A 71,669-nucleotide genomic window follows, 5' to 3' on the forward strand; every position below is an offset into this window, starting at 1 on the left:
CAACAATGCTGGCCTCCGGCCGACCCAAGTGCCATACTGCTTGAGCTCCCGCTGACTCCGAACCCCGGCCCTGCATGGCTGCATTTACTTCTGCTTGCTTATACATGCCGTCCAACAAGAGTGTATCAAATCCACCTCCAGTTCAGGCTTCTGGTTTGGCAGGTTGCTGGTTGATTGCACCAATGCTGTTTCCCAATCTGCTTCTTCATCAAAAGCATGCCATGGAAGAGCTTGGGTGGCACTCGCGGTTCCTGGTGCAGCACCATCAAACAAGGCCAAGGCAAGCTTATCCCCTTGTTCCTCTGTGGTAGGCACATCATCTCCTAGATGTAACAAGTCAGCTTCTTTTTGTTCTTCCTCTTTAGGCTTTTCTTTGATTGGTTCTTCAATGACTTCTTCAACCTTTGGTTCCTCCACTGGTGGTGGTAGTGCTTTTGTTGTATTCACGTCCTCTTCTAATTCTTCAACCTTAGCTTCTTCTTCTTCATTCTTCTCTTCTGCATTAGAAGCCTTGCCTTGTGCTGCAGCTGATTTCTCTTTGATATATTCCTCCATGACCTCCAGCTGCTTTGAATTGATCTTCTCAATTTGTGGTACTCAGAAGACCTTGCAATGCCTATACTCTTGCACCAGCAATAGAACAAGTCTAGCTCATCAAATTGCTTCCCAACACGGCAGAAAATGTCATAAACTTTAATGCAGTCTTGCATCTGCAAGTCTTCAAACCTGTCCAGTAAGGTACTGAGTATTTCTGTTACCTCACTGTATATCTGGAAGCTGTCCTTCACAATGGGGTATAGAGACACTATCACAATTCTATGTTTTTTTCTGGCTCTCTGTTAAATTTAAATGAACATGAGATTTCTTCTAGTTGATTACAGTAATATGTATAATCACAATTCCATGTGTTGTTTGCTGCTCCTGTTAAATTTAAATGGACATGAGATTTCTTCTAGTAGTATTACAGTAAGATGTATATATGGTCAAGTGAATCTTAACTGTAACCGAAATTTGTGATAACTAATCTGAATTAAAGTGCTTTGATGGATAATTCATGGAGAAATAAATCTAAATTAATTCTTGGTTAAAAAAAATAGAGGGTTTTGATGAGTACTAACCTGTGGGACGACAAGCTAAAAAGCGCTCAAGCAGCAACTGCAAATGCTGCATCTTTGAAAATATTTGTTCTGTCTTCATGTCCCGTATTGGTGTGGATCTCGTAAATGATTCTTTCTCTTTCTCTTTATCTTTCTTTATCTTTGTTTTTTTCTTCTTCTTCTTCTTCATCACATCCAAACGTGCTTTTCTTTCCTCGCCGATTCTGCATTTTATACTCAAGCCTCTCATCCAAGTATAGTGCATAAGTGCGAACAAATGCTGAGAAGTCCCATGAGTTTAACGACTTGCCATTGTCACGAAAATCGGACAAGTTGAGAATTCGAGTTCCTCGACGAGTTGAGAAGAAGATCTCTTGCTCATATGCAGGATCACCTTCATAGAGGAGCCTTTGTATGAGGATAAGTGTTTTCATGGCGACTGTCCAGCTTCGAGTTTTGTTGAGGCGTTTGGAGAGTGTGGTGACGCAGGCGCTAATGTAGGTTCGAGAGTAGCAAGTTAAGCTGAGTATTTCTCTAATGTATTTCTCTTCTGCAGGATGCTCGTTGTGCTTTGTTGCCTTCACTATGGCAACTTCAAGGTCTGCAAGTGAGGTACTGCTTCCTACTTTTGCTAGGCTTATGGTTGTTTGATCCTTGACTGCGCCAAGGGCTTTCTTGATCTTGCTTGGAGCCATTTTAAAGGCTAATTGAAGTTCCTGATGTTGATGATCACCTGAAAGTGAAGTTCAGACATGTCTTGTTTTAGATAAAGTCAATCCAATCTAAGGAATAATGAAGATGATATGGTTCATTTAAAGAGCTTTCATGATTCTTAGCATGAACTTCATACCCAATATTTTCTCGGGTTCATATTACAAGTCATTTTAACTACCTACACCAGAATCAAGGAGAGGTGGTTGACTCATCAACTTTGTTTGAAGATGAAACATTTTTTTTTTGTTCATATTCAAGAGTAAGAGAGACACCATATTAGATTTTAAGTCTTCTCGTAGTAAATTGTAATAGGGGTTATAAAAAATGGTTCATTAATGACCTACCAAGTGACGTATATTATGGATCAATAATCTCTTATAGAAGGCGCAGAAGGAGTATGGCTATTTTGTTGATTCTTCATAAGTCTATGCTGCTCATGAATTTCATTGAGAAGTCACTTGAATGAACGTAAAAATCCAATGTCTCATGAATAGAAAATACTCCTCCGGTCCTAAATGTAAGACCCTAATACACACTAGTATAAGGGTCTTATATTTAGGACCGGAGGAGTATGTCATTATGGCTCTATAAGGAGATCCTCTTTGATAGAAATATGTCATTAAGGCTCTATGAGGAGATCCTCTTTGATTATTGTGACTCAGTTCTGGAGAGAACATTAATTTGCTCTTTGGTTTTCTGATGATCTTTCTTCTGCTTGGATTGAATCCATGTCCCAAATCAAAAGACGAAAGATATTGGACAAGGAATAATTGTGAATGCCAAATCCAAATAATGTAATATAAATATATAACAAATAAGACAAAAATGGGATCAATTACCTGGTTGATAGTATCAGAGAGGCATAGAAAGAAATGTAAGAGAATTAATTAATGTGTCAAAATCAAAGAGAGATTATGGCAAGTGGTATTGAAATCTGAAGTATGCTGTATTGTTAAAGGCAAGAGGTTATGTTAAAGAGGGAAGGGAGAATTAAGGATGTAAGGAACAGAAGAGGAGATAGTTTTTTTTTTTTTAATTTTTTTAAAAAACTATAGTTTTGTTTTTTCTATCCACTCTTCCTAATTCTTCATTTCTTCCCCTTTCCTCTGTTACGTAGAAGCTTCAATCCTTGCAAGAAGACTATCTCAAAAGGGCCAACCAGTGGCCATGTATTGTCCTTTTTTGTAGCATCAAAATATGCGAATCAAATTAATCAAAATCATCAATTATTACTATTTTGGAAATTGGAAATATGATATTGTTGGTTCTCCTATATTTGGTACTTCCATAGTTTTTGTTTACGTTCTTTGACTTTTTCAATCTCAACTTGACCACCTTTGGATTGCATTCCTGATTGGTTAATGCTCAAAATCATCATGAAATTTTCCAGAAAATTTAGCCACTTACTCAATACTATCTTTTACAGACGCAATTTTATTTTTTATTTTTTAAGAAACGCTTTCTCTTTGTATTTAAAATTATCATGCTAGACGTTAAACTTACTATTTCAAACGAAGCAAAAACAAAACGAATGAGTTGCATCTAGTGTTTAATTTAGATCATTTTCAAAATTTATAGTATTTTGTACCATATTGTTTTTGTCTTAAACTAGTTAGGACCTGTACTATAATTTATTGTTTTGGGGGGTGGGGGGGGTTCATTTTCTCTATGTATGTTTGAACTCATAAAAATTTGAATCCCAATTCCAATTATACAATTGCGATAGCAATGAAGGCAATTATTTAGAATTAACCACATATACAGCATATGTCATTTGTATATTAATATCTTGATATACACATGAATTTGTCATAGTGGATTTTTCCTATAAATTTATTGTGATTCCATTATATTATTGGTGTATTTTATTGATTATTTCTAGCATGACAAAATAGGGCCAAATGATTAAATATACCTTTTAAAAACGTTAAATGTAAAATTAGCATGTTGAATTTCAAAATACCAAATTATTACAATTGAAACAATTTGAAATTTTAAAATGTTGCAAAATCACATCACTATCCTCAAATTTTTTTCCTATTTTTTTAGAATGCCACATAAGCACCTCTTGTTGGAGGCTTGCTGCCAGAGCTCCAACATCGATGACCCCTTCAATGGCTAGTCTTTGGCATGTTGTTAGAGTTTTAGTGATTACTCTTGTTTGACTATTGACTATTTTAGTTTAGTTGTTGACTATTTTATTTTTAGAGTTCTGGTGACTACTTTTTTTTTATTATTGACTATTTTAGCTTGACTTTTGAGTACTATTATTTCTAAAGATTTGGTGAATGCCCTTGTTTAGGTATTGACTACTTTAGTTTTGTGATTGATTACTTTTGTTGCAAACATTTGAAAAATATATTAGGAGCTCCACTAGTTACTACTTTTGCGAAACAAGAATAGTCAATAAGAAAAGTAAATAGCTATACAATAACTATACAAGAGTAATCAATAACAAAAGTAGAGTTCTTAGAAACTAGATAAGAGTAGTTACCGGCCAGAAATATAGGGACAGTGGCATCATTTTGCAACGTTTGAAAATTTTAAAATATTACATGAGTATAATTTGATACTGTGAATCATTTAGTATTTTAAGGGTTTTGTTGTTGTCATTTTGCTATTAGATTTTTCTTTTTCTTTTTTCTGCCAGCACGGTGAGAGGAAGAAATTAGAGAGAAGAACTAAAATTAGTTATTTCGAATTCAAATCAGTTGCTAAATACTATTTTAAAATTCATGAAATTAACTGAAATCTAAAATGTGGATCAATTGTACTATTCTAAAACAAGCTAATAACTGATAAGCAAACAAAAGTTGTTGAGGTAAACTGAATAATTGGAAGCTCCCAACACAGTATAAATAGCCCACCCAGAATTCTTTGCGACGTCATTAATTGATATATCAATTACCAAATAGTAATTCTTCAAGAATGGCCTCTGGGAAAACCCTCTATCTTGTGCTCTTTCTGATTATCATGTTATCATCAGGTCAGCTTTCTTTTTTTAATCTTCTTGTTTCATTATTCTTTTTTTTTTTCCTAATTATATATGATCTTCATTAACATAACACTAACTATTTTTTTATTTAACGCAACACTTAAGTTATGACATTATAATTAGAAAAAAAGTCAACCAGTTCTCTTCAAAATATCTTGTATATCAAATATCTAATAATATTCAATATGAAATTTAAGCATACCGTATTGTCCATTACGCATAACTTATAGAGTGCTGTATTATAGAGGAAATGAGTGAGATATGAGTATTTAAGAAGAAGCTTTCCTTTTCATATCCAAATAATCAAGTGATTTATTGAGAAATTATATATATATATATATTTGTGTGTGTGTGTGTGTGTGTGTGTGTGAATAAATATCGTTTTACGATGGACTTATAAATAATAATAGCAACTTATTTTATGTTTTATATATTGCAGGCGAGATGGATGTAGTAGAGGGAATAAAATGCTGTGAGGATCATCACACTCCGAATTGCACAAATGAAAGTTGCAACACAAGATGCCAAGCAAGTTGCAGAGGAGGAGAATGCAAAATTCGGCATTCCTCGCATTATTGTCATTGTTACTGTTAGTTAGATACTTTGTGCTTTTAATTTCTCTAAATAAGAACACGTGAATGTGTGTGAATATGTGTGTAACTTATCTAAATAAGTGTTTCAGCTTTTAATTACTCATCCGGTCCTAAATATAAGATTCTTATCTAGTCTAAGGATCTTATATTTAAGACCGGAGGAATAATTTGTATGTTGGTAATTCACATGTAACAGTCTATATATAGTGATGAATTTACTACAAGAAGTTGCTAATTTTAGTTTTTAATTTATTAACTGAAGAGCTCCATTATTAGAATTGACAACTCCATCATTACAAGAAGTTTTTAATTACTTTCATAGCTAACGTTTTTAAATTGACTGCTTCATTTTAGCACATTTATAACTATCCTTTCTAAATTTATTAGTCACAAGAAGAAGAGAATGTTCTTGTTTTTTAGCAATTGATCAACTCTGTTAACTACTACCTCAGTAGAATTGACAACTAACGGTAGCAAATGAACTACAATATGATAAAATGGCAACAACGTTGACGACTATCCTTTAGAAATCAACAACTTTGTTATAGGAAATTAATAAATGCCTATATGAAATTCACAACTTCTTTAAAAGATTTGGAAACTAAGTTTATTACATACACACATGTATATACTACTACCTCTGGTTCTTAATATAAGTGCTAGTTGACTAATTTATATATATTGAAAAAACTAGTTAAATTGGTTTATTTATAATAGATAGGTGTTGTTTTTAAAATATCCTTATTAATCAAGTACAAGAGCTACCTTAAAAAAAAAGTCAATAAATATGATAGACAAAGTGAATTAGAGTCTTATATTTATAACCAAAATAAAAGTCAAACGAATTCTTATATCTTGTAGAATAATATTTTGTGTTATATAATCAATAGGCATATATGGGAAATCATCAATATAACTATTTAATCTCCTTCACCTAAGCCGTGTATTTGTGTCAGCTCACTGGTGGCTCTAGAGGCAAATTACTATTCACAAGGATTAAATGGCTTGAATCAAATTGCATCTGGCTTTGTGCAAGCCGCTATTAATTATTGACTTCACTTGAACTTAGTGTATAGTTGAATTTCAAACTTATTGAAATTCTCCCACTAACTACAGACTTGTGGGAGTGCTATTTCTTTAATCACAGTCACAAATAACAAACCAGATAAAAGGAACTCATCTTCCTTCTATATTGGCAAGGAGAAGAAGAGAGCATTTGACACGTCATTCTCGCTCTGTTCTCGGCGTCCCGGCCTCTTGCTTCTCCTACTTTAAGATGTAGCCGAGCTTGCCCGCCAAGTTGTGTAAAATCACATTGCTCTTATCTATGATTAGGTACACCTTCTTCTTCTTCTTCTTCTTCTGTATCATAACTTAACACTCCTTTTTTCTTCTATTTATGTTTTTTTTTGGTTCTATTTCCTTAGCTCAATGACTTCTTCAGCCTGGATCAGCATCGCATTTGGAAGTAGCCGGCAGTGTCATGGAGTGGGCATGCTGTTTCTCGACAACTGAATCAAATGTTTTGAGTCCCCCCTCCCTAATGTGCTATTTGTTTGAACTTTGAAATAGCATGCGCTTAATGATCTGGTGACCATGATGATGGTGGAGACACACTGGTGACGAGGTCGGTGACGCTGGGGAGGCTGAGATGAGGAGATCTTGCTTTGTGCTGCTGCATTTGACTTGAGGTGAGGTTGCAACTGCAGGGAGCTACTGCTAAAAATAACTGTTTGCATCTTATAATGGCCGTTGAATGCCTCACCCAATGATCGGCTTAGTAAATGTTGGTGTCAATCCTTTTTGGGGGGCATTTTTATTTTTTCTCCTATTTTTTTCTATTTATCAAAATGTGAGGGGTGTGATTGCTTCAGAGGATTCAATCTGTCATTCATCTATTGAAGATTGCGATAGTGTAGGAAGTACATAAATTTGGGTTCATTTTACAATGCAAAATCAGCATTGTTATATTATTTTATGAATATGGTCTATTATTATAAATGTGGTTTATTGTTATTCTCAATTCAATAAAAATTGAAATTGTTGATGATGGCGTCAAATGAATTGAAAATTTCAGTCATGCAAAATCAACATTGTTATTACAATTCATTGTTATATTGATTTCAATTAGATTGAAATAACTCCAAATGTACAGTGGTGCGTGGGGAAATGATAGTTGGACTAATGTTTTTTCACTATGTTTTTTGGTGTCGCCGCTGAAAGTGGACTTTTTTAGTTGCCGCTGAAAGTCGTCGCCTAAAGTCTGTTTTTTTGTAGTGTAACATATGTCCTTGCATATTGTATGACAATGGATTAATATTTCTTTTAATGTGACATGTCTTTTCCTGAAGTTTTGATATCTTTATTTTTAAATGTTTCAGCAGCAGTTGCTCATGAAACTTAAAGATGATAATGTCTAGGAATTGGTCACTTTATTAATGATGATTACGCCATGTTATCATATGCATCATGTTATTAGTTTTTTCTTTTGCGATACCACCATGATGATAATTGTTTATTTTATCTGAATATCATATTCGAATATAATTGTCTTATAAACTAATCCAATGTATGAATAGCTTGTGAAAGCATTGAGATTATATTATTTCATTTTGTTAAAGCTCCCAGTGCAATGCACAAGATAGCACATGCTAGTTTAACGGATACAAGATCTCTTGATGATCCAAAAGGGTCACAGGTTCAAATTCTCCCTTAATCAATATCCAAGCTCTGGTGCTTGTTGATAGAGTTCTGATAACTAGCACTAATCAGGCCACTACTAATGATGGGGTTTTGATATGATCGATTAGGAAGGGATGAACACTTTTTCTAATTAGGGAAAGGCATTTTGATAATTAACCAATAATCTTGATAGTGTTAAATAAACATATAACTTTAGTTAAGAAATATATATCAAGTTTTTTTACTTAATTAATATTCTCTCCAATCTTTTATATAAGAACTCATTAGAAAGTAAGAGTTGGTTTTAAATGTACAACCTTAATCTATTTTGTTTTTGTATGTATTATTTTTTTTTTAAAAAACCAAGTTAAAAAACTAATTTACTTAATTTACATGTGTCTGTGTGTGATCAATGTGCATGAGGCAATTATTTTGGATAAACAAATGGCTGCCTCAAATAAGAACTGAAAAACCAAAAGACATGATAGGCGTGCAAGCCAGGGACAGGAAATTGCTAGTTTCCATCTGGTGTGGCAGAACGTAGGTCATAAACAGTGAAGAAAATTTCAGTGAAATTCAAATTTGGGTATTAATAAACGAAGCTAACATATATAAGTAGTGAGACACATATATGATGTTGACAGTTAAACTTGAATAAATAAATCATGCCAACTAAATTACCCAATAAAGAAAGCTAATTATAAAAAAAAGTGTACTAAAAATACTAGAGGCTTAATCAGATAATCACCTCGGTTGCCTATTAGGGGACCACTGGGTCTGTGGAGCCCATGAATGGATATGCCCGCGCCTGTAATGTCCTTACACTGAGTGCGTAGCCACATCTCTTGAAGTTAACATATGCTTATATGCCATATGTTTTATTACTTGTCACATGCAACTCCCAACTTCTTCCATTTCATTATCTCATGCTTAAGTGGGGCTTGCATTGTTTGAGAGTATACTATTAATTAATTGTTCATTAATGCTTTTTAATATTAGAGTGCATATTAACGAATTTATTTTGGTTGTTACTCATAGATCAATTGATCACTAGTTACTAGAATCAAACTCGCGACTTTCTATTTATCAAAACATCCATGTTGTTAGGTTATAAGGTCCTTGACATGATATTAAGAGAAAATCGGTAAAAAAAAATCCCCGTTATAAATTTTAATTAGTCAAAATGACATGAATTTGAGCAAAAACAAATATGATTCGCAAGTACAACATATCATCCGCTGTGTACAATATATCTTCCGTTGTGTGCAAATAACTTCTATATTGATCATTGTTGTACATTATTGATGATACATTGCACACAGCTGATGATATGTTGCACTCACGAATCATACTCACACTTACTCAAATTTAGATCCTTTTGGCCAATCAAAATTTCAATCGAGAATTTTTTACCAATTTCCCCTAATATTAATATGCTGCAAAAAAAAAAAAAAAAAAAAGGCACCAACTCCTTCGTACATGACTATAGTACTTTTTCTCAGACACGTAGGTTGCACATGAAGCCTTCCACAAGGTTGTGGTCCTGGTTTTTTAGGACTCCCCCACACTCTATCCGTCTCTGGTAAGCTGAAAAACCACCAGTTTGTCCCTTATGTCTGCTTCATTTTGTTGGGTCACCAAGTGTTGGGGAGAGCTTATGTTGATTCCCTTAAGCTGTGTTATCGTGGTGCGCATGCAGTTCAATATTGCAAGAGCTCTTGCAGTCTTGCTGTCATCGTGTTCAAATCGGTGACTATGTTATAATGAGTAAAATAAATCCTAGCTTCCTATATGAGCCAAATAAGAATGACAAAAGGGCATTTCCATTCCTTCTCCATCTTCCCAACTTTTCCTCTCATATTCAAGCGAATCCATTCCTGAAGCTTACAAGAGAAAAAACCATGTCGAGGTTCCCGCTTGATGGTCGAATTCCAGAGTGCTTTGATATCAGCACAATCCCGAAGGGCGTGGAGTTCGTCTTCTAGTTCTTGATGGTAGCGATCGCAAAGGCCATTTTGGTGCAAGCCAAACTGATATTTACGCTTATTCATAATTAACCGCTCGTGGTAGAATAGCCAAGCAAAGGTTTTGCATCTTTGTGGTGTTTTCATTTTCCAGATACTCTTCCAGTTTCTGTGATCCAGATTATTAGGCGGGTTGAGAGATTCATAAGCAGATTTAACTGTAAAGAGACCAGTCTTATTCTACTTCCAATGAGCCCTCCTGTTGCCAAAACGATTAGAAACCTTTTGTAAGCCAGATTCAACATGATCTCAACTATTCTTGATTCCCCTCCATGTATTGGAGCCTGCTCTTTGCTTGTTAATTTGAGGAATGAGGTTGTCCCCACATCCATATTTGCTCCTAACCACCTTAACCCAAAGCAAGTCACGCTTTGTAACTAGGCCCCATTCAAGCTTCATCATAAAAGCTCGATTTTTTTTGCTTAACGTGCTTCATGCCTAATTCCCCTGTTTTTTTACTTTGCAGACTCCATCCAAGAGATAAGGTGCGTCTTTCTTTTTTTCACCATATGAAGTTATATGTTTTACGTTAAAAATTAATTGTCCGATGATGGCCGTGACACTAATTATGAATAAAATAAAATCACCTTGCCATTCTATATAACTGATTGACGATGACGTATTAAAGCCTCGAATAAAAAAGAAAAGAAAAGAGGAGCCATTGAAGTTTAAACAGGACGGTTAATTGATGATAATGGACAATTTGAGGAACAAACAGTCGGGAAATCATAAGTTGGGGTTTAAAATTGTTTTTCAAATCAAAATTGAATTAATTTTTGACGTAATATATATAACCCCATATGGTCTAAAAACAGCATATCATAAATACTGAAAATTATAAACAATTCACAATCACACTACTGAATATGAAAAAAAAAATTATTGTTTTCTAAGAAATATTATTGAATTTTAAAATTATGCAAAATAATTTTATAAACAACAGGTAAAATATGCAGGGAAAAATTTAATTATGGCCTTAGTTGTAACAATTAATAATATTTTTTTTATTTTTTAAATTTGATGATATAAATAGTTAGACATATAGTTACATATAGTTTTTTCCCTCTAATATGTTCGTTTTTGAAAAAACATTTATTGGTAAAAGCAATTTGGTACAGCTCAATTATGCACAAAAATATTTAAAACAAAAATGGTTTCACCCGCCTGAATTTTTAATGGTGCTATTGATCTTCAATTATGCGCAAAAATATTTAAAACAAAAAGTATTTACACATAATTAAAGACACATCAAACAAAAGTAAATAAAATTAAGCTTACTAAAAATGGTTTCACCCGCCTGAATTTAGATTCTTTTCACCAATAAATTTTATAAGTAGGAAAATTTCACTAAATTTGACAAAATAAAAATACGTATATGTTTTTAGGTGGAATCAAGGTATTTCTAAATCACATTATATTTGAGACTAATTTTCTTAAACCAAAAGGAGTTAAAGAATAACTTTGTGAATAAATTTATTTTTTAAAATTTGAACTTACATTTCATTCGGATACCCCCACTTTGGACGGTCAGGCCATCATATTCCTTTAATCACAATCACAAATAACAAACCAGATAGAAGGAACTCATCTTCCTCCTCTATTGGCAAGGAGAAGAAGAGAGCATTTGACACGTCATTCTCGCTCTGTTCTCTGCGTCCCGGCCTCTTGCTTCTCCAACTTTAAGATGTAGCCGAGCTTGCCCGCCAAGTTGTGCATAATCACATTGCTCTTATCTATGATTAGGTACACCTTCTTCTTCTTCTTCTTTTGTATCATAACTTAACACTCCTTTTTTTTTTCTATTTATGTTTTTTTTTGTCTATTTCCTTAGCTTAATGACTTCTTCAGCCTGGGTCAGCATCGCATTTGGAAGTAGCCGGCACTGTCATGGAGTGGGCATGCTGTTTCTCGACAACTAAATCAAATGTTTTGAGTCCCCCCACCTGGTCTTTGTCTTCACAGCACTAGGACTTAGGATCTGCAAACCTCTTGCTTCATTCAGGGCTATCTTTGCAAGCTCATCTGCCATTTGGTTTGTTTCTCTACTAATGACTTGTCACTCAACTCGCCAATCCCATGCAATCATTGTCTGGATTTCTTGTATCACTCCCCTGTCATCGTGTAGCGTCTTATCACCTCTTGCAATGAGCTTCATAGCCTCTGATGAGTCACTTCTTAGAATAATATCCCACTCCCCAAGATCCCAGGCCCGTTTCAATCCTATTAAACAATCCCAGAGTTCTGCCGTCAAGTGATCACCATGGTCAAGGTTGCACATGAAGCCTTCCACAAGGTTGTGGTCCTGGTTTTTTAGGACTCCCCCACACTCTATCCGTCTCTGGTAAGCTGAAAAAGCACCAGTTTGTCCCTTATGTCTGCTCCATTTTGTTGGGTCACCAAGTGTTGGGGAGAGCTTATGTTGATTCCCTTAAGCTATGTTATCGAGGTGCGCATGCAGTTCAATATTGCAAGAGCTCTTGCAGTCTTGCTGTCATCGTGTTCAAATGGGTGACTATATTAGAATGAGTAAAATCATTCCTAGCTTTCTATATGAGCCAAATAAGAATGACAAAAGGGCATTTCCATTCCTTCTCCATCTTCCCAACTTTTCCTCTCATATTCAAGCGAATCCATTCTTGAAGCTTACAAGAGAAAAAACCATGTCGAGGTTCCCGCTTGATGGTCGAATTCCAGAGTGCTTTGATATCAGCACAATCCCGAAGGGCGTGGAGTTCGTCTTCTAGTTCTTGATGGTAGCGATTGCAAAGGCCATTTTGGTGCAAGCCAAACTGATATTTACGTTTATTCGTAATTAACCGCTCGTGGTAGAATAGCCAGGCAAAGGTTTTGCATCCTTGTGGTGTTTTCATTTTCCAGATACTCTTCCAGTTCCTGTGATCCAGATTATTAGGCGGGTTGAGAGACTCATAAGCAGATTTAACTGTAAAGAGACCAGTCTTATTCTACTTCCAATGAGCCCTTGTGTTGCCAAAACGATTAGAAACCTTTTGTAAGCCAGATTCAACATGATCTCAACTATTCTTGATTCCCCTCAATGTATTGGAGCCTGCTCTTTGCTTGTTAATCTGAGGAATGAGGTCGTCCCCACATCCATATTTGCTCCTAACCACCTTAACCCAAAGCAAGTCATGCTTTGTAACTAGGCCCCATTCAAGCTTTATCATAAAAGCTCGATTTTTTTGCTTAATGTGCTTCATGCCTAATCCCCCTGTTGTTTTACTTTGCAGACTCCATCCAAGAGATAAGGTGCGTCTTTCCTTTTTCACCATATGAAGTTATATATTTTACGTTAAAAATTATTTGTCCGATGATGGCCGCGACACTAATTATGAATAAAATAAATTCACCTTGCCATTCTATATAACTGATTGATGATGACGTATTAAAGTCTCGAATTAAAAAAAAAAAAGAGGAGGCATTGAAGTTTGGGGTTTAAAATTGTTTTTCAAATCAAAATTGAATTAATTTTTAACGTAATATATATAACCTCATATGGTCTAAAAACAGCATATCATAAATACTGAAAATTATAAACAATTCACAATCACACTACTGAATATGAAAAAAAAAATTATTGTTTTCTAAGAAATATTATTGAATTTTAAAATTATGCAAAATAATTTTATAAACAACAGGTAAAATATGCAGGGAAAAATTTAATTATGACCTTAGTTGTAACAATTAATAATATTTTTTTTATTTTTTAAATTTGATGATATAAATAGTTAGACATATAGTTACATATAGTTTTTTCCCTCTAATATGTTCGTTTTTGAAAAAACATTTATTGGTAAAAGCAATTTGGTACAGCTCATTTTTAATGGTGCCATTGATCTTCAATTATGCGCAAAAATATTTAAAACAAAAATTATTTACACATAATTAAAGACACATCAAACAAAAGTAAATAAAATTAAGCTTACTAAAATTGTTTCACACGCCTGAATTTAGATTCTTTTCACCAATAAATTTTATAAGTAGGAAAATTTCACCAAATTTGACAAAACAAAAATACGTATATGTTTTGAGGTGGAATCAAGGTATTTCTAAATCACATTATATTTTGAGACTAATTTTCTTAAACTGAAAGGAGTTAAAGAATAACTCTGAATAAATTTATTTTTTAAAATTTGAACTTACGTTTCACTCGGATACCCCCACTTTGGACGGCCAGGCCATCATATTCACGTGTCTCTTCTTTTTTTCCGCCGGCTTCCTTTTGTCTCGCTTTCACTTATAAGTTACTACCTCCGGTCCTAATTATAAGAGCCGGTTGACTAATTTGAGAAGATTAAAGAAATAAATTGAGTTAGTTATTTGTCCTAAATAGGTATTGTCTTTACTAAAACATTTTTGCTAATCAAATGTATTAACTAGAACTATCATTATTAGAAGGGTTATTTTAGAAAAAAATATATAAATATGAGAAACAAAATAGATTGGGGTCTTATATTTAAGATCAAAATAAAAATCAAACAGGTCTTATATTAAAGACCGGAAGTAATATTAAGGACCGGAGGTAGTATAACGCATTATTCCTTCGTATAAACATAGACTCTTTCCAATTTTGATTTTTCCTCTCCCCCACCGGCCGGCCCACCCAACCCTAGTGGCCCCCATTCTCTCTAGCCACTTTACAAGGCTCTCTGCACTCCAAGTTTTACAAAATTTTTCAAGAATTCTTACACTTGTATTAGAGATATTTCAAATCATCCTTAACCAAATTTATTATTATCATTTTATTTATTTTATATGTATAAATTACGTTCCAAAAGCTGTTTTCGATATCTCTATATAAAACACTCAAGGAAACCTGTAAGACATTAAATAATTTTTCCTAATCTCTCGTCAATAATGTTCAGCTATTCCAAAATTTCACATGATTTTCCCCACTTTCTAGATAAGGTAAATCACGGTTTTGAGAAAATATAAAAGAGGAGGTAATTGACAAAGGAAAAAAAATTCATGGGATATTATTTAAAAAAATAATTGAGACGAGGAGAGAAATTATTGAAATTCAATTAATTATCAAATTATCACGATTTTTGAAAGTTAAAGTGACTCATGATAAGTAAGTATAATAAAACAGTATCATTTTACTGCTTATTAATTATTAGTTGCTTTATTTTTCGTTTATTCGAGCATGAGTTTGCCTAATTTTGTGACGTGTGCGCATACCCAGGTCGTGTGGCCTTGTGGCGTGTGCGCATATGTCAGCCATCAACAAGACTCTCCAAAAATGCCTATTTCCCGCGCATGCAGTCTTCACTTTTTCTGCGAGTTCCACAGCTCTTCCTCCTCCTTCTTCTCAAGGGTTCGCCCATTGTGGCTATAAATTGTTGCAGAGGCCTCACATAGGAAGAGAGAACCCACATTGATCACTATAATACTGGGAAAATGGCCAACGCAGTTAGATTCTTTGAGCTCAACACTGGGGCTAAAATGCCTTCCGTTGGTTTAGGGACCTGGCAGGCTGATCCTGGTGTTGTTGCCAATGCAGTTACCACTGCTGTCAAGGTACATTTCTACTTTCTGACTGCTCCCCCCCCCCCCCCCAAAAAAAGGAAAAATAAATCTTCCCCGTTTTTTACATGGTTTAAAAACTTAAACCGTGTAATGTCATTTATTCTTTTTGTTTGAGTTCTTGATGGAACCTGATCTAACTGAAGAGTCATGAATATGACTACTGTTTGTGCAGGTTGGGTACAGGCACATCGATTGTGCTCAAGTTTATGACAATCAAGCAGAGGTATTAGCAAGTAATGATCAATGGTTTCTCTCTTTATGCTTTGTGCGAGCTATTTATTGATTAATCTGGATTCATATGGTTTTCGTAGATTGGTTCTGCCCTTAAGAAACTGTTTGATGAAGGAGTTGTGAAGCGTGAAGACTTATGGATCACCTCCAAACTCTGGTTTGTATCGTCTGGGAAATTCTGTCCAGCTTTTGACTCTCAGAATGCATGTTTTTGCCTATGGTTGCTGAACAGAGATGCTCTGTTTTTCCTGACAAACTCCAGGTGCACAGATCATGCTCCTGAAGACGTACCAATTGCGGTGGACAAAACTTTGAAGGAATTACAGCTGGACTACCTAGATCTCTATCTGGTATAGTTTCTCGTTTGATTTCTGGTTTTAGATGTAAATCTATACTTCACAGCAATTCACGGGGCCGACTCTCTTGGTTTAACGAAACGAAGATATGGGGTGCTTTTTGTAGATACACTGGCCAGCGAGGATGAAGAAGGGATCGGTAGGACTCGAGCCTGAGAATCTGACGGAAACAGACATAGGGAGTACGTGGAGGGCGATGGAAGCGGCGTACGACGCCGGCAAGGCGAGAGCGATCGGAGTGAGCAATTTCTCGAGGAAGAAGCTGAATGATCTGTTGCAAATGGCGCGCGTCCCTCCAGCAGTTAATCAAGTGGAATGCCACCCTCAGTGGCAGCAGCCGCAGCTCCATGAATTCTGTGCCTCCCATGGAGTTCACGTCTCTGTGAGTATAATTGCACTGACCCTAAATCCGTAGCTCTAATTGATCAAAACGCTTGTATGTGAAGTATGAGTAAAAAGTTATGCGCATTGCCCACCCGCCCAAAGACCAATAATTTGTTTTAAAATGATAAATAGTGTGATTTATTATGAATTATACATTTTATACGTAGATATTGACAAAGATGATTTGTGTTGCAGGGCTATTCACCACTGGGGTCCCCAGGAACAGCATGGATGAAGGGTGACGTTCTTAAGCATCCACTGATCAACATGGTGGCAGAGAAACTGGGGAAGACTCCGGCTCAAGTGGCCCTTCGCTGGGGCCTCCAAGCAGGTCACAGCATCCTCCCTAAGAGCACAAGTGAGACCAGAATCAAAGAAAACTTCGATGTCTTCGATTGGTCCATCCCGGCAGAACTAATGGCCAAGTTCTCTGAGATTAAGCAGGCAAGTGGTGCTTCATTCATTTCTAAAGTTTAATACACTGTGGTATGTAAAATGCTTGGCCTTTGAATTAACACATGAAGTTCACTGGTGCAGGAGAGGCTAGTGAAGGGAACTTGGTTTGTTCACGAGACACTTGGTTTCTACAAGACCGTTGAAGAACTGTGGGATGGTGAACTGTGAGTGGGAAGCAAGATGCATGATTGACGGATGATTAATTGCAAGAGGAGGAGCAACATTTGCCTCATAGGACTCATCATCTTATCCTCTGTTGATGTTCTGAATGAGTTCTAGTCCAATAATTGTAGAGCAGATTAATTCTGCTGTTGATTTTCTTTCATGTTGCGGTTCGCAATAGTCAGAAAATAAGAATCTTTTGTTTTTGTAGTGTGAAATATATTTCGGCATCCTATTTGAGTTTGGTTATTGTTTCTATCCCTTGTTATTATTTGGACTACCTTCCGTTCGAGTGGTATATATTAAATTGGTTGGTAATGAAACGGAGAACGAACACCTGCATTCTATTCCCAAAAGAACCCAGCAATCATCAATGTTTCTGTTTGGATTAGGATAGTGTTACCTCCTCGTGAGCATATGACTTTTAATTTGTTGATAAATATAAGATTTTAATTTATTTTGTTTTTATTTATTTATTTATTATTTAAAGGTAGTTTTTGTAGTAATTGTATATATTAAATGCTTCATCAAATAAAATTTGATTAGCAAGGGTATTTTATGAAAGACAATACTTATTTATTACGAACAATTAATTTAATTAATTTTCTTAATCTAGTCAAATTAGTCAATTAGTTCTTATATTAAAGATCAGAGGTTTATTTTTTCCCTCTGAATCCCTTCCCAACCTTAAGAAAAAATAATAATAATTCAAATGTAAAATGTTACAAAAATATTATTATAATTGAATATACCTTGCCGCCAGTTGCCTTTTGAGGCGATTCCTCAATCATCTTCCCGCATCATTCTTGTTCTGTGAAAAATAATTAAACCATATAAGGGGTACAAATAGCAGCGAATACATATATCAACCCAAAGAGTGCCTGTTTTTCTGCAATATGTTGATTTGAGTTGAACTCTATACAAAAGGGTATTACGGTTTTTTTTTTTGGTAATGGGTATTACGGTTTTACTAACATAATAATCCTCTCGTTTAAGAAATAAGCAGGCTAGTAGCCACTGCAAGCCGAGCCATTAACAAAATTAACTAAATAACTGAAAGAAATATTAAAAAAAACAGAAATTTAAGAAACAACCTAAGAGCCAACAAGTTATTACCTGAAACCATCAAGTTTGCGTCTATAGTTCCCTATTTTATCTAGCTACCGTTGTTATGGTTTTGGATTGGGCTTTTAAGTTGACCTTTCTCTTATTGCTTTCAAAACATAACGGCACCTAAGGAGCCCGCTTGGGACAATGGAAAAGGCACTAGATGGGATATCATGTGCAAAGGAAGATAATAAGGAAAGCTTACAAATTAATCTCATTATTGGATACAGGGTCAAGAACTTGTCGCTTCATATATGAACATACGAGAAACCGCACACTTGGAAATAGAAGAAAGCTTTCCATAGGAATGTCAAACAAGATGAGGATATAATCACTGAGGATTATGAAAAACAGAGGCAAAAAGAAATGAGCAAGAACTACTACCTCCGGTCTTAAATACAAAATCTCTTTTGTAAACTACAAACGATATTTTACATTTAGAACCGAAAATAGTATCATTTGATTTGATCAATAATACCTAATATACAAATTTACAAGAAGAAAACTTAAATCAGAGTATACCTGTCACGAGTTCCGTTTGGAGTTTTCCCTTCAATTCAGAACACAGAGATTCTCCCTGTAATAATCAACACAACCATATAAAAATCTCTGAGAAGCTAACAGACTTGAAATGAGTTTGATCATGCTTGAGTCTAAGTTATAGATGCTAAACAAGACATCCAAAACAAGCTAAGTCCAATAATTTAATAAACAATCTTCTATAGATGTTCATTAACCAAAAATATAGATGTTTATTAACCAAAAATAGAGGAGAAGCTCAAAAAATGAAATCAACTTTAAACTTCAATTGAGTCAAATGATTCGACATTTATGATTTTTCTTTGTTGGGAAAAAGTATGCTATTTTGTTATTTTCAATTTATTCTATAAGAATATATATATATATATATATATATGAAAACATTACAATCCTTACAAGAACTCTAAACATGCTCTTACAAAAAGGGATAGCATATTTCTTAAATAAACCCTTCAAAAATGGATAGAGGGAGTAATTAATATAGTCTTATGAAAGGATCAGAAAATATATGCTTAGACTATCCTCTTTCACAGAAAAATGTACAAAACTAATAAATACTTAACTGAAAAATTATTAATTAGTGATGTGATAATTAAAGAGAGTGGATAAGCAAATACTAGTGGCTAATGCTGGGAAGAGGGACTATGTGGGGACCACCATGCAAGTTTATGTCAAGCAGAGCTGTTGAGCCACTACTGATAGTCTCAACTCCACAATACACCACGCCTTATATTTTCTTTTTTAAACAAATATTTTTTTAATCTTTTATTTAATTAGAAAAACTCAAGCACCTATCATTCTTATAGTTATTGAGGGTTTAACACATAATTTTCTGCTTAATTAAGATTTAAAAAAGTATTTAGTGTTGATTAAATGGTCCAAATTTAAAAAACTTATATTTAAACCTTCATTTAACGAAATTCATTTATTAAGCGATGGTTAGCCACGGATATTATTATTGTGATGATGATGATACCGGCTTAGCATGTGTTTCTAAAGCAAATATTGGCTTAGCATGTGTTTCCAAGGTTTAAAAAAAACCAAACAAATCGTAAAGAAACTGGAAAATATTATATATGACAATCTTACTTAATTAAGTATTCACTGGAAAGAAGAATTGAAAATATTAATTTTTGATATTGGTGGACATCTTACAAATAAAACATCCAATATTAATTATACAGAAGTATTTTGTAATCTAATCTCTTGAAACACTTCAGGCCAAAAAAAAAACAAGTTAATCTCTTGAAACACATTTAAAAATTGAAGCTTTGATGACTATAAGTTAATTTTATCTTCAATTGTACTATATTCCAATTGCACCAGTCTATGCTAACTTGACCACCACTATTATTGGTGTTGATTATATTTTATTGATTATTTCTAGCATGACTAAATAGGGCCTTTGTTTAATTGTGCACATTAGATAGGATAAATGATTAAACATACCTTTTATAAAATGTTAAATGCAAAAATAGCATGTTGAATTTCAAAACACCATGTTATTACAATTGAAAAAATTTGGTATTTTAAAATGTTGCAAAATCACATCACTATCCTCCCCTCTTTTTTTTTCCTATTTTTGTAGAATGCCACATAAGCAACTCTAGTTAGAGGCTTACTGCTGGAGCTCCAACATTGGTGATTCTTTCAGTGGCTAATCATTGGCATGTTGTTAGAGTTTCAGTGATTACTCTTCTTTGACTATTAATTAATTTAGTTTAGCGGTTGACTATTTTTGTTTTTAAAGCTTTGATAACTACTGTGTGATTATTGACTACTTGTTTAATTTTATTCTTGACTATTTTTATTTCTAAAGATTTGGTGAATACTTTTGTTCAGGTATTGACTACTCTTTTTTTTTTTTTCTATGGACTACTCTTGTATAGCTATTTACTTTCCTTATGAACTATTTCTCAAAAGTAGTAACCAGCAGAGCTCCTAATATATTTTTCAAATTTTTGAAACAAAAATAACCAAATCTTGTTCTGGCTGGATTTGAAAATTTCAAAATAGTAGATAAGGTATAATTTGGTACTTTGAAATCCAACCTCTTGATTTGTCATTTAGCATTTTGAGGACTTCGTTGTTGTTGTCATTTTGCTATTAGATATTCCATTTTCTTTTTTCTGCCAGCACGGTGAGAGGAAGAAGTTAGAGAGAAGAAATAAAATTAGTTATTTTGAATTCAAATCAGCTGCTAAATATTATTTTAAAATTCATGAAACTAACTGAAATCTAAAATATGGATCAATTGTACTATTCTAACACAAGCTAATAACTAATAAGCAAACAAAAGTTGTTGAGGTAAACTGAATAATTGGAAGCTCCCAACACAGTATAAATAGCCCACCCAGAATTCTTTGCAACATCATTAATTGATATATCAATTACTAAGTAGTAATTCTTCAAGAATGGCTTCTGCAAAAACCCTCTATCTTGTGCTCTTTCTGATTATCATGTTATCATCTGGTCAGCTTTCTTTTTTAATCTTCTTGTTTCATTATTCTTTGTTTTTTCTAATTATATATGATCTTCATTAACATAACACTAAATATTTTATATTTGACGCGAGACTTAAGTAATGAAATTATAATTAAAAAAAAAAGGTCAACCAGTTCTCTTCAAAATGTCTCGTATATCAAATATCTAATAATACTCAATATGAAATTTAAGCATACCGTATTGTCCATTACGCATAACTTATAGAGTGCTGTATTATAGAGGAAATGAATGAAATATGAGTATTTAAGAAGCTTTCCTTTTCATATCCAAATAATCAAGTTATTTATTAAGAAATTATATTATATATATTTGTGTGTGTGTGCGTGTGAATAAATATCGTTTTACGATGGACTTATAAATAATAATAGCAGCTTATTATATATTTTATATATTGTAGGCGAGATGGATGTAGTAGAGGGAATAAAATGCTGTGAGGATCATCACACTCCGAATTGCAAAAATGAAAGTTGCAACACAAGATGCCAAGCAAGTTGCAGAGGAGGAGAATGCAAAATTCGGCATTCCTCGCATTATTGTCATTGTTACTGTTAGTTAGATACTTTGTGCTTTTAATTTCTCTAAATAAGAACACGTGAATGTGTGTGAATATGTGTGTAATTTATCTAAAGAAGCGTTTCAGCTTTTAATTAATTTGTATGTTGGCAATTCACATGTAACAGTATATATATGGTGATGAATTTACTATAAGAAGTTGCTAATTTTAGTTTTCAGTTTATTAACTGAAGAGCCCCATTATTAGAATTGACAACTCCATTATTACAAGAAGTTTTTAATTACTTTCATAGCTAACATTTTTAAATTGACTGCTTCATTTTAGCACATTTATAACTATCCTTTCTAAATTTATTAGTCACAAGAAGAAGAGAATGTTCTTGTTTTTTAGCAATTGATCAACTCTGTTAACTACTACCTCAGTAGAATTGACAACTAACGGTAGCAAATTAATTACAATATGATAATATGGCAGTAACGTTGACGACTATCCTTTAGAAATCAACAACTTTGTCATAGGAAATTAATAAATATCTCTATGAAATTCACAACTTTTTAAAAAGATTTGGAAACTAAGTTTATTACATAAACACATGTATATACTACTTTTGGTCCTTAATATAAAAGTTAGTTGACTAATTTAAGTATATTGAGAAAACTAGTTAAATTAGTTTATTTGTAATAGATATAGGTGTTATCTTTAAAATATCCTTGTTAATCAAGTACAAGGGCTACCTTAAAAAAAGTCGATAAATATGATAGATAAAGTAGATTTGGATCTTATATTTAGGACTAAAATAAAAATCAAACGAGTTCTTATATTAAAGACTAACTATAGTATAATATTTTGTGCGTCAAATAATCAATAGGTATATATATTTAATTTAATGGATACGAGATCTCTTGGTGATCCAAAGGGATCATAGGTTCAAATTCTCCCTTAATCAATGTCCAAGCTTTGGTGCTTGTTGATAGAGCTCCGATGACTAGTACTAAGGCCACTACTAATGATGGGGTTTTGATATGTTAGGAAGGGATGAAAACTTTTTTCTAACTAGGGAAAGGCATTTCGATAATTAACCAACAAATCTTAATTAATGACCGCATTAAATCCCCATTTGATCTTGGTAATACGAAATGCAAAATGAAAAATGGTAATAATGTTGAATCCACGTGAGAGATTTTTTTTTTTTTGGAAAAAAAATAAAGGGCCTAATCTTCCTTTTAGATTATTACTTTATATTATTTCCTTCTATATAGACGACCAAGAATCACCCTTATAAATGACTGAACTAAATCCTAATCTTTTTATTATTCTTGATATGCACATCTGACATCTGATCTCTAGCAAATCATAATCTTTTCTTTTTATTAGACTTTTAGAAGAGCATTATTGCTCTTTTATATGCATAATTAGAGATTGTTTGAATCATGATGTATTTGAAAATGATTTCATATAAAAGAGAAAGTCATAACTCTTGAAGATACTATCATATGAATAACTTTTTATTTATTTTTGACACAAACTTAAAGTATTTTCCAACCAATATAAAATAGAAAATGTTATTTTTATTTCTATTTTTTCAAAGATAAATTTGATATAAAATGAAAAAAAAAATGTGTTTTTCATTGTTACATAACTTTTCATTTTTCCTGTTTCATCAAAAAGCTGCTACAAAATAGGGTATTTAGAAGTGTTATTCAAATAAATCTTATATTCGGCCAAAATATTAAATACCTTCTCTCTTGAAATATTCTATTATTTTTGAATTCATGTATATATAATATGACAATAGCCACTCATCATTGGAACCAATTTCGTCTGCATCCAAAGTTACTAATATTCCTACTTTGTTTGGAGGCAAAAAGAAAAAGTTGATGGTCAAAGATCTAAGTATCTATAATATTGACGAGGAACTGGGAAAATATTTATCAAAAAAATAAAAAGTAACATATTATTCAAATCTTAACTATTTCAGACATCCAATTTTGGTGAGAAATCTATATGTATATAGAATGCATTGAGAATTGATACTGCGGGGTGCCATGACAGTAGTATAAACAGCCAATCAACCATCCATTGATTAACATATTATTACTGTATTATTAGTCGTACCAACTGCCAAGTAATTTCTCAAGTTGAGAATTTATAATTATAATGACTTCTGCAAAATCTCTCTATCTCATGGTTTTTATCATTTTTTTATCGTCTTCAGGTTTGCTTTTTTTTTTTCCCATCTGCTCTTTTTTGTTTATATATATATATATATATATATATATGATTAGGAGTTTTTAGATGTAACCACTACTATTTAAGTATCACTACCAATTATTCAAGACTCAGACTGGGTTGGACAGTCTGTCGGCCGTTCTGAGTATATAGTTATATATGTTGGATTTGGCTTGGTTGGATTGTAATTTGAGATTTGAGGGGTTCAAATTTAATATTTTATAAAATTATTTTTTAAGCATTTTTATTGCAGTTTTAAAATGTCCTCACCTTAATTTAGTAGCTTGAATTTATTTATTTAATAACTTAACGTTTTAATAATAATTTTATAATCAACACAAATGGTAGGGAAAGTGGAAGTTGGTGGTGAAGAATGCTGCAACGATTATCACACACCAAATTGCGATGATAATGGGTGCAACACAAGATGCCAATCTAACTGTAGAGGTGGACAATGCAAAATTAGAAATCAATTGCACTATTGTCATTGTTATTGTTAGTTTCATGTTTCATTATAGCAATTTCTGCTTCAGCCAACTATTTCTTGTAATAATTAAAAAATGGTAATAATAAATAATAAAATGAACAAGATGTAGGGCCGTCTACCTATTTCGTGTGTCTATCTCTTTCATTACAACACCACCAGGCTAGTGATCGACTAGCTATTATTTTGAAAAAGTCATAACCCACACAATTATCCAGCAAGCTTCTACCAAACAAGGATTTAATCTAAAAAATTTATTGCTGAGAGATGCATGTTATTGATTTATTCAACCAACAAACATTGAATATAATGCAATTCTATCTATTCAGTCAATCAAAAATTAAATATTACTTTATATGCACATTAATGAAACAATCTGTTCTAATGTTTTCCTACTAGCTAGTTTTAGCAGTCCGATTGAGAAGAACACTTTATTCAGCTCAATTTTCTGGTTAATAACTTATTCAAGAATTTGGTTATTAATAAAATACAATAATATCGTATATTTTATATAGTCAACACTGCCTAGTGGGATAATACTACTTGTATTTACTACTATCACTAGACTTTATGAAATGTATTTGTAAATATTGACTTGAAAGCTTATATAAAAATACTTTTAAGAGTACATAGATATTGTAAAATGATGGCATCAAGAAATTCATATAATTTATATAAAAATACACTCAAATACGTAAACATGTCAACGTCATACTTGAGCCTGAAGGTTCATCCTTGCATAATGGACACCTCTGCCACTAGAGCAACTTACCTGTGACCTCTCTCTCTTTATGTGTGTATGTGGAATCCAAGGTGACATCATAAATCCATGTAGATCAAACTATACAAATTATTCTTGTTTAAAACACTAACTCCAACATCACATTAATTTCTACCATCTCACTATCTTGATTAGTATGTTCCATATAAAAAATATTTAATGCTCCTTTTTAAAATGTCAAATGCCTTATAAAAAGAATTTAAAATATTTTCAGAAGACGCCCTATCTCAGCGCTGGTGATTTGGATGAACACTAAACCCTCTTATCACAACTGCTTACGTTAGTAAATGGAGAGAAAAATAGGAAAAGAAAAAAGTAGAGGTAAAAAGAGGAAGAAAATAAAATCTTCTCTATGTAGTAAGTAGTAAGAGAAAATTAAAAATAAAAGAAAATGAGACATGCGACTGAAAAAACATTCCCAACACATAACGGGTCATGTATATATTATTCAAAATTAATTCCTAACTATTACAGAACCTTGTAATTTGATAAGAAATCTACACACACCACATACAACGAACTGAGAATTAATACCACGTTGCATCACAGTATTATAAATGGCCACCCAATTAGCCATTGATGTACACAACATTACTCTCAAATTAAGGATTCGCAATGACTTCTGCAAAAGCTCTCCGTCTCATGCTTTTCATCGTTTTCATATTATCTTCAGGTTTGCTTTACTTCCTACTTCTTTTTCTTGATATGTATGATTAGTAGTTTGGAAGCAGACCTTCTCCTTTTCTTCTTCTTCTTCTCCTCTCTCTCTCTCTCTAGTATCTTATCTCCATTCTTAGATTAAAGGTTCATATTAATATCTATAAAACTAGTATTATAATATTGGGTTGAGGTGCATCCAACACTCTGAAGTATTTTCTTGAGTGCATCCAGCACCCTAAGGTTTTTTGTGGTGCATCCAACACCCCAAAACATTTTTTAGGAGCACCCAGTACCTTGAAGTTTTTTTTTTTTTTTGCCTTGGTGCTAAATGCACCAAAATATATTTTTGGGTGCTAGACTAGACGCACCAAAGAAAAAAAACTTTGAGATGCTAGATATATTAAAAAATACTTTACAGTACTGAACACACCTAAAAAAATATTTCAAGATGCTGGATGTACTATAAAATACTTTAGGGTACTGGATGCACCTGAGAAAATATTTCGAAGTGTTGGATGCACCTTAACCCTATAATATTTTGCAAACAAATTTTTTGATTTTTTCTATACTACAGTTATGAACTGCATCGATCAACTTCTAACTGTTTAAATTTATTTATTTATGTTTATAGTAATAATTTTATAATATTAAATTTAAGCAATCCGTTTTTTAATCAAATAATCGGTATGAGATCTTGAGAAGAAAAAGAAAAATGAAAAAAAAAAGAGAGAGAGCCCCAACCTAGTTTGTTTATAGACTTTTGGAAAGACCATGGTGCCAAACTAATTAGTAGTAGTAATTTATTTCAAGTTAATTTGTATAATGATCATTTATATGTAAATTGTAGGGGAAGTGGAAGTTCGAGGTGAAGAATGCTGCACCGATTATCACACACCAAATTGTGAGAATGGTGGCTGCAACACAAGGTGCCAATCTAATTGCAGAGGAGGAGAATGCAAAATTAGGAATCAATTGCACTATTGTCACTGCTTTTGTTAATTAGTTTTCTATATCACCATGGCACGTTCTACTACAGCCAACTGCCATTCTACACAATAATTAATAAAAATGCTTTTAACAATTAATATGTCGGATTTATCTATTTCATGTGTCTATCTCTTTCTCTACAATACCAAGCTGGTGGAATAATATTGTTAATAAAAACGCAATTCAACTCGCATAACCATCTGTTTTTGCATTTTTAGGTATTTATACGTGTTAACTCGAGTGATAGAGAAATTGGCCTCTCCATTTTTCTTTAATTTTATTTTCATTCACTTCTCATCTCAATCATTAAGATTATAATTTGAACAGTCCATATTTCATATTATATAAAATAATTTTATCTATCTCACCTGTCTATCTCTTTACAATACCAAGCTGGTGGAATAATTGTAAATAAAAACGCAATTCAACTCATAGAACCGTCCGTTTTTGCATTTTTAGGTATTTATATCGTGTTAACCCGAGAATAAAATCAGCAATCAATAGGCTTGGGAGAAATGACATCGTAGTTGTGCTGTGAAATAATTTTATGTAATATTTTTTATTATTGTTTTAAATTAACATCGTTAAAATTTAGTGGTTTCATTTTATTTGTTTTTAAAAGAAATTTAACATTTTCATGATCCTGCTTTTTTGTCTTGGTTGGATATTTAATACTTCTCATGTCCTTAATATAAGACCCAATTCTTGAGTTGGTTTTGATCCTAAATATAAGACCTGTTTCTCATATTTATCAATTTTCTCTAAATTATTTCTATGGATATTCCCTCAACCATAATCAAATAGAAGAGGAAGATAGGATATTAAGAAAGATGATTATGGTGTTTTAAGAAAAATGTGTCACTTTTCTTATAATTAACTAACTTACCTAACGTCCTTAATCTAATCAAATTAGTTAAATGGATCTTATATTAAGGACTGAAAGAGTAATACCGATTAATGTAGGCGCATTTATGAATGAAAAAAAAAAATGGTTAACGTATTTCTCCACACACACACTTGATGAGTGAGAGATGTATTTTATTGGTTTGTTCAAAGAACAAGTATTAAGTGCAACTCTATTCAATAAATAAAAATTAAATACAATGCCGTATTTACAATGAACGAATATTTTAGGGATAATGAACTTTAAGTCTCTTAAATTTGTCTTAATCATTGACTTGGTCTTCAAAATTTAATGTTTATCACTTGAGTCCTTGAAATTTCATAGTCATGCACAATTAGTTGTTACAGTATTATTTTCCTCACATATTATAAGGACTAGTTATTCATAATTATGAAACTTTAGGAAATTGATTGATAAAGATTTCTCGGACCCAGGCAATAACTTTCCTTCTTTGTTGTTGTTGTCTTTTCTTTCTTCTTTTTTTTGGCCAGCGGACCAAGGTAACTAAGCGCAAAAATGAGACATCAAAAGTTTCATTATTTACAAACAAGTGTTACTCCAAGTGGAAAGAATTTAGGCATTTTAAATATCATGTCTTGGGTTCAATCTTTGGAGCAGTGTGTATGGAAAAAAACACTGATAAGAGGAGTCTCCACTACAGTGCCTGACAACACCCTGAGAAATTAATCTCTTACTGTTCGGGTGAGAGGATATTCTGGGCAACAAAAAAAAAAGTTTTATCATTTCACCAGCAGGTGTTGGTCTAGCAGAAGGAGCTAATATCTCATAACATAGTGAATCAAGGTTCGAATCCCTATTAAAAGATATGCCCACATTTGTGCCCGAGTCTCAAATAGAATTACCTCCAATAAGAAGATACCTATACTTTAGTAAAAAAAAAAATTCCATTATTTCAAATATTTTAATGTTACCGTATTCTCTACTAGTATTTATAGCTGAGAATGGTGACTTGTGTATTGGAAAATTATTTATGTTTCTCTGTTGTTTACGATTTATGATCAATATGGATTTCCATTGCACCTTAGTTATTTTTCGCTCAATGAGAAAATCATTTTTATTTTTATTATATTTTCAGCTAAATAGTATATACATATTTTTATTTTTTTAAAATTTTAAATAGAGTATATAATCTCAAAATGAGGCATTACAACAGCAAGCATAGAAAAGAGACGGCTATGAAGTGAGGTAGAATGTCATAATACAATAACGAAAACTGAACTAAAAAAGAAAAAGGAAATGTGGGCATATTGGCTACAATCTACCCTAATTGTTGGAAAATACTGTATCAAATCTAAACATATTTTCCCCTGTATTTAGGTTTTGGATCTCTACTGAGTTTGGAACCACCAGTGGGTGTTAACTGAGCATCAGCAGGACTGAAAACTGCAGAGTGAAGGTTACCATCTTCTAACCACTTTAGGTGGTTCTCCCTAAACTCAATATGTTTGATCCTGGCTGCCTCAGCAATTTCCTGTGTGTAAGGACCTGTCTTCACCATGGTCAACAAAACTCGGCTGTATCGGGAACTAAGAATCTGCTCGGAAGAAGAAATCAGTCTGAAACATGGGTGCTCAGGGAAATGGGTTTCCGCAGAATCGTCTTCCCTTAGCACAGGATAGAAGAACACAAGCCTGCCCCCAGGAACAAGCATCCGGGCAGCAAGATCAAGCAAATCATGCACGCATTCAACTAAACTGTAGGATGCGGTAGACGGTATGTGGTCTGTCCTTTTGTCATCAGGAACAATGTAAGGTTCCACCACCCCCTTGAGCAGTTTCCGGCCACCAGATTTGCGACCCCCAGCTCGAACTCCATAAGGAGGGTCACATATTATGGCATCAAATACCTATAATAGACAGCAAAGTTAAGAATGAACAGAGAAAGTATGTCAAAAACAACAAAGAAGAAGCTACCAAGACGAATTGAGCAAATGATGATAAAAAAAAAAAATCAAAAAAATTTTTTTGGGCTATTGCAAGTTAGTAAAGTCTTCAAAACCACTTGTTACAAATTAAGCTCCACAACGCGCTGGATAAATAGGTCGTGCTCATGTATTCTCTTTTACGCCCCTAAACTGTTTCCAATCTGAATTCCAGAGTTGGCCACTTCCTGCAACAAATCTCAGCTCCCAGACTGGGGCAACTGAGACTGAAAGTTGATGGGAAACTCTTTTTTTTCCTTTTTCACTGCAAAAAGCGACCTATCAAGAGCATGTCCATATTTTGTTAGAATTAATGGACCCAGTTCCTTCCTGGATCTAGTGCTTCTCACCATTTTGTTAGCGAACTTAACGTTTATCCTAATTGACAAATGCTTCATGTTCTGGTATTGCCTCCGAGCCATCTAATATTCTAATATAGGAAGCTGTTAGGCATTATTCTAATCTCATTAGAACCTAACCATTTTTGCCGGGTCACAGTAATTCTTGCCAATATGTCTTCTTCCATACAACATCTTACTAGGCAGGCTTTTCAAATTTCCAATATGGCATAGAGTTTGTATTGAATGCGGTAATGTCACTAAAAACCTTCTGGGTCAGGATCTATACATGATCAGCCCAATCCTTCTCCAATTTCAGAAAATATTATATATATATATATTTACATATCGAAAGTTGTAATCTTTTCTTACAAATCTCCCCATCTCTTGCCATGTAATTCTTCTATATGATCTCAATGCTTGAGCCTCTGCGCTAAAAGTCTATATCAACTTCCCAACAGAAAAATTGTTCCAGGTACAAATGCCAGAGGCCATATGATCTTTAGCAAGTACTAATAGAAAAAATTAGAGGATAGCAGAGACCACAACAATAGAAGAAAAATGTTATATCAATCGATAATTTACTACTTAAGATAAAAGGCACAAACAATCACAAAATATCAATTATCTTTATGACAGAATTGAGATATGATATCGATAAGCAGCCAAATAGGAGATTGGACAGAAAATTAATCACAAAGTTATCATATGAAGATATTATTTCAGAGACTTGCCTCTTTTAGCCCTGGACGCCAGGAAGGAAGGTTATTGTCGGCCCTTAATAGACCTATTGGCATAGGCAATCCGTACTGCAAAATGAACATTTAAGTTTATAAGGTGCATATCACATAGTTTCTTTTATTTAAGCATATTCAGACATTATGCATGTATGGTGCTGAATTCAACTAATCAAATGAACATAGGGTTACACAAACCAAATAATAATAGTGATAGTATCAAGCACATTTACCTGTTTAAAATTACTCCAAACATTACAGTCAGGTCCACGGCCATCACGTACTACCCTAATGTCAATGTCTGCACCCTAAAAAGTTGATATCATTCATGTTAAAGGTATTCTGCTGCACGCCAGCATAAATTTTAAGTATTCTAAGAGCAAACCATAAATAACAACAAAAAAAGTCACCCAAAGAAGAAGAAAGAGAAGCAGACCATGGTCATTGCTCCAAAATGGGCTGCAGCGACAAGAATGCTTCCAGTTCCAACAAAAGGATCATATATCAGTTTCCCCGGTGTAGCTAGTGCCTGGTTGGCCATTAGAAAAGCCATTTCAGCATCCATGGCTGTTGGCCCAAGATAAGTGCGGCTTTTCAACTGATATGTAGGTATAAGCTTCCTATCAGCACCACCAATTTCACGACCAAAGAAGATTCGCTTTTGGATAATTGGAGGGAGGCCATTATTAGATCCATAATCGTCAGTTTCCATTAGCCAGAAGTTGTGATCAGGATTTTTTAACTTCACTTGTCCCTGCAAATAAAATGACAGAGAAAGGATAAAATTTTGTCAGGTATATTCATTATAAATTGCTTGACTTCTTAAGCTAAAAAGTACATAAATCTTTAGGAAGCCCTTCACGCTAGCTCAAAACGGGAACCGTCATGGGGCTGAGTGAAACTGGGAAGGCTCAAGTACAACCAGATAAAATAGTTTTAAAAATTCAAAGAAACAGCGGTAAAAAAAAAAAGCTAGTTGATATTAAATAACGTAAAAATTGAATCTTCTCATACAAGAAATAGTGTAGTTTTCATAAACCAGATTAGGTAATATCATCTTTTACAAAATGGCAGTGCACATCAATGACTCAAGTAGCGTTTTAAAAGTTAACGATAATATATTACACCATCAAGGAGCAGTTAGCAGCCGGATACCATGTTACTACAAGAAGTTCTCTCACGCGGTATACTACTCAGCAATCAGACTCTTACAAAAGTGAGTCTCTACAAATTTCAGTTTTCCTACCACAAAGAAACTCAACTAACGCTATATAAATATATATATATATATATATATATATATATATATATAGGGATATGAAGAAACTGCATTGTTTAAAGGGGGCAAAAAACAAACCACTAAACCAAAAGATTGCACCAAAATTTCGATGCAAAGACAATCAAATTAAAGGAGACTCACCTTGAAAGGAATATATGAAAGCCCTTGAATAAGCTCCTTTTGCTGCTGGAGGCTAATGACTTTCCCAAAGCTATCAACGGTAATCTTGAAAGTGCTGTTAGAATCTAAGTACGGCAACTTCCGGTCATCCGGGTATTTCAAGATGGAATCCTTCAATTCCTCATAATTATCTCCTTCTCCCCACAGCTCATACATTCCCTTCACAAGTATACCTATAATTTCCCGCAAAAATAGAGGTCAAAACAAACCCACATAACTTATTCATAGCACAAAACTAAACCTTTTGAAACCCAGATCAAGTGCAATAGGAATAGAGCTGAAAAACCAAAACCCACTTCGGTTGGCAATGTTTCGAGCAACGTCTTCTGATGGAAGATCGACGAAATGGAAAGGAGAATCTTGGTGGTGGTGTAGAGGAAGTCTCCACTGCAAAGATTTGTTTTGGCCGCAGAACCCATAGCCATTTTGGTTCTCCCTAAAAGCTCCAAAAAGCTCTGCAAGTGATTCCACTTCGGGTTTTCTGTAATCCAATAATCTGTGATAGAATACACACAAATACCACATGGCTTCTTCGTTGTCGACCTCGTTTCTCAAGCACTTCTTGAGAGAGCTCGAGGCAGAGGAGTGGAAAATGAACAGACCCAAAGGAGGAAAAGATCTCCCAAAACCCAAAACCCTGTATTTTCATTTTTTTTCTTTTTGTTTTAATTTTGCATTACAAATTTAATTGGCAAATGATCCCTAAGATAATTAATTATATGAGAAAAATCAGCTACACACAAAAAAAAGTAAGTTGCACAAAAAGAAGATAGTTTACGCAAAACAATATCTGAATATAAGGGATTAGTTTGCATATAGGAAAGATAACTTGTATATATGAGAATTTCATTTACATAGAAGGAAATTGAATCGCACATCATACAAAGAAAGATTATTGTATACAAAAAAAGATAAATTGCATACAAAAAATGCTAAGTTGCACACAATAGAAGTTAAGTTGCACAAAATCCTCAATTAAATTTTTTATGAGGGATTTATCCCCAATTTTTTCTCATTTTTTTATCATAATACTACCTCTGGTTCTAATTATAAAAGCTATTGAGAAGATTAAGGAAATAAGTTAAGTTAGTTATTTGTAATAAATAAATGTTATCTTTTTTAAAATATCCTTACTAATCAAGTGTGTTAGCTAAAACTATAATTATTAGAAGGACTATTTTGAAAAAATTGCATAAATATGAGAGATAAAGTGGATTGAAATCTTATATTTAGGATCAAAATAAAAATTAAATAAAGTCTTATCTTAAAGACCAAAAGTAGTATAATAATATGAGATTTATAATTTTAGATCATATTATTATTATTATTATTTGATTTTTTGGTTGACCCACGGCATTCCGTACTCACTACTAGGAATCGAGAGCCTAGCTAGATATTTGACGAACCTCACTAATTGTCTCATGGTTTACATTATTATTATGGATTTTTCACTGATACAATTAATCTCTCAGTATTAAATTTTGTTTTATATATTCAAAAAAAAATTTCCCGTCTTCTTTCAAAAAAAATTCCTGTCCAAATTAGATATATTATTGAAGTGTTCAAGACGGCTGTATAATATTAATATATCAAAGCTAAAGCTACAACTTCCACAAATTCAACATTTTCTCCTTCAATTTGCCCCAAAAACCAAAAACAAAAAAAACAAAAGTCTCTTGACTGATATAAACATGAGAATCATTGAAAATTTGTCCGCTGCACAAAAGGACATGCTTTTTTGTACAAAAAAAAGGACTTGTTTTAAGTATTGTATGCTTTCTCCCATACTAACAAACTAACAAACTTCCTTCGTTGCATTCACACACAAATCACTTCTACAAAACATATCTTGTCAACACAAAGTCACTTAAAGAATAATTAATCCTTATTTTTTTTATATTTTTGTCTTTTTTTCGCAACCTCTAGTATGGATAAAGTTTAAAAAAATTCAATTTCAAATATATTTAATAAGTCAACTACCATTTTTTAATTCATGAATTAGTTAAGGGTTAAGGTGCCTCAACACTCCGAACTATTTTCCCACGTGTCCTAAGATAATTTTTGGTGCATCCACATCCCAGACTAACAGAAAAGTCTCATTTGATCGTTACCTTACTGACTCAGCTAAAGGTTGACCGAAAGATTCTACATGACAAACATGCAGGGGTCTGATGTGTATTATTTTGACTAAAATTTAATTTATTTCCTCTTCTTCTAACATTTATCTTCTACCAGTTTTTAAACTTAAAAAAAAACAAAAAGAAAAACCAACGATCCACCTCTTAAATCCTGGTACATGTACCACCCATTCAATCCCATCCTTGTCATTAACATTTTATTCCATTTCTTCCACCACTCCGATTTGAAACCACAACCGCCATCACGACACACTTCTGTCTCCGTCTCTATTAACTCATCATCCGACTCGCATTTGCTTTCCTCCTCGTAAAACACAGTAAACTTTCCCTTAGTCACTTCGTCAACATTGCCATCGCCTCTCGAGAAAACACCCGCCACCACCAGGCTCGTCTCGGGAGTTTTAGTCAAAATAATACACATCAGACGTCCATGTGTCCACCATGTATGATTTTTCGGTCAACCTTTAGCTGAATCAGCAAGGTAACGGTCAAATGAGACTTTTCTGTTAGCCTAGGATATGGACGCACCGTTTTAATTAGTTTGGGACACTGGATGCACTAAAAATTACTTTAGGACACTGGGGGTACTTGGAAAAATAGTTTGGGGTGCTGGGCACGCCTTAATTGGTCAAAAATAGTACACATCAGACCACTGCGTGTCCGCCACGTAGGATTTTTCGATCAACCTTTGACTGAGTCAGCAAGGTAACAGTCAAATTTAACTTTTCTGTTAGCCTGGAATATAGATGCACCGTTTTAATTAGTTTGGGACACTAGATGCACTGAAAATTACTTTAGGATACTGAGCGCACCTGGGAAAATAGTTTGACGTGCTGGGCGCGCCTTAACCCATTAGTTAAAAGTGATTTATATTATAAATTGGAGAAAGTAATTTCACTTTCAATCAGCCGAAATTGTTTGAACACATGTGAGGAAAGTCAAGAAAAAGTTTTGTGCTGAATTCTATGTAACAAAATACACTCTTCTAGTCCTATTTAATTTGTATTTTATAGAATCAAGAGAGAGTATTTTTTGTTCTTAATGTAAGTTAAAATGTCACATCATTAAATTTATTATATAAATGTATAATTTTATTTTTAATTTTTTCGTCCTTCATATTAAATAAGGTTAAAGTTGAAATCCTATTAAATTTTACCATAGAGTTAATAAAATTTAAATTTTTTTTAATTCTGATAAAACCTAAAGTGCTTTATAACATCAAAGGAGTAAATCTTAGTGCTATGGCGACATCACTAGGAGTCAGGCTTTTTTCCGGACATTATGGTTCTGCCATCTTCATATGCACACAAAAGGAGACCTACCAGGTGCGTATCTGAGGAGGACAGGACCACTTAACTTAGAGAGAACCCCAATCTTATCACTTGCATAGCATTCAAACTTTACACCAACTGAAAGTTCTGAAAGCCCTATCTGAGTTTGCCTTTGCGCCTATCAGATACAGTTCTACCTCTCATTGATGTCAAGGCCTCCATAATAATCTCCACAAGGGAAAAACACAAAAAAGGTTCCTTCACTATACTTTCAAGCATGAGAAGCACTTTAAATTTGCATCACTGAGAACTTGAGCATTGCTCAACAAAGATGATGTATAGAGAATACATTAAATGATGCTGAGATGTCTTGACAAAGGGAGTTCACTTTAACTGCATCTAAGCCACCAATGTGAAGCTAAAATATGATCTCAGATAAATAACTGGGGCAGGGAAGATGACAAGTATGATCAATTTAGGAGCACTATTTTTCACTTCTGTTGTCTAACAACATATATAAATTTCAACATTGCAAGTGCGTAAAAGGGAGAATAAAAATTAATGGACCCGAAGTTGATGTCACAATGAAAAAATTCATTATTTACAAAACTCTAAGGCTAAAGCCTCATGTACATGTTCTATGGCACTTACATAGTGGATGTGTGATTTGAAAAGCCGAAAAATTATGCTCTCTAATGGAGTGAAACATCCTTTTTGAAAAATGGCTCTTGGGAAATGTACATGGTCAAGAAATAGTAATCCCTTGAATCATCCAACAAAGTGAAATGAAAGCTTCCTTTGAAGAAAATCAGGTGATTTGCATAATCACACCAAGCAAAGTTGGACAATTCTTGATGGAAGAGAAAGGATATATACATCAACATAACCAGCATTGACACGTTTGGCAGAAGCAGTTCATCCAAATGTAATTTCTTGTTCTCTGGCAGTTTTGATCAATAACTATTCTTTCAACTTTGGCTTAACCAGACTAACTCTAGCCCAAGAACAGTTTGAGCCAGATTTCATCCTTATCCCCCTTCTCTTCCTAGAGACATTGGATTTTGAAGAACAAACTTTCAAATTATTGGACGGCAAATTAGGCACAGCATTCTTGGCAACCAAGTCAGGAGCTGAGGTTAGAGCAAGGGAAACTGATTTCTGCTCTTCAAAAGATTCTTCGGTTTTTCCAATGAACTGATCTCCGGCAGAAATTGTTTTCTTCATTCTGGAAAGAGAAGCAAATTTTGGATCGTAGATATTCAAGCCATTGGATGGCCTAGGCCCAAGCGTATTCAAATAATTTATAGAACTGGACTGCCCCACATTTTCATTGACAACCTTATCGATTCGAGCTCTCAATTTGTGAACTTCAGATTGTGCTGCTTCAATCTTTTCAAAGATGTTCCTCAAGGTTTTATCAGTATCATTATGGTCAAGAGAAGACAATAAATCATTCTCAACATGAGATAATATGCCGTCATTCCACTTGAACTCCTCATTACTCTCAAGACTCTGTGCTGTTATCAATGAAACAATGCAAGAAAGGTTAAAAACTAAATATAATGAAAATAATTTCTACCAAAATGTCACAATCTTCTGAGTGAACAGTGATACCTGGAAGGAAAACCTTGCAGAATACTATTTGACCTTTTTCATCCACAATTTAAATGTGAGTGTGTAGAATACTGTAAGTTTGGTACTCACCTTCAGCAACATCTTTGACATTTTTCAAACGTGCATGAGCAGCATTGTCCTTTGCTTCTGTAAAATAAGAGAAGAAAGTGGGGAAATTTGATTATGAAGGTCAAGACAATATGCAATGGAAACTGAACACTCAAACCAACCCAGAAACTTCATACCGCAATATGAGAGTATATAATGGTCAGATGTGTAAGATGCTAAATTACACGTCTCCTCAGCTCTCTTCCGCTTCTTCCTCTTCATTACTTTTTTCCCACAAATTCCCTTGAGTAGGGGTACTGACTTGGTATTACATCCATCTAATGTGAAGTTTGCTGACATAAGCTGCCTTCTATAATCATATGCTGCAAGCTCTTTTTCATATTTAAGTTTTTGAGACTGAAGTTGCTTCAGTTTTAATTCTATCCACTTACAGCGCCACCTCAGTGGGCGTATGAAACTCTTCCAATGACTGGTCAACTTCTTCCTTCTGAACATTTAATACAGTAAAACATGTAAATGATTGGTTATCTGATCAAACATATATCAACCAAAAGAATGTCATTTGAAGAAAAACAACCTGTATCAAGAGTTTAATCATGTCAGCAACTAAATTTAAAATCTTCACTTACAAGAAGGCCATCTTACATATAATGAATAGAAAATAATAAATCATTAAAAATATATTTTAGGACATAAAATTCCATATTGCAGCACCAAACCTATGGGGCTTTTTTACAGCATGATATGCAAACATAAGCTTTTACCAAAACTGTCACTGTTTATGATGAAAAAGAAATATTGATTATTAAATGAGATTAAGAAGAAATGGGAAAATTAAGTCCACATTCTGCAGCAACTAAGTCAAAAGTGTCAGTTGACCAAGTCCTATACAAAAGCGTTTGAATGTTACAAGTCGACAGGATATCCTCTTCCAAATGAATAGCATGTTAAGAAGGAAAAGCCTCTAAACTTTTAAGCTTACAAAGGCATTCTATACTATCCTATGTGGCACTCAACTATCACCAAATAAATTAATAGCATTAAATTATCACCTCACCAACAAGCATTCAGCGTCCAAGTGCACAAGCGAATCTTCTCACATCAAGGTATCAGTTATCTGTTAAGTAAACTATGTGCAACAGATGTAGTGACTAAAACAGGAAGAAGAATTTTGGTGTAGCTTCCATTTCGGAATCAAAGACACAAAAGAGAACAAAGTGTATGGTTTACCCAATCACCCAAGAATGGGGGAACTAAAATTGACTGATAGGGAGAATAATATTTTTGGATTAAAAGAGTTAGCATGCAGGATCAAATCCGTGATCTGGCACCAATAAGAGCGAGCAATATGCCGCCAGGCCATAATGCCATTGGCATAAGGAAAATAAATGTGAAAGAAGTAACCAGGACCAGGATAACACCAATCAGGGGAACAGATCCACAGAAGAACAAGCAAAGCAAGCATATCAAGCAAGCGCATAAAATACAATTAACTTAAATCAAGAAAATTTACATCGATCTGGGAACCACATTGTTTCAAACCCCAGATATCCTTCATCAAGTGGTTCCATTGCTAAGACAACCCCAATTGAACAAACTGTATGAAAAGAGGGTAATTAGATAGACAATACCACTTTTCTTACTTAAACGAAACCCTGAGTCCACAGATATAGTGAGGAATAAGTACATTAAAAGGATGTGATATGAAGTTCCTCTCTCTTTTCTCTCAGTTTTGTTTTCTTAGTTCCCGCAGACAAGACAAAGAAAATACTCCCTCCACTTTTAAATACAAGGTCCATTTGAAGATTTTGGTCTGGCCCTCAATATAAGGTCCCATTCTCTCCTCTCCCATATTAAATTTTTCTTTCCCATAATATTCCTATTCATTGGGATATTCTTATATTTGTGCATTAAATTTTAATCATTAAATAGAAGGGTTATTTTTGGAAAACATCACAAATTCTCTACATATTAATTACAAATAACCAACTCACCTACTTTTTTGGGATTCTATGAATTAGTTAAGATAACCTTACATTTCGGACCAGAGATAGTATGCATGAAAATATTAAAACTGAAACATGCCTTATTAGAGATGGCTCACAGTCTTTGAAAAACATGGATGAGAACGGATCGTTGGCATACATATATGATACCACTTCATCATCACTGAATGCTGAAGCATTATCTGTGCCAGATCCTGTATCGCCAAAAGAACTTGAACACTCAGGGGCATCATCACAAGCATCTCCCATTATCAAAGCCTCACTAGACTTTGTACACCCGGTTATATTAACTTCCACCTCCTCATTTCCTCCGGACAAAGTAATTTGTTCAATTGGCAATGCTTCCTTTCCATAAGCATTATCCTTGTAGTTAGTTCCAGGCTGCAGAACTTTTTGTCCTGAAAATGAAGAGACATGTATATTCTTCTCATCAACCCAATTTTCTAGGCCAGCTTCCAGCTTCAAACAGGGGCCCATCTAAGTAGACCATATAACCTAGCCGATCCTGAGATGCAAATCACAGGTTTTAATGAAGAAGTCAATAAATGCCGCAAATCTAGAATAAGAAAGAATATGCTTCAATTTGTCAAATTCTCAGCACTATCAGTCTAACATGACTAAAACCTTTTGGCTAGGATAGGAAAATTATGAAATTATAAAGAAACTCCCAGATGCAATAACCAGAGGCACAAGATTAACAACATGAAGGGATCTTTTTGAGATTGACATTCAATTCTTCCCTAAATAGTCTGTGTTCATGAAGAGTTAGGAAAAAGAAAGATAAAGAAAACCCCCTATTAGTCCCTAAACGCCGGTCTATGGTGTAAACAATTCCAGTTTCACTTTTCAGTAGTAGTTTACACACACACGGCTTTATACATAAAAAATAAAAATGTGATGAATTAACCAAATAGCATCTTCCGCACATTTTTCTTTGCCTTTCATGAAGAATCCAAAGAATGAAAACCTTTCATTTGAATTTCTCCCGTTATATGCATTAAAAACAAAAACTTGTTCAGTTTTCAGAATGGGGGCAAATCTGAAAAACAGAATTTAACAAATTCTCATGAATGCAAAAATATTCAACAAGCATAAAATTTAAATTCATGGTCCAAACTCATTTGCCCCCGTTTAGACAAAAGATGTCATCAGGGCTACAACCAAAGCCTGCCGAATTGGAACTTCAAAATCAGCACCCTATTTTCTGGGTCCCCTGTCAATTCCTTACTTATCAATGTTTTATTTCTCGATTTCGTATCATATGGTTTCTTTGGTTCTTGTGATTGGTTTCTATGGACGTACCTTGTAGGAGAGTTAACGCTCACCGTCGTCGTGAAATGCAATTGAGTGAAACTGGGGCAAAACTGAGAGCGCTCGAGCAAAGAGAGTATGACTGTAAATATGTGTTCAAAGTCAAAGAAAAGAAAGACATGGGTATTGGGCAAGTCTAAGGGGCGGGGAAACCAACAAAAGGAAAATCAGATCATCAAAAGAAAATTAGCTGCAGATTTGTGGATATGACAATCTGCAGTACTCTGATTTGATTTGTCTTATTATCGATCGCAACTCAACTCCTCTGCTTTGTTTGAGGGGCAAGCTTGTGCGTTAAGTTCCTATTTCCAAGCGTTTTAGTTTATCAAGAGGAAACTAATTATTCTGGCAATTTTTTTTTAAAAAAGAGGAAACTAACTGATTATTTACCAGAAAAAAGTAATTAAATCTTTTATGTATACTCAATTTAATTATTTATTATCAAATCAACACATAATAAATATATAGTTTTTTAATTAATATGCTAGTGTATATTTTTATAGATAAATAATTGATTATTTAATTAAATAATGTATTATATCATGGCATTGCTGAAAATTATATACTTATCCTGTTTTAATTGGATAGTATCTTATTTTGAATTGTTTCTTTGCTTACTTTTTGTTATTTTCACCCTTGTCATGTAGAGATATCTTTTTCCTCTCGTTGGTGAAAAAAAGGAGATATTTTTTTGTTTTTATATTATTAGATAAAATTAGAAAAAATGTGTCATTATCTATTATTGCTGGTGAAAAATATTTTTTTGTTGTTGGTTTGGTTAAAAAAGAAGGAAATATTCTTTCTATCTTTTTCTGACATAAGAAGATAAACATAAAATCTTTAGATTTGAGATTCAAATCAAATAAAGTTCAGTAAATTAGCCAGAAGAAAAGATGTTGACATGTTATAAGAGAAAGATAGCTAGCTTTGTCATGATTATTTCCACAGCTTGTGAACTGGAGGAGATCTTATTATGGCTTTAATTCTCTCCTTCAAAGACTATAGGGGTGTTTGGATAGAAACCAAACTATAGTTTCATAAGTACTTTTACGGATTACGAAGTAAATATGTGGAGGAGGTTATCTCGTTTTGCGGAAAAGTACTTCTGAAACCGCGATTTTGAAAATGCCAAACACTCCTTATGTATGTTCTGAGACTTGCAAATTGCAATACACGGTTCATCCATCATTCTCTTTTATGATTGTAAATGCTTATTTTTACTACCTCCGATTTTTAATATAAGATCTTGTTTGACTTTTATTTTAGTTCTAAATATAAGACTTCAATACATTTTTTTCTCATATTTATCTATTTTTTTCAAGATAGTCCTTCTAATAATGGTAATTCTAATTAATATATTTAATTAGCAAAGATATTTTAGAAAAGACAACACATATTTATTACAAATAACTAATTTAACTTATTTCCTTAATCTTCTCAAATTAGTTAATTGGTTCTTATAATTAGGACCGGGAGTAGTACTTAGGTTAGTTCAAATTATATGCACCAACTGATATAATCAATGTTATGTGTTGAATGTCTTGTGAGTGGTAACATGTATGAGAAAGTATATGATATAGTCACTAAATGGAAATTCTATCGCTAGTCAGCCATTACTAATCAATTAGTGACAGGCTTTCTTATGATAGAAAAAATTTTGTTACTCACTTTGTTGCTAATTTAAAATTTCGTTACTAAATTTTATTGTTAATTTGTTGTGTTTTTTTTAGTGTTAATTGCCAGTTTCAACAACAAGGGAAGGTGTGGTTCTCCATTTTTCTCCGAGAGCATCTACTTCTATAAAGTGATTTGCTTCCTTAACAAAACAAAATTAAAAAATTTAATAAAAATGAAAAAAAAAATAAGTATCAAATTTAAAAAAAAAAAAGCAGAGAACATACAAATGGATGGCATATATAATCTTAACATAAGAATAAAAATTAAGTTAAAGACTTCTAGCCATATAAAAATTAAAACGAAATAGTTATCAAAGAATAATTAAAAAAATAAATATAAAAGCTTCTTAGCAAATGGGTTATAGAAACGTTAGAAGCTTTTAGTCTCCGTCCACGCGATCTATTGGGCTTTCTATTTATTGTCAATACTAAAATTGTTAGACTTAGATTATAATTTTTTTGGGGTAACAATCAGTTATTTTCAAAATTAAACTTAATATATTATCATTTAAGAATATTTTATCAACATTTAAAATCTCAATGTTGTTATTTTTTTGTTAACAATTTCAGAATTAAAAGACTAAAAATATCTTTTTAAAATTAAGAAACTAAATTAAAAATTTTGAAAAAATTAAAGAACTAAATGAGTACCTCACCCATATATATTGTGAACATTAAAAACAAATCATATGATCATGATGTAACGGATTGTAAATAAATCATAACAGTCAAAAGTAGACTGTGTTAATAAAAAAGAAAAAAAAAAGCTAAAAAGTAAAGGTAAGTCCAAGTAAGACGCGCCCAAATAGTTTAAAATGCGTGGCAAACATAAATGATAAGAGGAATTAAACTAACTTTTCTTTTAAAAAAATTACTAAAGTAACAATCAAATTTAAAGCCTAAGATCCAACTCAAACATATACGAGAATCAATGGGTATTTCTAAACGAAAAAAAAATGAAGTCCTTCAATAAATATTGAAAATAAATAAATGATTATCCCTGCCCCTTATAATAGGAATGATAAACTCTTTGTATGATAATAAAATGATATTTCCATCTGGACATTGGGGTTGGAAGTTGTTGTTTTGTACCTTTAAATTTGCCTATTATTCACACTTTATACACACTAGTATAAAGGTCTTATATTTAAGACCGGAGGAGTATTTGATTTGTTTCCTCATCAATCAATCTCTTTAATTCGACCACAGAAAGCGAGTTTCTTATTGTCATAATATAATTCAAACTATCAAAATCTATACTAAGAGTCCCGGAAAATAATATCTATCCAACCAGTTCATGTGTCAAATCCAGAATTATTGAAGTGGAGCTTTTAACACACATTGAAACACAATGTGATCATCCAAGATTGCCCACAACAACCATATGCACGTACGTTCTTCTACGCCTTCCTTAAGATTCTCGGCTCTGTTAATTAGCATTAAAGAAATATGGTCAATTGATTTTCTACTGATGTTTGAGTGATAGCCTTATAAGAAACATATGCTTAATTGATTTTTGATTGAACTGAATTAAAATTTCAGTCTCTGATTGATCAATTGAATTATGAGTATTATAAAAATAAAAACATGATAGATAAAATGAATAGAAATCAAATAACTAGAGAAAAACGATTTGTTAAATAAAAACATGATACTAAAATATATTTTAAATAAATGATATTTTATATTATTGTTATAAAATATATAATTGTATAAATATAAAGTTGGTAGAAGCTAGAGTTCTATATACAGAGAGTGACAGACACAAATTTTGGAGCATGTGACATGCATGGGAATACCCATTTGGTGTGTTGTTTGAGTAACAATTAGGCAAAGGTAAATATGTTATTATTGCAGAAATATGCTAGAATTAGAGCCCGTTTGGCTCTGCGGTTAACGGGGTATAAGCTCCTTTTTCATAACCAGAAGCACGTTTTAAGATTTTATGGCGTTGGAATTGGCAGCGGGCGAATCTAACTTTTGGATAAAAAAGCCACAATAAGCTATAAGTATAAGTAAAAATTAGCTGCTTATGGCTTAACTTATAGCTTATAACTTATGACTTTTGAAACACAGAGAGAGAAATAGTTAAGAAATTTACTATTTTTTTTGTTCTTATTATAAGTCTCAAATAATTAATTTGCGAATAATGAAAAATTAGTTTAAAATAATAAATAAGTTAAAAATATTTTTTTTGTTTTTAAATATGCCCTCGTAATAAATGATAAAAAATAAAAAATGTATATGAGATCAGCAAGAGCTTATAAATAATTTAAAATTATTATATTATTTAATAAAAATCATACCTATTTTGGTAATTTTACAAACTAAGATTGCATATTCAACTATAATCCAAACAACTTCTTTTCACAAACTAATTTATAAAAGCCAATCCAAACATAAATCACATTACTTAATTTAACTTTTATCTAATCTAACTTTTTCAAAAATTAAATTAAAAATAAGTTACTTTTTCTATTGCCAATCGAACCAGGCCCTTAATCAATTAATACTATGTTTCCACAATTATTATCATTATTTTTTTTATTTTCATACGACTACTTACTCACTTGTTAGGTTTTAGGTTTGTAATTTTGGTAGATGCTTGGCTTAATTGCCTTATGCTTGGATTTAATTTTGTCCATCTGTTGCTAATTGAAGAATAGACATGAATGATCTTTTTAAGCCTCAGACTTTTTCAGGGGCAACAAGTCACCACCACCTACAATTGCACCTGAAAATGTTAACTGAAATTGTAAGGAGTTTTCATATATAAATTTAAAGAGTAAAATACCTATATTGAAGGCTAACTTGGTCTGATCTAAGCAACAAATTGCTCTAAGGTGTTGCGAAAGTAGTGGATGGAAATTGATAAGATGACATACCATATGGGATTTCAAATAAAAAATATACATTTACTCCGTTTCTAAATATAAAGCTTAAATTAACTGAAAAATTAAAGAAATTCGCTATTTGTATTATTATGTAAAAAAATTATATTTTTGCCCACAATATTTCTCTTTTAATGAATGTATTAATGAATACCTAATGAGGGCATTGTAGAAAAAATATCAAATGAGAGAGAAAAATGAATCAAAGTTCAGATATTTACGACCAAACCATTTTGAATTCAAACCTATTTATGATTGTACTTCCATAAAAACTTTTTGAAAGCGGGTTAGTGTGACAAGAAATGGTAGATTAGAATCTCTGCAATGTAACTCTGAAGTATTCTCTTTTGGATATATGGCAAATTGAAATTGTTTTTATTTTGAACTTAAAATTAATCTCGTCGTCTTTGTAAAATATATTACTTTTATTTCTTTTTTTACCAGAAATATTACTTTTATTTCAGTGTACACATTTATTCTTTTGGCTTCTTTTTTGTGATCTTTTAATTTATTTTCATCATCATTTAAAAATTACTTTTTTCTAACCAAATGTATTATATATATATATATATATATATCTGTGTGTGTATATGTATAGAAAAACAACTTCCAGTTACCCAGATATAAAAACTTAATTGATGCCTAGAACATTTCATAATTTTAAAAATCACATATTAATTTAATTTGATAGTTCGTAAATATAATTTTGTACTCAATATTAACACTTTTTATTAAGTAAATGACTATTAATTCAGATGAAATAATCAATGCTTTGGTTATCCAGGATATTACGTAAGAAATGCCCCAAAAAATAATGAGGAGATAAAATAAAGGAAAGTCAACAGTTGTATTCATAGTTAAAAAATAATAAGACAAACTCATATTGTTTATTCTTAAATAACAATAATAAAAATGTCACTGTTGAAAAAGAATTCTCTTTTCCTTCGACATATCAACTTCCCTCAAGAAAATTATTTTAGATAGGTGTATTTCGGAATTCACTTTTTTTTATAAAATACTTAATTAACCTCAGTTGAATTAGTATCTTTTTATTAGAATCAATTCCATTCAAAACACTGTCATAATAACTTTGACTTATCAGGAATGAAAAGTTAAGTTGTTACTTGTTAAACTTATGATTTCATTTTTTCTTTTCATTTTTTTAAGATTTCAAATTAAAGGCATTTAAGTAATATCACTACAAAATCTAATCACATACTAGTTTGTAGTAACTTCACAGTAATTAGATCATTTCAGCGTACCATGTTGGGATTTGCAAATTTGGGAATTTTTTTTTCTCCTAAAAACAAATCGATTATTAGGTATTTAAGAGTACTAGTTTTTTCCAATCAAAATGGATAAGTACAACTCAAAAGGAAAAAGGAAAAGCTTGAAGGGAATAATTCCTCTGCTTATCTCTCTCAATCCAGTCCCTGCATTTTATGGTGGGAGAATAAGGAAAAAGGGGAAAAAACAAAGAAAAAAGGGGGAAAAAATTAAAATGATTTTTCAACTATTACTCCTAGCATGCAAGTTTGCTCATTCATTTGCTTCACGATATACATAATGAAGCCAATGGAGTGACTTATTAATATTCATAATAATCAAATTCCAGTAAAACCAATCAACTTGGTCAAGCCAAAAGTGATAGCCATAGCCATCCAACCTCCGATCAAAACCCTAACACAAGACCTCCTCACTGAAGTTTTTCCGATCACTGCACCGACACCTCCAAAAACCACCAATGCCAAGCTAGCCAGTGCGGCCACCACCGCCATCCTCACCCTATAATCTCTTATGAACACAGCTCCGACGAGAGGCACCACTGCACCGCCGGAAAATGCAAGTGCCGATGCAGCAGCAGCCTGAAAAGGGTTCGGAAGCCTATCCTTTTCATCATCGTCAACTTCTTTTGTGTTGTTGTTGGCTTCTCTTTCTCTCTTCATCTGCGCTAACTCTATGTCCCTTTGAGTGTACACTGACACAAACTCTCCGATTGCCATGCTACAAGCTCCGGCAACTAGTCCCGCGAACCCGGCAAGAAGCATGGCTCTGATGTCTTGTCTGACAGCACCAACCCCGATCATTAGTGAGGTTACTGTGACCAAACCATCATTGGCTCCTAACATGGCTGCCCTAAGCCATTGTGCCCTTTGAAAGTAGTTGATGTTTTTGTCATCTTCTTCGTTAGGGTGAATACGGATGTCAATATGGCTTGATAGGGTTTCATTATTATTGTGATGAGATTGAGAAGAAGCCATGGATAATGGAAAAGAGCTGAAGTTTGAAGGAAAGAAAGGATGAGAGGTTATGAAGTTTGGTTTTGTGGATATATGTGGAGGAGAAACTCTTATCGAAGAAGGTATTATATAGAAGTTTCATACAGCATTGGGTTGGATTGAAGATTATGGGTCTCAATCTCAATGTGGTGATGAAGAAGTGGTGGTAGAGTGGATAGCACTCAGAATATGGTGACTTCTTTGTTTAATAATTCATCAAAAATTAATGCTCCTGTACTAATACACACACACTAATACATATATACATATATATATATACACACACACATATGGTTGCCGGAAAGGATGAGAATAATGGAATGGACTGAAGAAGCATTCTCTCTAGTTTAAAGATAAGATGTCAATTTATTTTGCTTCCCAAATTCATAAATTTTTTTCCCAAGTTATCCTTATTAATTGCATATCTGAAAGAGGTTTTTGTCAATGGGGTAATGATCAAAGAGGATATTTTTGAGGAATCAAAATATATTTGTTACAAATAACTAACTTAATGAATGTTTGTAATATTCATAAATTAATTATTTAGTTTCTATATTTAGGACCAGAAGGAATAGAAACAAAACTACAATGACCAAAATGCGGAAGGCAGATAGGTTAATGTTCATGACGGGGAGGGGTAATTTAGTCTGTGGAAAGTGTGGTGATTCTCACATTTGTGGGATTGGCCTAGGGGTAGGATAAAATTTTAAAACAATTCCATCACTAAAACTCAAATCTGAGATCACTAATTAATTAAATTACCAACAAATACAGTTCCATATACCGGCTAATTGTTGTTTCATTTGAATTTATTTGACAAAACTATTTACACATACTCTTATTCAGAAATCTAGACTGATAAACTATTTGTGCATACTCCAACATGAATTACAGATAAAACATAAATATTTCTAGGTACTCAGTCAAGAGCAGCAAAGGATTATATTATATATACTTTAGAATTTTTTTTTTGGAAAATACTTTAGAATGTTTGATAAATTAACGAAATGTTAAGTGGAAAAATAATGAGTATATAGAGGCGTAGTGAAAAATTAATCCTTAGACACTACGTGAAAAAAAATGAAACACAATAGCCAAAGTTAAATAATAACAATACATAACATAATAAACACTCATTTCAAATCTATTTATTACAAGACACATCCAAAATTTAATGGAAACACTTGAGAGTCATTTAAACAATGCCCTCTTGAACAATGACTTTTCCAAACCCCTCTCCCCCCACTGAACCACATCATCCAAAGGTAATTTTGAAACGTTGTAAAAATTTTAAACATTTAATTAATTTTAACTAATCTTAATTTCATTAAAGCGGTTAATAGACTCTTATAAAAAAAGAATGAAGGTTATCTTAATGATTTGCGTTTGGTTTTCTACAATCCCTATATGGTTCCCTTTCGTCATGCTAGCAAACAACCATATTTATATAGCTCAAAATTTAAAGGTTTGATAAGATCTATATATAGTATGTGTTTTAAATCCATACATAAGAATAGGTTACTATGACATTCACTTGGAGGTAGACCATATATTGTAAGGTAATTGGATTCCCTTCTTTGAGGATAAGCACATTTGAGGCAAAAGGATATAAAATAATTAATCATAGAAAAAAAAAAAGCAAAATTGTGGGGATTTTAAAAATGAAGGGAGTGTGGCGTGCACAAGCAATGTTAATTAGTGGAGGCCTCTAGGTTGATCAGCAATATGATTAAACTTTAAATATATAGATTATGATTGAGCATTAATTAACTATTGAGGTGAATAATGATTATATATTGGAGGGAGTGTGGATTCCACGCAGAAGCCACAAGCAAACATAATATTAAGAATAAAAATATATGGAATATTCTTTGTCCGATTCCTTTGTTGACTCAGAAACATTACCTAGAAGTGGAAACATGAATTATTGCTTGGTGGGGTTTCTCATTAGTGGATTGGTGATCTGTTCAATCTTTAATAATGCTCTTTAAAGTTATATTACAATCCCATACTCTTCGTCTTTCTCTTATCTTTAACTAGAGGTTATATATATATATATATATATATATATATATATAAACACACACACACCCTCAGGTAAACTCAGCTTGCTTTATATCATGTGCATTTGGAATGAAAATCATTTGATCACCTGAAACTAAGCTGAACGTGTTCAATTTAATAGTTTAACTTTGAGTTTTTAATCCTTAAATTTATCAATGAAAATTTTAGTTTGTGTTGCAATACATGTATAATAAAACTTATTACATCTGATAAGTCATATTACTTAAAGCTTCGAACTAAAATATAACTCATTTTGTTTATCATTTTCAGTTCTTAAAATTTGATACTATTTTGGTTTTAGTTTTTAAAACTTGATCTTATTTTAATTTGGTTGTTTAAATTTTAAACCAACACAGTTTTGTTCTCTAGAATATAACTTTATTTTGAGCCAATTTAAGACTTTTGGTCCTTGAAACCAATTTAAGATTTTAAACCAATGAAATTTTGGTCCTTATTTCAAGGACCAAAAGTCTTAAACCGAGCCAAAATGAAATTAAATTTCAATGACCAAAATTATTGGTTTCAAATTTTAGGGACCAATACCAAAATGAGATCAAATTTCAAGGACCAAAACTATTAGTTTTAAATTTCAGGAACTAAAATCAAAATGTGATCAAATTTCAGTAACTAAAAATGATATTAACTTTTTGTACAATCTAATAGTAAGAGATGGAATGTTTTTAATTAAGAATCCAAATAAAAGAATATATAATCTCATTCTCATTTGATCCTAAATATAGAATTTGGTTCATGAATATGGTTTGATCTGATCTGCTTTGTCTTCTTCATTTAATTTTTTCCCTCACATTATCCTAATTAATTATCTCATTTTGTCTCACTCCCTTTGTCTCCCACATGGATGTTTTACAAAAAGGAACACGTAACTTTTACTACATAACAATATATAAAAAGTAACCAACTTTTTTTTTAATTTCAACTAATTAATTAACTATATTTTATATTTAGAATAGATTAATATTAAAAACCCAACTTGTGATGGCTTTCTTGTGGAATCCACACTCCATAAGGTTTAGTTCCTTTATAATTTATTTCTCATTGTTTAATTTAAAAGTTGACATTATATTCTCTCTGGAGGTCACACTCCAAGAAAATGGAATAATAGAAAATTGCTTCAACTAATCTCCCCCCCCCCCAAAAAAACACTTAAAAAATTACAAATACTGTACAAATGTTAAACTAGCTAGCTATTAAGAAAGCTCCGACACGAACAATAATTAAGTGAAGTGAAGAAGATTTGATTTCCTAAGATCAAGGATTTAACCATGTTGAACTAATCCAATAGTACTCTTCCGATTCTTAATATAAGACTTAATTAGAGAATTAATATTGGCTCTAAATATAAGACATATTTCATATAATTATCAACTTTTTTCAAATTAACCTTATTGATATTTTCTCAACAATAATCAAGTAGGAAAGAAACGAAAGGAATTAAAAAGATATTTAGGGCTTTTTAAAAAAATATCAGATTAACTAATTCAACTAATATTTTTAATCTACTCAAATCAGTTAATTAAGTCTTGTATTAAGGATCGGAAGGGTATAATTGAATCTGATAAGATAACTAGGACTAAGAAGACATGAATACGCAAAATGGTGGGCTGCCATTGATGTGGATGATTAATTTTGAATTACTTGAAAACAACCAATTTACTAAACCAACACCATTTTTCTCATGTTTTTCTTAATCCTGCTCAACCGAATTATTTTAATTTTAAGTATCGTGACTTTTATGGATCGGTATACTTGTATATTTTCTTAGAAGTTTACATCAAGTGACCTTAAATTTGTTTTGAAATTTTTTTAAAACGATCTGGTTATAATTTTAAAATGTGTCTTATATAATGCACATGCGACCCACAAATCCATCAAAGTCCCAATTATTGAATCAAACATGAATTCTAAAATGTTTCATATCGGCAGATGGGAAGAACTGTTGAAAAAAACTCATCGTTAATTATTAGACTTGATTTATTATAGTTAAGGTTGACTGCCTGTTCATTAATACACCTATCTTATGACTACAAAAATAACTAAAGTGTTATCTTAGCTTGTTGGCATTATCTTTTGAGACCAAAATATAATGTTTAATTCATGAGCAAACAGTATTTTCGGATTTAGGGTGTGTTTGGATAGAAACCAAACCATGGTTTCAGAAGTGCTTTTACGGATTACGAAGTAAATATGTGGAAGAGATTATCTCGTTTTGCGGAAAAGTGCTTCTGAAACCATGGTTTGGGGATACCCAAACAGGCCCTTAGTGTGTCGTGCTATTGTCGTCGCGATTATTCTTAATTTTCCAACGGATGCCTCTGATGTGTTTTTTCTTTTTCTTTTTTAAAAACGAGAATTTTGTTGTTACGTCTAGCTTTAAAAATTTTTAACTTTTTAAACAATAACTTTATTTCTAAAAGAATATAATTAAAAAATCATCTTTTTTTTAGATCCAATATCTATATTAGATAAAAATATTAAAAATACAATACAAATAAAATTAAACGGAAACCATCTATTTTTAATATGAATTATCCAAATATGGATGATAAATATATACATAGAGAGAGAGAGATAGAGAGAGAGAGCTATAATAGAAAGAAAGGGAAGCAATGGAGAGCTCAAAAAAAAAGGTAAGAGATTGAATGGCTTGAGGTTGTAGGAAAGTAAGTGTATATTGAAGGACTTAAAAGAAACCGACAAACCATATATATGTCACTCATATAATCAGTTTCCCTTTTTTCCACCTGGTTGCCCCTAAATTATATATAATACTTAAATTTTAGTTATGATTTTATTATGAGAAAATTGATGAAAATTTTGAGCCAGGATGACATCTTAAAGTGCACCGTGATACTTTTTATGTGTAAAAATATATCAGATCTTTCTAACTAATAAAACTTCTAAACACAAATTAAATTCTTCAATTCAGCTATTTCTCCTTTGTTTAATTTGTTTCTCACTCAACTCAACTTATTGATTTTATTCTCTGAGTGCATATCCCACACTGCATTCTTGCGTCTTATCCCTTTTTTTTTTTTTGGGTCAAAGCATTCTTATGGCCCATTTCATCTTTAGGTGCATACCCCACGTTTTGATAACCATACAAAAATAAAAAGAATTAAACTTTGTGTTCATCAGTGTCCGATAAACATTTGTGTCGTGAGGGCTAATGAAATATTATTTTTATCCTTAATATAAGAACTAGTTAAGTAATTTGAACAGGTTAAGAAAATTTATTAATTGAGTTATTTGTGATAAATATATGTTATCTTTTTCAAAATACCTATGTTAATAATATTTATTAACTAGAACTATTATTTGATAGAACTTTTAACATGTGCAACTATAATAAAAACTATTTTAAAAAAATAAATAAATATGAAAAACAAAATGAATTGAGGTCTTATATTTAAGATAAAAAAATGTTAAACTAGCTTTCATATCAAGAATTGGAGATAGTACAAAATATTAAATGTAACATAATCTTCTAAAATACTCTTATGTTTATTATAAATTAGGTAAATAAGTTTAAAAAAATAAGCACATATGAGAGAAAACATGGATTGAGGTCTTCACTTTAGAACCAAATTCAACTCCAAACTAGCTCCTATATTTGGAATTAGAGCAAGTGTTATCTTCTAATCATTAGTGGAAATTTTCATTAATTAAGGCATGAAGCTTTTTGTTGAATAGCTGGTGTATTCATTTTTCGTTCAAACATAAATAAATATGAAACATATTTACAAGGAGAAAAAAAGTAAGTTCACAGGATAACAATTTTTTGAAATGTACAAAAGTTGCGGTTTAACTGAAGAGAACAACAATAATAAATAATATGGTAGGATCTTAATGAATGTTGGACGTGAATAAATTCACAGAGAAACTATATAATGAAAGATTCAAATATATAATGAAAGATTCAAATAAATAGCCAATATATGGAATTTTTAACAGAAGAAAATGCAATATATAAACAGAACTGTGGTCATAACATTGTCCAGAGGTGATGCTTTTTTATAAATAAAGAAACCGAAGAAAAAAAGGGGGGAAAGCCATTAATTATGAATATTAGAAACACATTAAAATTTGTTTAATTTGTTTAAGTGCCATGCCTGGACTCTTATCTCTCAAGTAATTAAAATTAAGCCAAAACATACATTTAGTCCTTTAATTTTATTAAGTTTCAATTTGATCCCTTAACTTTAAAAAGCATACTTTTAGTCATTTAAACCTAAAATTGTTAACAAAAAATAATGATATTATGATTTTAAATATTGATAAAATATTCTCAAATGCTGCTATATTAAGTTTAATTTTTTAAAAAACATGACTATTATAAAAAGTCATCATTTGAGCCTAACAATTTTTGAGTTAAAGCAAATTGAAACCTTATATAAAAACAAAAGAACAAATGTATACTTTAGCCTTAAAATGAAAAGTTTGCATTTTGAAATAAATGTTCACGTTAAATAAATATTAATTATTCTTCCGGTTCTAAATATAAAACCCTTTTCATAGTGCTATGAAAAGAGTCTTATATTTAGGACCGGAAGAGTACTTGAATGCAATATATTATTCAAAAATATATTTCCAAACAGTAAATACATTTGTTGAGATTATAGCTTCATAAGTAAAAATTATATTTTTTTATTACTATATTACTATGTGTCTTATTTTTAAAATATTGGTATTTAATTATAATTATAAATTTATATGAAATCAAAAAATACATAATTATTTATGGTTGGAAAACTTGACATAATAAATATAAAAAACTTAACTTAAGTTTTTTTAAAAAAAATCATGAACCCAATCTCAGCAACAGGAAGTCTCCTCTAAGACTTGAACGAGGAGTTTGTCTCAATTTACGAAAAAGTATTTCTGAAAAGTGAGTTTGGATTACTTAATACTCCCCGAAGCCTTCTTCAAAAGTCTTGTCCAAAACTTCATATCAACGTTTGGAGGATCCACACGCTTCTTTTGTCACTTCTAGATCCCACAAGCCAATCCTCTCTTTTTTTTTTCCGTCAAAAGGCCCAAGTGAACAAGGGAACAACAATATGACCTTTAAGTCTTTGGAGCAACCCCGTGGAAGTGGGCTACTGATGTACTATCTCCTGTCTTATTTATAAAACTTTATTTATAGATTATAAATAAAGTTTTATAATTATAATTGAAAGTAGTATATACTCCCACCGTTTCTTATTATAATATCTAATTTTTAAATAAGTTTGTCCCTTTTTATAATATCTTTTTTAAGTTTGTTTGAACATTTAATGTATTATTACCTATTTTAACTCTAGTTTGATGCATTTAATACATTTTCTTTCTTTATTTATCTCACTATTACTCTCTCACATCTACCCATTTACACATAGGGATATGTTTGGAAAAAAAATTGCATTGGCTATATAGTAATTGCTTTTAATTAATTTTAACTGTTCTCTTAAATTGCACAATTTAGTTAAAAAATTCTTATAATAAGAGACGGAGTAGTACTAGCCAGTATTTAAATCCTTGAAAGTCTTGGCAATTAATGTCTTGTGCTTCAAATTTTTCATCACTTAGTTTCAGTGTTCTAGTGTTGATTGTGAAGACTTCATGGCTGATAACACAGTAGTTAGTTTCGTGCTGAAAAACTTGTCTCGGCTTCTGGTGCACGAAGTCAATTTGCCATGCAACGTGGACGATAAAGCGATCCGTAAAAATCAATTAAAAAAATACACAAACATTGTTCAGTTATATAAAAATTAAAGTTTTATTTTCTTTATCAAAAATTTAAATTTTCTTTTTACAATCATCGCATACTTTAATTAAAAATAAAAGTATATAATTTTATTAAAATTTAGATTATTATATAAACAATTTTTAAAAAATCAAAGAAAATGATTTTTTAAAAGAATTTCTTAACATTACATGAATTTTTTATTATTTAATTAGGTGGCTTTTGTTAAACGATTTTGAGGAGGTATCTTATAATTTTATTAAAATTTAAATTATTATATATACAATTTTTAAAAAATCAAAGAAAATGATTTGTTTTATATATACAATTAGGTGGCTTTTGTTGAACGATTTTGAGGAGATGTCTTATAAAATTATAATAAATTATCCGAATTCTTTAAATTTCTTAACATGAATTTTTTTAATTTTTAAAACCGATACAAATTTCTTATAAAATAAAAAATAAATTATACAAATTTTATTTTAATTTTTAAAATCATGTATATAATAAATTATATAATAATCTAAATTTTAATAAAATTATATAACTTTTTTTTTCAATTAAAATCTGTGACGGTTTAAAAAAAATTAATTTTTTATACAGACAATAAAAATTTAACTTTTACATGAACGAACAATGTTTGCCTATTTTTTTAATTTATTTTTAGGCAGATTGTAAACTTGAGTTAGTGAAGTTTGTTAATTCGTATTATATTAGTTTTAAAAATAAAATATACGAGGGAATATAGAAAAAATGTATGAGGTTTAGATAGGGATAATATGATATTTTTAAACTTATATTTAAATATTTGTCCTTTTAAATAGTTTTAATTTTATGATCATCTCCCATAAATATCACTCCATGTTGGTCCCTCTCTCTCTAATTCTTCCTAAATATAACAATTAACGCATATTTACAAAGAGAAAAAGTATGTACACAGGATAATAATTTTTTGAAATGTAAAAGAGAACAACAATAATAAATAACATGGCAAAATTTTAATGGATGCTGGACGTGAATAAATTCACAAGGAAACTATATAATGAAATATCTGAATAAATAGCCAATTTATGGAATTTTTATCAGAAGAAAATGCAATATAAACGAATAACTGTAGTCAAAACATCGTCAAAAAGTGATACTTATATGAAGCCACGTTAAGTATTCCATGGCCTGAACAAAGAAACCGAATAAAAAGGGGAAATGCCATTAATTATGTTTTTTTTTTGGGTTGTTAGTCACAGCCGCACAGCTATCCTCTTGCTATTGGAGGCAATAGCGTTCAACGCACTACGATATACTAAATGTAATTAAACACCTCTCTTAATAAGAATTTGAATGTTTATTCAACATATTATGGAAAACTAGCCTTTTTTTACTAAATTCAAATTTTCTGTAATTATGAATATTAGAACACATTAAAATTTGTTTGTTTAATTAGAGCCATAGACTCTCATCTCTCAACTGATTAAAATTAAAAGTCTCATTTTGAAATAAACATTCATATTAAATAAATATTACTCTTCCGGTTCTAAATATAAGACTCCTTTCGTAGTGTAATTTACACTACCAAAGGGGTCTTATATTTAGGATCGGAGGAAGTACTTGAATACACTAAATATGATTTAAAAATATATTTCCAAACAGTAAACACATTTGTTGAGATTATAGATTGATAAATGAGAGTTATATTTTTTATTACTGTTCTAATAAAAAAATTAAAGGTTAATACCACCTAGTACTAATAATTACAACTTACAACAACACACTCAATCTCTCGTTAAAAAAAAAAAAATCATGAACCCAAGCAGAGGAACAGGAAGTCTTCTACTCAAAGTCTTCTTCGAAACTTCAGAGTTCATTCATATTAATGTTTAGAGGACACACACGCTTCTTTTGTCATTGCCAGACCCCACTCGCCATTCTTTCTTTTTCTTTCATCAAAAGGCCAAACTGAAAAGGGAAAACAATAAAGTCTTGTTGACCTTTTGTCTTTGGGGCAACATCGTGGAAGTTGGATGCTAATATATACTAGCTAGTATTTAAATCCATGAAAGTCTTGGCAATTAATGTCATGTGCTTCAAATTTTCTATCACTTGCTTCAACGTTCTAGTGTTGATTGTGTAGACTTCATGGCTGATACCGTAGTTAGCTTCGTGCTGGAAAACTTGTCTCGGCTTGTGGCACATGAAGCCAATTTGCTATGTGGCGTGGAGGACAAAGTGAAGCTCCTTGAGAGTCAACTCAGAATGATGACTGTCTTCCTTAAGAACAGTGACCAAAACCAACGGAAGAAAGAGATCGAACAAGAGGTTGTGCGTCAAATCACAGACATCGCACATGAAGCTGAGGATGTCATTGACACCTTTGTTGCCAACGTTGCTCGCAACCAAAGGAGAAATTGGGTGTCCAAGATGCTCCACGGTGTAGACCATGCAAAGCTGCTGCACCATGTGGCAGAGAAAATAGACACCATTAAAGTCAGAATCGACCAGATTTATGAAAACAGAATCAAATTCGACACCCAGGAAGCGGCAGGATCTTCAATAGATCAGGAGTTACAACTGCTACACAAGCGAAGAAGGGACGTGGAAGAAGATGACGTGGTGGGTTTTCAGCATGACACAATTGAAGTAATCAATCTCCTAGAGCAAGGGGGTCTTCGTCGCAATGTGGTGTCCATCATAGGTATGGGCGGATTAGGTAAAACTACTCTTGCTCGCAAGATTTATAAGGGTGCTTATGTTAAGAATCACTTTTATTGTCATGCTTGGGTTTATGTGTCTAATGACTATAGACCTAGAGAGCTTTTGCAGACCCTTCTCAAATGCTTGCTGAAAATCTCTGTAAATGCTTGTTATCACAATTACAATAGCAGTAGCAAGAATAAGAAAAAATCAAAGGGTAAACGCAAAGTTGAATATGATGAATTTTATAATTTAAGTGAGGAAGAATTGAGAGACAAAGTATATGACTGTTTGAAAGGGAAGAGATATCTTGTAGTGTTGGATGACGTGTGGAAACCTCAACATTGGGATGACCTACAAGATGCTTTTCCAGATGATAATAAAAGCAGTAGAATCCTGATTACTAGTCGTTTGAAAGAGGTAGCTTCTCATGCCAACTCATCTCCTCCTTACTATCTCCCTTTTCTTAATCAAGAAGACAGTTGGGAGCTTTTCTCAAAGAGGGTGTTTCGAGGAGAATATGTGCCTTCTGATCTAGAGTTACTAGGTAAGCGAATGGTAGAAAGTTGTGGGGGCTTGCCAATATCCATTGTGGTACTCGCGGGAATTCTAGCAAACAAGGAGAAGTCATATTGGGAATGGTCTAAGATCATGGGCCATGTAAACTCATATCTCACTCAACCAGAAACACAAGTACAAGATATAATACTTAAACTTAGTTATGATAGCTTGCCTCCAAAATTGAGGCCGTGCTTTCTATATTTTGGTATATTTCCTGAAGACTATGAGATTCCTGTTAGACACTTAATCCAGTTATGGGTTGCTGAAGGATTTATTCTTCACAGTGATTCTAGAATTGCAGAGGATGTTGCTCAGGACTATTTAGATGAGCTCATTGATCGTAGCTTAATCCAAGTAGGAAGAAGGAGAAGTGATGGGGGGATCAAGACATGTCGCATCCATGATTTACTAAGAGAACTTTGCATGTCTAAGAGCAGGGAGGAGAAGGTTTTTGAAGTTTGTAGGGACATAGACATTTTGGAGCAAACCAAACCTCGCAGGCTATCCATTCAATGTAATATGTCTGATTATTTTGCTTCGAGCAACAAAGACCATTCAGGCACTCGGTCCATGCTCTGCATGGACCGGGACTCCTACTACTTCCTTGATTCCAACAAGTCAAAAAGGCTTGTGAAATGGTTTCACCTTGTTCGAGTGTTGGATCTAGGAGTTCCAGTGTCTTGTCAGTTTAAGATCCCTACCGATTTAAACAAGTTAGTGCATCTAAGGTACTTAAGAATAGACCTGCAAACAAGCTTTTGTAAAGAAGTTGTTAGAGTGATTCCTGAATTCATGTGTAATCTATGGAATCTAGAAACTTTGGACCTGGGGCATTCTGTATGTTTAATACATGCAACCTTCTCCAGCGGAATGTGGAAGCTCAAGAGACTGAGGCATCTTCATACTGCCGGACCTATGATTTTACCTAAGTTTCCAAATGTAGAAAGTAATACCATGTGGAATCTACAAACCTTATCCTATGTTGCTGTAAACAAAAAATCAGCCGCCATGTCTCTAATAAGTAAAGGTGTATTTCCAAAGCTTAGGAAGTTGGGTTTGCATTTTTGTGAAGATGACAAGCATAAACAAGGAGTTGGCCATTTCTGGGAATACCTTCCAAACCTAAAGCATCTGAATACGTTGAAGATCTATGGCTTTGCTGATATTCCAACATCTGTCAATGCCTTTCCTTCCAACCTTACGAAGCTTGCAGTCTCAACTCTGAACTTAAACAGCGATGTCATGAGCACTTTGGGGAGTCTTACCAACCTCAGAACTTTGAAACTAAGAGATTGTGAATTTCCAAAAGAACCATGGTCTAAATCAGAGCTTTGTTGCATTAATGGGTTCCCCCAACTAGAGGTATTTCAAATGAAAGGTTTGTGGAAGCTCTCTCGCTGGGAATTAGGTAAAGATGTAATGCCTTGTCTCAGACGTTTGGTCATTGAAAATTGCTGGCTGTTCACTTCTCTCCCTAACGAGCTTTGGTCCTTGACTTCCTTACGAGAGGTACAAGTAATACAGCCCTCTAAATCATTGGAGATGCAGCTCCAAAGTCAACCCATGCGAGAAGGGTGCAATCTCACTATCTCTAAAGGGTATCATATATGTGTTACTGTTGGGAGACAGAGAGAGAATGAGTGATTTGAAATGATGTATTGTATTGTTAATTACAGGGTTCAGCTATTATAAAGGGGTTGTCACATTTCATTTACAATGCTTATTAAAATCTTCTTCAATATGGATCTCAGAGTGTATGAGTTTTTCCGTAGCATAAGTCTTTACAAATAATGACTTCTCTGATCGCTTCAACCTCCCATTATACTTCTATTTTCCCAAAATGAGAAATGCATTCTACCACGAGAGAGGAAAGTGAAGTGGTTGCAGCATTACATTAAGAGACTGAGTCATGTTCAAATGCGTAATATTTCATTGATTTTATTTCCTTTCGGAATGGAAGAGTTATGAAGGTAACCGTACAACAATAAACGAGTTAGACTTTGCGTTTATCAAGTCCGCTAAACATTTGTCTCGTGAGGAGGGTTAATAAAATACAAAATATTAAATGTGACAATCTTTTAAGATATTCTAATGTAATTCTCCTTCGATCTTTAATGTAAGGTTTATGTAACTAATTTGATTAAATTAAAAATGTTAAGTTAATTAATTATAAAAAATGATATATTTTTTCCTAAAACACTATAACCATCTTTCTTAATATTCTTTTCCTTTCTCCTATGTAATTATGGTTGAGGAAATATTAATAAAGGTAATTTAAAAAAATTGATAAATATAATAAATAGATTTTACATTTAGGAATAACATCACTTAGTTCACTAATTTGAGAAAATTAAAATGGCTAAAAAATGACTTAATTATAGCATATGTTACATTATCTCTCTTTGATATGCTTATATGTATCATTAAATTATATATCAATTTATAAGCTGAAAAAATTAGTTTGAAAAAAAAATATAATAAAGGAACAGAATAAGAGGGGGAAAAGCCACAGAGCCGCACAGGTATTCTCTCTCACTATGAATTTGAATTTTTATTCACCATGTTGTGAAAAACTAAACCCTTCTGTTAAACTTAATTCTCTGGTAATTTTGAGTATTAGGAACAGGTTAAAATTTGTTTGTTTAAGTGCCATAGATTCTCACCTCTCAAGTGATTAAAATTGAAAGTCTCATTTTGAAATAAACATTCACATTAAATAAATATTACTTACAATAAATATATTTTAAAATATGTTTCCAAACAGTAAATACATTTGCTGAGATTATAGATTGATAAATAAAAGTTATATATTTTGATTACGATTCTAATAAAAAATTAAAGGTTAATACCACCTGGTACTAATAATTACAGCTTACAACAACACACACAATCTCTCGTTTAAAAAAAAAAACAAACAAACAAACAAACAATCATGAACCCAGAAGTCTTCTCCGAAACTTCATAGTTCATTCATATTAATTTTTGGAGCAGCCACACGATTCTTTTGTCACTTCCAAACCCCACACGCCATTCTCTCTTTTTCTTTCATCAAAAGGCCAAACTGAACCAATGCAATAGCAATGAAGTCTTGATCTTTGGTCTTTGAGGCAACCTCGTGGAAGGTGGGATGATACTAAATCCTTCAACGTCTTGGCAGTATCTCGTGCTCTAAATTTTCCATCACTTGTTTCAGTGTTCTAGTGTTGATCGTGCAGATTTCATAGCTAATTACATACTGCATTCGCTCCTAAATATAGTTGATGAATTTAAGTAGATTAAATAAATAAGTTAAGTTAATCATTTGTAATAAATATGTATTATCTTTCTTAAAATACTATTGCTAATTAAGTTTATTAGTCAGAATTATCATTATTAGAATGACTACCTTAGAAAACAATGGATAATTATGAAAAACAAAGTAGGTTAATGTCTTATATTAAAAATTAAAATAAAAATCAAACATAATCTTATATTAAAAACGGAGGTAATAGTTAGTTCGTGCTGGAAAACTTGTCTCGGCTTGCGGCACGCGAAGTCCATTTGCTATGCGGCGTGGAGTATAAAGTGAAGTCCTCCGTAAAATTAATTAAAAAAATACACAAACATTACTCAGTTATATAAAAATTAAAATTTTATTTTCTTTATCAAAAATGAAAATTTTCTTTTTAAAATCATCACATACTTTAATTGAAAATAAAATTATATAATTTTATTAAAATTTAGATTATTATATAATTTACTATATAGACAATTTTTAAAAAAATCGAAGAAAATGATTTTTTTTAATTTCTTAACATTACATGAATTTTTTTATTATATAATTAGATGGCCTTTGTTAAATGATTCTGAGAAGGGTTCTTATAAAAAATAAATTATGCAAACTTTCTTTTAATTTTTAAAATCATGCATATAATAAATTACATAATAATCGAAATTTTAATAAAATTATATAAATTTTATTTTCAATTAATAACTGTGATGGTTTTAAAAAAATTAATTTTCTTATAACGAAAATAAAAATTTAATTTTTATATGAATGAACCATGTTTGCATTTTTTTTTTAATTTATTTTCAGGCAGATTGTAAACTTTAAGAGAAATCAAATTTAATTTAGTGAAGTTTATCAATTCAAATTATTTTAAAAAATAAAATATAGGAGGGAATATAGGAGATCATATAGGAGGTTTGGATAGGAATAATATGGTATTTTTAAATTTATATTGGAATATTTAGTCTTTTAAATAATTCTAATTTTTATGATCTTCTCATATAAATATTACTCCCTATTGATCCTCCTCTCTAATTCTTCCTAAATATAACAATTAACCCATATTTAGAAGGAGAAAAAGTATGTACACAGGATAATAATTTTTTGAAATGTAAAAGAGAACAAATAATAAATAACATGGTAAAATTTTAATGGATGTTGGACGTGAATAAATTCACAAAGAAACTTTATAATGAAATATCTAAATAAATAGCCAATTTATGGAAGTTTTACCAGCAGAAAATGCAATATAAATAAATAACTATGGTCACAACATCATACAAAGGTGATACTAAATATTTTTGAGAAAATATTAATAGGAATAATTTAGAAAGAAATTGATAAATATGGGAGATAGATTTTATATTTAAGAATAAGATCAACTTAATAATTAGGTCCTACACTAAGAACCATAGGAATACTATCTTTGTTCTTTAATATAAGACCTAATTGACTAATTGAGAAAAATTAAAAAACTAAAAAAAATAACTTAATTATAGCATATATTACATAATCTCTCTTTGAAATACTTATATGTATCATTAGATTATATATCAATTTATAAGCTGAAAAAATTAGTTTAAAAATATGATAAATATAATATTTTAGAATAATTTATTTAATTTTTTTAATATCTTTAAATTAGTTAACTGGGTCTTATATTTAGAACCGAGAATAGTATTTTGTTATAGGTTAGGTAAATAAATTTTAAAAAAATAATAGATATGAAAGATAATATGAAGTGATGTTTTAAAACCAAATCCAACTCTCAATTAGATGTTATATTTTGGAATTAGAGGAAGTATTGTCTTATCATCATTAGTGGAAAATCATATTAATTAAGGCACAAAGCTTTTTGCTCAATGGCTGGTGCATTCATTTTTCGTTCAAGCATAAATAAATATAACAATTAACGCATATTTACAAGGAGAAAAAGTATGTACACAGGATAATAATTTTTTGAAATGTAAAAGAGAACAACAATAATAAATAACATGGCAAAATTTTAATGGATGCTGGACGTGAATAAATTCACAAAGAAACTATATCATGAAATATCTAAATAAATAGCCAATTTATGGAATTTTTACTAAAAGAAAATGCAATATAAACAAATAACTGTGGTCAAAACATGTAGGTGATACTTTTTATAGCCACACTAACTATTCCATGGCCTGAACAAAGAAACCGAATAAAAAGGGGAAAAGCCACACGGCCGCACACGTATCCTCTTGTTATTGGATGCAATAGCCACCTAATCTCATTTTTTTCAAAATAATCAGATTGAAAATACGTTAGTTTTTCTGCCGTTAATCCAAACGGATTCAGTATTCAAGGTATTATGAAACACTAAATATAAGTATCTCTCAATAAAAATTTGAATTTTTATTCACTATACTGTAAAAAACTAACCCTTCCTGTTAACGAAGCACTAAAAATCATAAACCCAAGCTGAGCAATGAGAAGTCTTCTCTCAGACTCGAAGTCTTCTTCCAAAGTCTTCTCCGAAACTTCATAGTTCATGACTTCATTCATATTAATGTTTGGAGGACCCACACCCTTGTTTTGTCACTTCCAGACCCCACACGCCATTCTTGCTTTTAATTTCATCAAAAGGCCAAACCGAACCAAGGCGATAGCAATAAAGTCTTGACCTTTAGGGTGTGTTTGGATTTGCAGGATGATACTGATTGTACTAGCTAATATTTAAATCCTCCAACGTCTTGGCAATGTCTCGTGCTTCAAATTTTCCATCACTTGTTTCAGTGTTCTAGTGTTGATCGTGCACACTTCATGTCTGATAGCGTAGTTAGTTTTGTGCTGGAAAACTTGTCTCGGCTTGTAGCACACGAAGCCAATTTGCTATGTGGCGTGGAGGACAAAGTGAAGCTCCTTGAGAGTGAGCTCAGAATGATGAGTGTCCACCTTAAGAACAGCGACCAAAACCAACGGAAGAAGGAGATCGAACAAGAGGTTGTGCGTCAAATCACAGACATCGCACATGAAGCTGAGGATGTCATCGATTCCTTTGTTGCCAACGTTGCTCGCAACCGAAGGAGAAGTTGGGTGTCCAAGATGCTCCATGGCGTAGACCATGCAAAGCTGCTACACCATGTGGCAGAGAAAATAGACAACATTAAAGTCAGCATCGATTAGATTTATAAGAACAGAGTCAAATGCGACACCCACGAAGTAGGAGGATCTTTAACAGATCAGGAGTTACAACTACTACACAAGCGAAGAAGGGATGTGGAGGAAGATGACGTGGTGGGTTTTCAGCATGACACAACTGAAGTAATCAATCTCCTCGAGCAAGAGGGTCTGCGTCGCAATGTGGTGTCCATCTTTGGTGTGGGCGGATTAGGTAAAACTACTCTTGTTCGCAAGATTTATAGCAGTGCTTATGTCAAGAATCACTTTGATTGTAATGCTTGGGTTTATGTGTCTAATAACTATAGACCTAGAGAGCTTTTGCATAACCTTCTTAAATGCTTGATGACAATCCTTGGAAAGGCATGTCATTACAATAACGATAGCAGTGGCAAGCATAAGAAGAAATCAAAAGGCAAAAGCAAAGCTGAATCTGTTGATTTTTATAATTTGAATGAGGAAGAACTGAAAGGCAAGGTACGAGAGTGTTTAAAAGGGAAGAGGTATCTTGTAGTGTTGGATGACGTATGGCAAACTCAACATTGGGATGACCTGCGATATGCTTTCTCAGATGATAATAAAAGCAGTAGGATTTTGATTACTAGTCGTCTGAAAGAGGTGGCTTCTCATGCCAGCTCATTTCCTCCCTGCTCTCTCCCTTTTCTTAATGAAGAAGATAGTTGGGAGCTTTTCTCAGAGAGGGTGTTTCGAGGAAAGGATGTGCCTTCTAATCTCAAGCTACTAGGTAAGCGTATGGTAAAAAGTTGTGGTGGCTTGCCAATATCCATTATGGTCCTTGGAAGAATTCTAGCAAATAAGGATAAGTCATATCGAGAGTGGTCCAAGATCATGAGACATGTCAACTCGTATCTCACTCAACCAAAAACACAAGTACAAGACATAGTACTTAAGCTCAGTTATGACAGCTTGCCTTCAAGAGTGAGGCCATGCTTTTTATATTTTGGTATTTTTCCTGAAGACTACGAGATTCCTGTTAGAAGATTGATCCAATTATGGGTAGCTGAAGGATTCATTCTTCATAGCGATTCTAGAGTTAGAGAGGATGTTGCAGAGGACTACTTGGATGAGCTCATTGATCGTAACTTAATCCAAGTAAGAAGAAGGAGAAATGATGGGGGAATCAAGACATGTTGCATCCATGATTTGTTAAGAGAACTTTGCATATCTGAGAGTAGGTAGGAGAAGGCTTTTGAAGTTTGTAAGGACATAGACATTTTGGAACAAACCAAACCTTGCAGGCTATCCATGCAATGTAATATGTCTAATTTTTTTTGTTTCCAACAACAAAGACCTTTCAGGCACTCGTTTGATGCTCTGCTTTGACCGGGACTGCTACTACTTCTTTGGTTCAAGCAAGTCAAAAAGACTTGTGAAATGGTTTCAACTTGTTCGAGTGTTGGATCTAGGGCTTCCTAGTTCCTGCGAGTCTAAGATCCCTACCAATTTTAACATGTTAGTGAATCTAAGGTACCCAAGAATAGATCTGCAAACAAGCTTTTATCCAGGATTAGTTAGAGTGATTCCTGAATCCATATGCAATCTATGGAATCTAGAAACTTTGGACTTGGGACGTTCTAGACTTACAATATCTGTAACCTTCTCCAGTGGAATGTGGAAGCTCAAGAGACTGAGGCATCTTCATACGGCTGGACCTGTGATTTTACCTAAGTTTCAAGATGTAGAAAGTAACATCATGTGGAATCTACAAACCCTATCTTGTGTTGCCGTAAACAAGACATCAGCTGCTATATCTCTAATAGGAAAAGGTGCATTCCCAAAGCTTAGGAGATTGGGTTTGTATTTCCATAAGGATGACAAGCATAAACAAGGGGTTGGACAAGTGTGGGGAAACCTTTCAAACCTTAATCATCTGAATGCATTGAAGATTTACGGATTTCCTGATATTCCAACATCTGTCAATGCCTTTCCTTCCAACCTTACCAAGCTAGCAATCTCAAGCACCAACTCAAATAATGATGTCATGAGGACTTTGGGGAGTCTTACCAACCTCAGAATTTTGAAACTGCGTTATTGTGAGTTTGCAAAAGCCTCAAGGTCTGAGTTAGAGCCTTGTTGCATTAATGGGTTCCCCCAACTAGAGGTATTTCAAATGAACAGTTTGGAAAATCTCTATCGCTGGGAATTAGGTAGAGATGTAATGCCATGTCTCAGACATTTGGTCATTGGATGGTGCAACAGGTTGACTGCTCTCCCTAACGTGCTATGGTCCTTGACTTCCTTACGAGAGGTACATGTAACAGGGCCCTCAGCGTCACTGAAGATGCAGCTCCAAAGTCAACCCATGAGAGATGGGTGCAATCTCATTATCTCTTAAGCTTCTCGGGAGCTAGCGATGGGGAAGACGAGATATATACATTTATAAGGGGAGGGGGGGGGGGAATAATGTGCGAGTTGAAATGATGTGCTGTACAACTGTTGAAACGCTAACAATCTCCAATTGACTTCTTGTGGAAGCTATGCAGAACCATGCATGTCGTCCATTTTGTATATTTCTGTCATGATTTCCCAAAAATGTAAAGAACTGTTTCAGTGAGCCCGTTTGAAGATTTTGAAGAGTGTTTATGATGATATTTCATTTACAATGATTATGTAACCTTCCTCATCCTTGTCCTAAGAGAATATGAGTTGTTGCACGTTAGTCTTTACAAATAAGGTAAAATGGGATGGGATTATGAAAAAGTGTGGCCGCACATTCGCTTTTTCTATAAAAAGTTTTTCTCGAAATCATTAGCCTTACTTGATTAGCATTCTCAGTCTCTTTCACTCTCAGAACTCAGAAGTTGAAACTCCTTCCTTAAATTGAAGATTTGTATATTCTCTGTCTTTTCATTTGCTTCAAATTCTGACTTCAACTTCTCCCAAACTTTCTTTTGCTGTTTTGCATGCCATGATCCTACGAAAAGTGGTCTCATTTACTACTTAATGAAGACCACTAAAAAATAATTCAGTGACATTAAGAAGCAAAGAACAGGGCATAACTTGGCTAGATTCTCATTACAAGAAAATAACCTTATTCACTGAAAATAAGGAAATGGGGTGGTCACAATTCATTCATAAATCTGCAGTCCACAAGAACCCAGTAACTTGGTCAAAAAGTGATACCCATAGGCCATAGCTACCAGTCCTCCAGACACAACCCTCACACATGATCTCAAAATGGGAGTCTTTCCCAACAGAGCTCCCACATATCCATACACTGTCAAAGCCAATGAAGCCACAATGGCAACCGCCGTTAGCTTTATCTTGTGACCTGTTGTGAATGCAGTAGCAAGCAGAGGAATGTTGATGCAGATGCTGCTTGAAATGGATTTGACAGTTTCTTCTTCTTCTTCTTCATCCTCACTCATTGATCTCTTTGTTTGGGAAATCTCAAATTCATACTGCAAGCTCCTGTTATTGACCCTGCAAAACCTGCAAGCACCAAGGATTTTAAATCTGTTTTAACAGCTCCTACACGCATCATCAATGCAGTAATTGAAACCAAGCCATCATTGGCTCCCAATATAGCAGCACGAGGCCACTGACCCTTTTGAGAAAAGTCAAGGTGATCAGATTCTTTATTCGGAGTTTGGGTGTTTTGTTTAGGATCATCTTCATTTCTTGGCTTGGAGGTATCCCCGAGCCAATGAAGAGCAAGAATGCAGAATAGCTCAGAAGAAAATTAAGATTGAATGGCTCAAGGTTGTATTCAAGGTCTTAAAAGAAAGGAATGAAATTCTGTGGCATGATTTTATCCATTATATCAGCGGAGATTCAAGTACACACACAGTTCTTTCTCTATCCAATTGTATCATTCTTCACTCTGCCCTTGTCACATATATACATACATCTAATTTTCATTAACTTAATTCAGTATCTTGAAAATTTTGACAAACACAGTGCGCAGAATTTCTGAGGCTCGGGTCAAATATATATTATTAAATATAAAATTTTGGATGATTTAGATTTTAACAAAAAAGAAGTAAATTACCACCTAAAGGAGTTAGCCAAAGGAAGGATGACATCTCTCTCTCTCTCTCTCTCTACCCGTACTTTGAATATAAACAAGTTGATGAGGATCAACCAAACAAGTTTAGACTAGTCACTTGTTCAATAGTTAAAATGCTCCAAGCAACTCTTTAGATTCCGGCCCATTTACAGTTGAACTGTGTTTCCAAAAATTTAGAACCTAAAATTTTCATGATATAATTCCTCCGCTGTCAAAAAATTATTGTCAAAGTTCGAATTTGAAAAGTCAGCATAGCAAAAGAGTTAATCAATATAAAACAAAGTTTAGGGAGTCACACTACCTACAAGTAATATGGATTTGACAGTTTCATATTCATATCCTTCATCTTCTCCATGTGCTTCTCTTCACCAATTTTATCACTCATTTCCCTCCTCATCTGCTTTAGCTGCTCCTACTCCCATCATTGGAGCAGCAATTGAAACCAGACGATCATTGGTATTGTACCCTTTGGTTGAGTATTTGGCAGGTTTGTTTATGATCCTTTTCTAGTGCTAGACATTGATGGGAGGCAAGAAAAAGACAGTGAGACAAGGGCTTAATGTTGCATAGAAGTGAATGGAGACACAAGGCTTTAAAACAAGAAATGGATGAAAAGTCAGATGGACTGACTGTTACCGATGCTGAAATTCAATTATTCGTATGTGCCAGGTATTTAAGATTGAAAATATTGTCCCTAATGCCTTTTCTGGGTCATTATTTCAAAGTTGTTTTCGAGAATGGCATGTGGTTGCCACATGAAGTGAGTGAATATTCAATTCAAGGCATTTAAAACGAATTTCTATTTGTTTACTGTTGGAGGCTTAGTTCCTAGTTTGTCCCTTTTAGCCTAAGGAATAACTTCGTTTTGTGTCCCTTGTATGCTTTGGTATGTGATGACAGGTTTTTCATTCAAGTAACAAGCAATTGACTTAGTCTTGAACCTTAAAATCCTATGTTTGATTGGTTTGGTATCGTTCTTTGAATTTCTAGCCTGAACGAATTTTCGTGCCTCGTTTCTACATTATCATCTTGAACCAATCCAGTAGTACAATTGAATCTGCTAGGACTATGACATGCATAAGCAAAATGGTGGACTGCCATTGATGTGGAATATTAATTTTAAATTATTTGCAAATAACCAATTTATTAAACGAGTAACTTTCTTCTGTTGAGTAAATAATTATAAAAATAAATAAATTTACTAAGCCAACACCATTTTTCTCTTCTTTTTTCATCTTTCTCAATTCAGTTATCTTTCTTATGAGTGCTCATGACTTTTATATCGATTGATGCTTATAACATTTTCTTAAAAGTGCACATCTAGCTAGCCATAATTTTGAAAAGACTTGGGATTATAACCCATAAATATATATATATATTTTTATGCTGCCCTGCAGGCCTATATCTTACTCCTTGTATTTAAAATTTTCTTTTTTCAAAAAAATCCTCCCACCTTTCCATGATTAGCATACAATGTGTCTTATATAATGCACATGCGACCCACAAATCCAACAAAGTCCCAATTATTGAATCAAACATGAATTTTAAAAGGGAGAATTACAATGAAGTCCCAAGCAAGGAAAACAATTAAAAAACAAGTCCCAGAAGTTGTCATTTTCACTATAGGACTTGTTATTATAGGCTGTTGAGGTTGTTATTAGGACCTTTCAGTAATTATTTCTCTTGTGCGGGACTAGGTTGTAATTCCCCCGCTTTAAAATGTCTCATATTGGCATGTGGGAAGAACGGCTAAAAAAACTCATCGTTACTTAGACAGTTAATCGCATCTTAAACTTTATTATAGTGAAATTTGGCTGACAGAAATATAATATTTGATTCATGAAATCTTTCACCAATACATATAGACTCAATATGTCTCAAAGATAAGCGCTCAGTATATTCGGATTTAGTGTGTCGTGCTATTGTCCTTGAGATTATTCTTAATTTTCCAAGGGATGCCTCTAATGTGCTTTTTCTTTTTTCTTTTTTGTTTTTTTTGAAAAAAGAGAATTATATTGTTATGTCTAGATTTAAAATTTTTTAACCTTTTAAACAATGACTTTATCGTTAAAAAATAATTTCTAAATAAAATTAAATGGGAACCATCTATTTATACTATGAGTTAATTATTCAAATATGAATGATATATATATATAGAGAGAGAGAGAGAGAGAGAGAGAGAGAGAGAGAGACACTATAATAGAAAGAAAGGGAAGCAACGGACCGCTCAAAAGAAGAAGAGATGGAATGGCTTGACGTTGTAGGAAAGTAAGTGTATGCTGAAGGATTTAAAAGAAACTGACAAACCATATATATGAATTACTCATATAATCAGCTTCCCTTTTTTTCATGTGGTTGCCCCTAAATTATAATACTACTTAAATTTTATTTATAAATTTTCTGTTTGAAAATTTTATGAGCCAGAATGACATGAATTGGAGTGCCAATACTTTTTGTGCATGACATCTTATAGTGCATCGCG

At 32.6% G+C, this 71,669-nt stretch overlaps 9 protein-coding genes and 1 pseudogene across 10 annotated transcripts in view; 5 read left to right on the plus strand and 5 right to left on the minus strand.

Annotated features, from left to right (window-relative positions):
- Nucleotides 1–13: 13 nt before the first annotated feature.
- Nucleotides 14–1,792, minus strand: LOC114752976 (putative clathrin assembly protein At1g03050; annotated as a pseudogene).
- Nucleotides 1,793–15,523: 13,731 nt separating this feature from the next.
- Nucleotides 15,524–17,279, plus strand: LOC114752987 (NADPH-dependent aldo-keto reductase, chloroplastic-like). The gene is made up of 7 exons (XM_028941662.1): nt 15,524–15,643; nt 15,825–15,875; nt 15,964–16,040; nt 16,146–16,233; nt 16,346–16,621; nt 16,819–17,067; nt 17,161–17,279. The coding sequence occupies exons 1-7, from the start codon at nt 15,524–15,526 to the stop codon at nt 17,245–17,247; spliced, it is 948 nt and encodes a 315-aa protein (XP_028797495.1). The 3' UTR covers nt 17,248–17,279.
- Nucleotides 17,280–29,135: 11,856 nt separating this feature from the next.
- Nucleotides 29,136–35,935, minus strand: LOC114752986 (tRNA (guanine(10)-N2)-methyltransferase homolog). 2 transcript variants are annotated; one of them, XM_028941661.1, is made up of 7 exons: nt 35,924–35,935; nt 32,725–32,860; nt 32,390–32,601; nt 31,406–31,723; nt 31,203–31,277; nt 30,967–31,041; nt 29,136–29,819 (listed from the first exon to the last, which is right to left on the minus strand). In XM_028941661.1, the coding sequence occupies exons 3-7, from the start codon at nt 32,582–32,584 to the stop codon at nt 29,265–29,267; spliced, it is 1,218 nt and encodes a 405-aa protein (XP_028797494.1). In that variant the 5' UTR covers nt 32,585–32,601; nt 32,725–32,860; nt 35,924–35,935; the 3' UTR covers nt 29,136–29,264. The 2 variants fall into 2 exon arrangements, with proteins under 2 accessions (XP_028797494.1, XP_028797493.1); XM_028941660.1 differs by lacking the exon at nt 35,924–35,935 and having other exon boundaries at nt 32,725–33,000.
- Nucleotides 35,936–36,797: 862 nt separating this feature from the next.
- On the minus strand, nt 36,798–40,019 carry LOC114752977 (uncharacterized). The gene is made up of 4 exons (XM_028941651.1): nt 39,606–40,019; nt 37,697–38,007; nt 37,542–37,598; nt 36,798–37,354 (listed from the first exon to the last, which is right to left on the minus strand). Exons 1-4 carry the CDS (start codon nt 40,001–40,003, stop codon nt 36,798–36,800), a joined length of 1,323 nt encoding a protein of 440 aa, XP_028797484.1. The 5' UTR covers nt 40,004–40,019.
- A 6,919-nt stretch (nt 40,020–46,938) lies between these two features.
- Nucleotides 46,939–47,720, minus strand: LOC114752988 (vacuolar iron transporter homolog 1-like). Its single transcript, XM_028941663.1, has one exon. The coding sequence runs from the start codon at nt 47,663–47,665 to the stop codon at nt 47,009–47,011; it is 657 nt and encodes a 218-aa protein (XP_028797496.1). The 5' UTR covers nt 47,666–47,720; the 3' UTR covers nt 46,939–47,008.
- A 9,903-nt stretch (nt 47,721–57,623) lies between these two features.
- Nucleotides 57,624–60,383, plus strand: LOC114752978 (putative disease resistance RPP13-like protein 3). Its single transcript, XM_028941652.1, has one exon. The coding sequence runs from the start codon at nt 57,624–57,626 to the stop codon at nt 60,381–60,383; it is 2,760 nt and encodes a 919-aa protein (XP_028797485.1).
- A 4,417-nt stretch (nt 60,384–64,800) lies between these two features.
- LOC114752979 (putative disease resistance RPP13-like protein 3) lies at nt 64,801–66,357 on the plus strand. Its single transcript, XM_028941653.1, has 3 exons — nt 64,801–65,148; nt 65,245–65,524; nt 65,573–66,357. Exons 1-3 carry the CDS (start codon nt 64,801–64,803, stop codon nt 66,355–66,357), a joined length of 1,413 nt encoding a protein of 470 aa, XP_028797486.1.
- Nucleotides 66,358–66,487: 130 nt separating this feature from the next.
- LOC114752981 (probable disease resistance RPP8-like protein 2) lies at nt 66,488–67,513 on the plus strand. The gene has a single exon (XM_028941654.1). It carries the CDS (start codon nt 66,488–66,490, stop codon nt 67,511–67,513), a length of 1,026 nt encoding a protein of 341 aa, XP_028797487.1.
- Nucleotides 67,514–68,246: 733 nt separating this feature from the next.
- LOC114752982 (vacuolar iron transporter homolog 2.1-like) lies at nt 68,247–68,546 on the minus strand. The gene has a single exon (XM_028941655.1). The coding sequence runs from the start codon at nt 68,544–68,546 to the stop codon at nt 68,247–68,249; it is 300 nt and encodes a 99-aa protein (XP_028797488.1).
- Nucleotides 68,547–69,499: 953 nt separating this feature from the next.
- Nucleotides 69,500–71,669, plus strand: part of LOC114752983 (disease resistance protein RPP13-like) — a 15,017-nt gene continuing 12,847 nt past the window's right edge. The window contains exon 1 of the mRNA XM_028941656.1: nt 69,500–69,674. Within this exon, the coding sequence (XP_028797489.1) occupies nt 69,500–69,674 (175 nt within the window). The remainder of the gene's footprint in view (nt 69,675–71,669) is intronic.

This window comes from Neltuma alba, unplaced genomic scaffold (genome assembly GCF_004799145.2).
Source record: "Neltuma alba isolate B1F8T4 unplaced genomic scaffold, ASM479914v2 tig00007628_pilon, whole genome shotgun sequence".
Classification (NCBI taxonomy): Eukaryota; Viridiplantae; Streptophyta; class Magnoliopsida; order Fabales; family Fabaceae; genus Neltuma; species Neltuma alba.

Bases quoted from the DNA above. Each gene is read 5' to 3' on its own strand.
- LOC114752987 (XM_028941662.1), top strand. From the start codon at position 15,524: ATGGCCAACGCAGTTAGATTCTTTGAGCTCAACACTGGGGCTAAAATG. The intron at 15,876-15,963 runs GTATTAGCAAGT...TGGTTTTCGTAG, and splicing joins TTTATGACAATCAAGCAGAG to ATTGGTTCTGCCCTTAAGAA. The intron at 17,068-17,160 runs GCAAGTGGTGCT...TCACTGGTGCAG, and splicing joins AGTTCTCTGAGATTAAGCAG to GAGAGGCTAGTGAAGGGAAC.
- LOC114752977 (XM_028941651.1), bottom strand. From the start codon at position 40,003: ATGGGCCCCTGTTTGAAGCTGGAAGCTGGCCTAGAAAATTGGGTTGAT. The intron at 38,008-39,605 runs GCATGTTTCAGT...TTAAATGTTCAG, and splicing joins TGTGAGCCATCTCTAATAAG to AAGGAAGAAGTTGACCAGTC. The intron at 37,355-37,541 runs GTGAGTACCAAA...CATTGATAACAG, and splicing joins TGTCAAAGATGTTGCTGAAG to CACAGAGTCTTGAGAGTAAT.
- LOC114752981 (XM_028941654.1), top strand. From the start codon at position 66,488: ATGCTCTGCTTTGACCGGGACTGCTACTACTTCTTTGGTTCAAGCAAG.
- LOC114752978 (XM_028941652.1), top strand. From the start codon at position 57,624: ATGGCTGATACCGTAGTTAGCTTCGTGCTGGAAAACTTGTCTCGGCTT.
- LOC114752979 (XM_028941653.1), top strand. From the start codon at position 64,801: ATGTCTGATAGCGTAGTTAGTTTTGTGCTGGAAAACTTGTCTCGGCTT. The intron at 65,149-65,244 runs GTCAGCATCGAT...CTACTACACAAG, and splicing joins AGAAAATAGACAACATTAAA to CGAAGAAGGGATGTGGAGGA. The intron at 65,525-65,572 runs GTCATTACAATA...AGAAATCAAAAG, and splicing joins GACAATCCTTGGAAAGGCAT to GCAAAAGCAAAGCTGAATCT.
- LOC114752986 (XM_028941660.1), bottom strand. From the start codon at position 32,953: ATGTGGTATTTGTGTGTATTCTATCACAGATTATTGGATTACAGAAAA. The intron at 32,602-32,724 runs GTGGGTTTTGGT...GGGAAATTATAG, and splicing joins TCGAAACATTGCCAACCGAA to GTATACTTGTGAAGGGAATG. The intron at 31,278-31,405 runs GTCTGCTTCTCT...TCAACTTTTTAG, and splicing joins ATTTTGGAGCAATGACCATG to GGTGCAGACATTGACATTAG.
- LOC114752988 (XM_028941663.1), bottom strand. From the start codon at position 47,665: ATGGCTTCTTCTCAATCTCATCACAATAATAATGAAACCCTATCAAGC.
- LOC114752982 (XM_028941655.1), bottom strand. From the start codon at position 68,546: ATGAGTGAGGATGAAGAAGAAGAAGAAGAAACTGTCAAATCCATTTCA.